Genomic DNA, 55,857 nt, shown 5'->3' with positions numbered 1-55,857 from the left:
TCTGGACAAGGTTCTTTTCCTTTTTTTGGCCTCGTGGAATGTGAGATCTTAGTTCTCCAACCAGGGTTGAACTGGAACCCCCTGCATTAGAAGCGTGGAGTCTTAACCCCACTGGACCACCAGGGAAGTCCCAAAAGGAGCCATTCTCATCTCCAGCTCTTGGTTCTTGGACCCGTGCATCATGCCTATGGGGAAATGGCCCCATATATTAGCAGCAGTTTAGGCATACACTGTATCTCTCAGAATGGCGCCCCAGTCCTACAGGATGCTGCCTCTCAGCAGGTGATTCCACCATCCTATCAAGGCAGAGTCTTCCAGGGTGCTGAGTGAGACCAGGAGTGAATCCTGAGTCTCACTGCAATCAGTAAACAAAGTGGCAGTTGGTGTAAACTTCCTGTAAGTTATCAGAAACATAGTTATAAAGTAACACAATCATGTCAAATGAAGAAAAATGTACAATCTAAAAGTTGTAAATTGTGTTTTGCTAGGGGACCTTGAGGACCATTGCCTCTCAGATAGTTTGGAGGAACTGCTCCGAAGAGGTAAGAGGAAGCAGGATATATAGGAGATTTTCCTGAAACAAACAGTCAAACATTTAAAGATAACAATTGATCATAGTGCTTTTCTCTGTATGGAAAGATGCGAAAGTGTGGGTTCATGGAAATTATTCCTTATGCATCTTAACTATCTAGGGCCATGTATGGTCAGGCCACTCAAGATGGCTGTTTTCCTGCTGTACATCTCCTGCTTGGCCAGACCCTGCTTCACTCACATGACTATCCAATCCTCTTAATTACAGGGCTTAATCAGTAACTATCAACATGCTTGCCCCCTGCCCCAGCCGCTGGTTTCCATGGTAAACGGTGAGCCAACCTTACGGCAATTTCCCCTATAAACGATAGCCTCCATCTCCCCTGAGTTGTGAAGGTCTAGCTAGCTCCCCCGGAGAAGGTGATGGCACCCTACTCCAGTACTCTTGCCTGGAAAATCCCATGGACGGAGGAGCCTGGTAGGCTGCAGACCATGGGGTCGCCAAGATTGGGACACGACTGAGCGACTTCATTTTCACTTTTCACTTTCATGCATTGGAGAAGGAAATGGCAACCCACTCCAGTGTTCTTGCCTGGAGAATCCCAGGGACGGGGGAGCCTGGTGGGCTGCCGTCTCTGGGGTCGCACAGAGTCGGACACGACTGAAGCGACTTAGCAGCAGCAGCAGCAGCAGCAGCAGCAGCAGCAGCAGCAGCAGCAGCAGCAGCAGCAGCAGCAGCTAGCTCCCACCTGCTGTACACAAAGTGGGTGTCACTCCAGGACCTTTTGCTTCAAAAGTGTAAGATCCCCAGTCTAATAACCCGCTGATGTCTCGGCCACTGCTTCTGGGTTCTTTGGTCTCCAGGCTGGGCTGTTATTATACAAGGTTTCCACGCCTGCTACGTGGAGCCCAAGAGACAGGTCAACCAGGAGGCCAAGGAAACTCCCTTGAGCCCTGACATGTCTAGAAATAAGGACGGGGAGCAGAAGGTTGTGAGGACAATCGCAAGGTGGCTCTCCACCTGCATGTGGGGCTCTGTGGCAGCTGGCTGCCACGAGAGACGTATTTCTCTTCCATTATATTCACAATATCCTCTTAACCTCAGAGTCTCTCTCTAGTTTAAAGGCAGCAGCCTTGTGCTGGTAGTTCATCTGAGTGCACAGGGATGGCTGGTGGGTACAGACAAAAGGCAAGGACCTGTATTATCTAAAAAGCACAGGCATACTCCCCCGCTTCCTCCCATATAACTAATAATGTACCTTTGCTGGTACATTGGTCACAAGTGATGAACCAACACTGATATATTATTGGTACCTAAAGTCCGTGCTTTATTCAGATGTCCTCAGTCTTTCACTTACGCTTTATTTCCCTTACTTCTTTATTCCAGAATGCTACCTTTCATTTAGTTGCCACACCTCCTTAGGCTCCTCTCGGCTATGACACTTTCTCAGACTTTGCTTGTTTTTGATGCCCTTGATAGTTTCAAGGAGTGCTGGTCAGTACTGGCCAGGAACATTTTTAGAATGTCCCTCAAGTTGCAGTGTCTGGTGTTTTTCTCATAGTTTATGTTGGAATTGTAGGTTTGGGGGAGGAAGAGGAAAAGTGCTGTTCACATTGCATCATTTCAAGGGTATACAGTCAACATGGCTCTTTACTGTTGGTCTTGATTGGAATCACCTGGCTGAGTTATGTTTGTCCGATTTCTCTGCCGTTAAGTGATTCTTTCCTTCTCTCCTTTCCACATTGTCCTCTTTGGAAGGGAGTCACTATATATAGCCCATTCTTAAAGAATGGAGAAGGTTCAAAATTTTTAGCCAGGTTTCAGGTCAGTTCAGTTGCTCAGTTGTGTCCAACTCTTTGTGACCCCATGAACTGTAGCACACCAGGCCTCTGTCCATCACCAACTCCCAGAGTTCACCCAAACCCATGTCCATTGAGTCAGTGATACCATCCAACCATCTCACCCTCTGTTGTCCCCTTCTTCTCCTGCCCTCAATCTTTCCCAGGATCAGCGTCTTCTCAAATGAGTCAGCTTTCCACATCAGGTAGCCAAAGTATTGGAGTTTTAGCTTCAACATCAGTCCCACCAATGAACACCCAGGACTGATCTCCTTTAGAATGGACTGGTTGAATCTCCTTGCAGTCCAAGGGACTCTCAGGGGTCTTCTCCAACACCACAGTTCAAAAGCATCAATTCTTCAGTGCTCAGCTTTCTTTATAGTCCAACTCTCACATCCATACATGACTACTGGAAAAACCATAGCCTTGACTAGACAGACCTTTATTGACAAAGTAATGTCTCTACTTTTCAATATGCTGTCTAGGTTGGTCATAACTTTCAAGGAGTAAGTGTCTTTGAATTTCACGGCTGCAATCACCATCTGCACTGATTTTGGAGCCTGGTTTATGTATGTCCAAATGCCCCATCCCACATCTCAGAGGGCTCCTGCCTCCCCATCAGTGCTGTGTAACACGAGCAGCCTGGTAGGCTGTGCACTCCAGTGGGTCCTGTGGTTCTATGATTCTTGCAGTCAAACCCAGGTCTTGGTCTTCAGTTTTCTGTGCCCTAGGACCACATATGACTTCTTCAAATCTTCCCTTAAGGCCTTCTGCTTCTTTCTGCATGCTCTATTTTTTTTTTTTAGAGAGCTTTACTGAGGCACAATTGACCTACAATAAATTACACATATTTAGAGTCTGTAATTTAATATTTTAACAAGTATATACCTGTGAAGCCATCATCACAATCAAAATACTGAACACATCTATCTCTCAGTGTTGCCTTGTGTATCTTTATAATCCTCCCCTCCTTCCCACCTCTTCCCCAACAGGCAACAACTAATCTGCTTCTTGTCCCTAAGAGCTTGCATTTTCTGGAATTTATTTTCTGTTTTTTAATTTTTTTAATAAAATATAGTTGATGTTCAGTATTGTTAGTCTTTAGGTATACTACATGATTCTGACATTCGCTTACAGTAGGAAATGATCACCACAGTGAGGCTAGTAACCATCTGTCCCCATACAATATTATTACAGTATTACTGACCATACTCCTTATGCTGTGTATTCCATCCCATGGTTTATTTATTTTGTAAGTAAGGATTTGTATCACTTAATTCCCTTCACCCCTACCCCCATTGCCTTCCCTTCTGGCACCCGCCCGTTTGTTCTCTGTATCTTAGTCTGTTTCCATTTTGTTTTATTTTTTAGATTCCACGTGTAAATGAGAGAAACAGTATTTGTCTTTCTCTGTCTGATTTATTTCATTTTGCATAATACTCTCTGAAAGTGTTAATCACTCAGTCCTGTCTGACTCTTTGTGACCCCTGGACTATATCTTTATCCATGGAATTCTCCAGGCAAGAATACTGGAGCCATTCCCTTTTCCAGGGGACCTTTCCCACCCAGGGATTCAACCCAGGTATCCTGTATTGCAGGCAGATTCTTTACTGTCTGAGCCACCAGGGAAGCCCCTAATACCCTCTAGATCCATCCATGTTATTGCAAATGGTAAACGTCCTTTTTTCTGATTGAGTAATAATCCATTGTGTGTATGTGTATTTCAAATGTTTATCTATTCACCTATCGATGGACACTCAGATTGCTTCCTTACCTTAGTTATTATAAATAATGTTGCAATGAACATTGGTGTGTATATATCATCTTGAATTAGTGTTTTTTTTTCTTCGGGTAAATAAATACCTAGAAGGGAATTTGCTAGATCATATTGTAGTGCTGATTTTAATTTTGGGGGAAATTGCCATACTGGTTCCACAGTGGTTGTATCAATTTAAAACCCCACCAACGGTGCACCAAAGTTCCCTTTTCTCCACATCCTCGCCAACTCTTGCTATTCGTCCTCTTTTTGATGATAGCCATTCTGGCAGGTTGAGGTGATACTCTTATTGTGGTTTTGATTTGCATGCTTGCTTGGTATTAATTAGTTGTCAGGCATTATTAATTTTAGTTTGGGTGCTGGATTTTTTTATATTCTCATAAATATTCTTGAAGGTTTTTTCTGGGAAGCAGTTATTTTGGAAAAAGGTAAATCCTTTGGGGTCTTATTTTTTAGTTAAAAAACCTTAATATTTACTCATTTGACTGTGCTGGGTTCTAGTTGCAGCATGTGTGATCTTTGAGCTTTGTTGCTGCATGCGGAATCTTTAGCTGCGGCATGTGGGATCTAGTTCCCTGACCAAGGATCAGACCTGGGTCCCCTGCACTGGAAGCGCAAAGTCTTAGCCATGGGCCACCAGGGAGGTCTCAGTTCTTGTTGTTTAATCTGCATTGCTGCTGCTGCTGCTTGGTTGCTTCAGTCATGTCTGACTCTGAGTCACCCTATTGCCAGGCTCCTCTGTCCATGGGATTCTCTAGGCAAGAGTACTAGAGTGGGTTGCCAGGCCCTCCTCCAGGGGATATTCCTGACCCAGGAATGGAACTCGGTCCCCTGCATTGTGGGCAGGTTCTTTACCACTGAGCTGCCAGGCGAGCCCTTAAGATGCATTTGGTGGGGACTTACCAGCACTCTAATGATTCCCCATTACTACGGCAAGACCTTTCTCAGTACTCTACCCAATGCCTCATGAATCAGGTTAGGGTTATTCCCAGCCCTGGGTGAGCTGTGGGCACTGCACCCCCCTAATCCTTTTGGGTGGTTCTTTCTCTGGTCTCAAGTAGTTTCCAGGCATGCTTGGGCAAATCAATGCTCAGCCAAAGACTCAAGGGGGATCCTCTGCACATCTCTGGAGTTCTTTTTCTCTGCAGCCCTCTCCTCTGTGGCACTTTGTCCTGTAGTCTCCATCTGCTTGCTCTTCTCAGAACCTCAGCTCTGTTTTCTCAACCCACGTAGCTTGCTGGGTTCCACTTGGGTTCCCTTCCCTGCATCACAGCTGGAAAGCATTCTCAAGGCAGTAGGTTGGGTGTTCATAATCACAGGGCTCATCTTGCCTTTCTCCATATGGTCAAATGCATAAGAATGCAAAGGAGACCTTTGAAAAACCTAGGTTTTTGCAGCCATGGGCAGAAGTAGCATCTATCTGCAAGTCCTGTTTGTTCATTCAATAGTTATGGCGCCTCCATCTTTGGGTTTCACTGTCTTTCATTGCCTGATGTCTTAAACTATTGCCTCACATATTGTCCATTGTTGGCTGCTTTAGGAAAGGGAGTAGATTTGATCACCATTACTCTGTCTTGGCAGGAAGTCTTGGAAGGCAGTCCTCTTCTACTGCCCTCACTGGCAAGTTCCTAATTGTGTGTTTGCATGCATGTGTGCTAATTCGCTCAGTTGTGTCCAACTCTGTGAGACGTTATGGACTGTCACCCACCAGGCTCCTCTGTCCATGGGATTTCCCGAGAGTGGGTTGCCATGCCCTCCTCCAGGGGATCTTTCTGATCCAGGGATCAAACCCGATCTTTTCCATCTCCTGCATTGGCAAGCAGGTTCTTTACCACTAGCACCACCTGGGAAGCCCCAGTTGCATTTTTATAGCCTTTAATTTCTTTTCTTCCCCTACGTGGTCTGGTTGTTTAATTGCTAAGTGGTATCCAGCTCTTGCGACCCCATGGTCTATAGCCTGCCAGGCTCCTCTGTCCATGGGATTCTCCAGGCAAGGATACTGGAGTGGGTTGCCATTTCCTTTTCCAGGGGATCCTCCCAACCCAGGAATCAAATCTGGGTCTCCTGCATTGCAGGCAGGTTCTTTGCTAACTGAGGTACTACAAAGGAAGCTTATATGGTCTCAGTTCAGTTCAGTTCAGTTCATTCGCTCGGTCGCGTCCCACTCTTTGCGACCCTATGAATCGCAGCACGCCAGGCCTCCTTGTCCATCACCAACTCCCAGAGTTCACTCAGACTCACGTCCATTGAGTCGGTGATGCTATCCAGCCATCTCATCCTCTGTCGTCCCCTTTTCCTCCTGCCCCCAAGCCCTCCCAGCATCAGAGTCTTTTCCTGAGTCAACTCTTTGTATGAGGTGACCAAAGTCCTGGAGTTTCAGCTTTAGCATCATATCTTCCAAAGAACACCCAGGGCTGATCTCCTTCAGAATGGACTGGTTGGATCTCCTTGCAGTCCAAGGGACTCTCAAGGGTCTAGAGCCCTATGTTAGCCAGGGTTAAATTGAGGAAGTGGAACTACAAAGGATACTATAGAATGAGGAATTTGTTAGAGGGATTAGGCTTTACTCCAGTGGTTTCCAGCGTATGTTCCCTGGATCAACAGCATCAAGCCTCAGCATTACTTGGAGGCTTGTTAGAAATGCAAATGTATAGGCCCCACCACAGACCTATAAACTCAGAAACTCTGGGGGTAGACTCAGAAAGTTGGTTTTAATAAGCCCTCCAGGTAATTCAGATGTCTGAAGTTTGAGAGCCACTGTTTTACATAATTGGAGGAGAGACTGGGGAAGTAATGGTCCAAATGAGGATGTTAAAAAAAAAAAAAAAAAAAACTAGGGGAAAATCACTAATTGACTCTCTTAATCACTAGTTTGGGTGAACAAATTAGTGCATTCACAGCCGAGTGGTCTGGCAATAGGTCTGTGTTGTTATTGGTCAGCAGAGCTACCAATAAGGAAAAAGAGCTGGGCATGAAGCAAGAACATGAATGTGCAGCAAAAATAAAGAGCAAAGGGAAGCTGGAACTTTCTGGCACCTCTCTCATCACCTCTGACCATGATAACCTTCAGATTATGATTCCTGCTGCTTCAGTTTCACCTTCCAAATATTGTGCAAATTTTCTTTGCCAGCTCTGATTCTGAGCCAAATAGGGAAGGGAATTGTGGGAAATTTAATTTGCGCTTAACCAAGTTAGCATATCACAAATCTACCAAAGCAGAACTTAACAAGACAGGAGATTGTAGGAAAGGTAGTTGCAGATTAGCTAAATGGACAAAAAAAAAAAAAAAAACCCACAACATTCCATCTCATGTTAATATGACATTCAGTCACTTCTATTAACCATATTTGCTGCTAAGTCACTTCAGTCGTGTCCAACTCTCTGCGACCCCATAGATGGCAGCCCGCCAGGCTCCCCCATCCCTGGGATTCTCCCGTCAAGAACACTGGAGTGGGTTGCCATTTCCTTCTGCAATGCATGAAAGTGAAAAGTGAAAGGGAAGTTGCTCAGTCGTGTCTGACTCTTAGCATGGACTGCAGCCTACCAGGCTCCTCCGTCCATGGGATTTTCCAGGCAAGAGTGCTGGAGTGGCGTGCCATTGCCTTCTCCGATTAACCATATTTAGCTTCCAAATTAAAGAATTAGCAAAATTATGCATCTGATTAAATACTCCACTGTCCAGCAGAAATCAAAAGCATTCTAACCCTCTCCCCAAAGAGGATACAAATTCCTATATGTCAGTTTATATTTTCAGGCTAGTTCAAGCCCTTTCTAGTGGGTCAAAACCCTTTTTGACACCTATTAATAAATCTTACCTTCGATGGTAGGAGAATGAGAGGAGAAAAAAATAACTAGTTGATATATACCTAATAGATTTTATTATAAAATAAAATAAGGAAGAAATACTCATAAGTATTATAATCTTCATTTCTACAACTAGTCATGTGGTCCTATGGTATCAGTAACTTCCTTTTTCCACTACCCATTCCATATGCCCTTCGTCCTCTGCAGGTATCTTGGATAATCTTGATTCTCTGCCTGGTGGAAGGACCCAAGCCTTCTGAAGAGTCTGGACTATTACTGATCCAGTCTGTACTAGAATGTTATAGTTTTCCATTAACTTTTATCACATCAGATGGTATATTAAAAGTAGCCCCAGGAGATCTGCATTCCAGACCAAGTCTTCCTTGCTCTCTCTGTGTAATCACAACCCAATTTCTCCCTTTCAAATTAGGGTCACAAGGCAGCCTGTTGGTTGGGTAGCAGGAGAAGCCCAAAGTAGGCAGAAGTCCAGTGTGGCAGGCTCAATTTCCAGTTTAATGGAACTTCTGATGAGTTCTCTGGAGGAAGCATTTCTCTCTTGGGAATTAAGACCTCTGGTTGGTAATCTATTTTATATATAGCAGCATGTATATGTTAATCCCATCCTTCTAATTTATCCCTCCCTACTCTTACCCCTTTGGTAACCATAAATTTTTTATATTTGTGGATCTATTTCTGTTTTATAAATAAGTTCATTTGTATCTCTTTTTTCAGATTCCACATGTAAGTGCTATCATATGATATGTCTCTGGCTTGCTTCACTTAGTACGGTAATTGGCAGGTCCATCCGTGTTGCTGCAAATAGCATTATTTCATTTTTTATGGCTAATATTCCATTTCATACACACATATATACACATTCATACCATATATTCTTTATCCATTCCTCTGTTTATGGATATTTAGGTTGCTTCCATGTCTTGGCTATTATAAATAGTGTTTGTATGAACATTGGGGTGCATATATCTTTTCTAATTACAGTTTTCTCTGGTTATGTGCCCTGGATCAGCATTGCAGGATCCTATGGTAACTCTATTTTTAGTTGTTAAAGGAACCTCCATACTGTTTTCCATAGTGGCTGCACCAATTTAGATTCCCATCAACAGTGTTAGGAAGGTTCCTTTTTCTCCATACCTTCTTCAGCATTTAGTGTTGGTAAACTTTTCGATGATGGCCATTCTGACTGGAGAGAGGTGACCCTCATTGTAGTTTTGATTTGCATTTCTCTAATTCGCAATATTGAGCATTTTTTTCATGTGCTTTTTTTGGCCATCAGTATGTTTTCTTTGGAGAAATGTCTTAGATCATCTGCCCATTTTTCAGTTGGGTTTGTTTTTCTGTTGTTGAGTCATATGAGCTATTTGTATATTGTAGAAACTAATCCCTTGTCACGTCACTTGCAAGTGTTTTCTCCCCGTCTGCAGGTTGTATTATTACTGATAGTCACAGACCCTTGATTTTCCTGTCTCATCCTTTACCTGCACTTAATCCCATGGTACTACCAACGAAAATCTGAACTGTGATGCCACCACATCCATGAATAGCCCATCCACCAACCCTGCTAAGGAGGTTATCATTGAGCTCATCAAATATAAATAACCCAATGCCAGAATCTCATTTTAAGAGTCTGTTTTCTGGGACCACTTCTGGTATCAATTATTCTGTCTGGGTCCCAACAAGAAACAGATGGCACACTTGTAGTAGGAAAATTTGGGAAATTATTTTCATCATGCTTATTTACAAAGCCGTGGGTGTAGGGAAAATCTACCAAGGGGAGGGGACCAGAAAATGGAGGCAGAGTGACACTTAGCTGCAGAGATCTCCAGGTGAGGAACAAAGCGGCTAGAGGCATCTTCTGCATGGGTGCGTGCTAAGTCACTTCAGTTGCGTGAATTCTTTGCAATCCTATGGACTGTGCCCACCAGGCTCCTCTGTCCATGAAGTGGGTTGCCATGCCCTCCTCCAGGGGATCTTCCAGACCCAGGGATTGAATTACTCTTTTCTGTCTCTTACATTGGCAAGCAGGATCCTTACCACCAGGGAAGCCCTGAGGCATCTTACAGGGTGGGAATTAAAGGAATACAAACTCCCTCTTTGGGCTTCTCTGGTGGTTCAGATGGGAAGAATCCGCCTGCAATGTGAGAGACCTGGGTTCAGTCCCTGCATTGGGAAGATCCCCTGGAGGAGGGCATGGCAACCCACTCCAGTATTCTGGCCTGGAGAGGGCATGGCAACCCACTCCAGTATTCTGGCCTGGAGAATCCCTATGGACAGAGGAGCCTAGCAGGCTATAAGTCCATGGGGTCACAGAGTCAGACACGACTGAGCAACTAAGCACAAAGTCCCTCTTTCATCTAATTTCCTATGGGAGTCTCTGGTGAGTAAACCCAAATGCAAGCCAGCAATCAGGGGAAATATTTATGTGGCTCATCTTAGGCTAGACTGTACATACCCATTCTCTGAAAAGGCTGGTGGCTTGTCTGTCATTTCTTCACAGTATATTGTAGTGAAAACTGAATTTACAACTTCCTTGAAATTAGGTCTGGCCTGCAAGGAGATCCAACTAGTCAATCACAAAGAAAATCAGTCCTGAATATTCATTGGAAGGACTGGTGCTGAAGCTAAAACTCCAATACTTTGGCCACCTGATGCGAAGAACTGACTCATTTGAAAAGACCCTGATAAAAGATGCTGGGAAAGATTGAGGGCAGGAGGAGAAGGGTACGACAGAGGATGAGATGGTTGGGTGGCATCACCAACTTGATGGACATGAGTTTGAGTAAGCTCTGGGAGTTGGTGATGGCCAAGGGAAGCCTGGCATGCTGCAGTCCATGGGGTTGCAAAGTTGGACACGACTGAGCAACTGAACTGAAATTAAGAGTCCTCTTGCTTATTTAACTTATATGCAGAGTACATAATGAGAAACGCTGGGCTGGAAGAAGCACAAGCTGGAATCAAGTTTGCCGGGAGAGATATCAATAACCTCAGATATGCAGATGACACCACCCTTATGGCAGAAAGTGAAGAGGAACTAAAAAGCCTCTTGATGAAAGAGGAGAGTGAAAGTTTGCTTAAAGCTCAACATTCAGAAAACTAAGATCATGGCATCTGGTCCCATCACTTCACGGGAAATAGATGGAGAAACAGTGGCTGACTTTATTTTTGGGGGCTCCAAAATCACTGCAGATGGTGATTGCAGCCATGAAATTAAAAGACGCTTACTCCTTGGAAGAAAAGTTATGACCAACCTAGATAGCATATTCAAAAGCAGAGACGTTACTTTGCCAACAAAGGTCCGTCTAGTCAAGGCTATGGTTTTTCCAGTAGTCATGTATGGATGTGAGTTGGGCTGTGAAGAAAGCTGAACGCTAAAGAATTGATGCTTTTGAACTGTGGTGTTGGAGAAGACTCTTGAGAGTCCCTTGAACTGCAAGGAGATCCAACCAGTCCATTCTAAAGATCAGTCCTGGGTGTTCTTTGGAAGGAATGATGCTAAAGCTGAAACTCCAGTACTTTGACCACTTCATGCAGAGTTGACTCATTGGAAAAGACTCTGATGCTGGGAGGGATTCGGGGGCAGGAGTTAGAAGGGGACGACAGAGGATGAGATGGCTGGATGGCATCTCCAACTCGATGGACCCAAGTCTGAGTGAACTCTGGGAGTTGGTGATGGACAGGGAGGCCTGGCGTGCTGTGATTCATGGGGTCGCAGTCAGACACGACCAAGCCACTGAACTGAACTTGTTCTTTTCTAAAGCTATTATGGCGGTTTGCCTTTCCACATGCACTTTATAATCAGCTTTTGTCATAAAGCTTGCTGGGGTTGACTGGAAAGAAACAGGGAACCTAGATGAAATTGGGAAACGGACAAGAGAGCTGTAGTACATGGATTGGAAGACTGTATCTTCAGGCCTGATTTATTTCTCTCATCAGCGTATCTTGCAGTTTTCAGCATACAAGTCTTGCACATACCTTGTTACACCAGTCTTTTGGGTGTACGGGTGAGGATGTTGGGTCCAGCTTTGTCTGCTTTTCTCCAATTATTTAGGTCTTTTTTCTTTCATCAGAATTTCTAGTTCTCAGAATACAAATTCCATTCACTAATTTTGGGGGGCAGGTTCTGAACAATTCTAGGGGGTAATCACTGGCAGTTCTCCAACATACTGTGGACCAACATCTCTCTCCTTTCTCCTTTCCTGTTCCATTTGTTTAGGCTATGAAAAGTTAAATGCAAATGGTGAGACAGCCTTAGGGCTGGACAAAGGTGCTCTCAGATTTTATTGAACTGGGCTCAGAGAAGTAGTGCTGAGTCTTCTTGCTTTTCAGAATGTGAGTCATTCAACTAAAAATGACTTCAAGATTGAACAGCTGCTGCTAAAGACACACCACACACATATTTGGAGTTCCAGTGGGCTTTTATTGAGATAAATTAACAAATCAAGATTTTATCCACCATCTTTTCTTTTAAATTCAGCAGAGACTCTGGTCAATATATGTGTACATACAACATAAGACATTCCAACAAAAACACAGCCCTACTGGAACATTTGCCAATTAACAGAAAGCCAATTTTCCCATTCCCCAGATGTTTTCAAAATTGAGTCCCCACTGTTCACTTTTCAGTGGAACTGGTCCCTTGTGGCTAGGGACACTGGAATTCTATCCTGTTTTTACTAAACAAAAAATAACTTTTCTTCATTTTAATCTTGTTTCAAAAAAGGGAATAGTGACTTTGTTTTCTCCAAGCACCCCTCCCCAACAACCACTGGTTAAAATACAGTAGACTGTATCTTAATAGCCCAACCCTACCCCCTCCCTTGCCCTGCCCAGTACTGTCTACTGGAGAATTTAAATACACTTCTGTTGGAATCTGTCAGCTATGGAGGGGCACAGTCCAGGTGCCAGGCTAGCTCCCTCTGACCTCATGAACCTTTGGACACTTAACTCTTTACCCCAAAGATGAGTTTTTAGATCAGAAAGAAGTGGGTTTTCTTTGGAAGTTAAAAAACAAAACAAAACCCGAAAAACTAAAGGTATGAAGTACAAGTACAAGCTCAAAAGGTCCACTAAAGTTCACCAAGAAGTTGACTACATCAGCTCCTATGAGGCCAAAAACTTTTGGCTTGACAAAGGTATTTTGGCAGAAAAATGATTCCACAACAGCTTAAGATACACAGAATGCTAGGAAAAGTAGCAAATAAAAACAACATGGCTTAATTCCCAAGAATTTATTTCATCTTTTTGTTACTCATCTATAAGGTCAGGAGTGTGACTAAAGGCAGTTTCTGATGAGGTCATGAGCTTCCAAAGTGTTTCTAAATCCTTAGTGCAGATACCCTCCCTTTTGGGGCAAAGTAACCTCCCTCCCACCCTATTAAAAAAGAAAAAAGAAAAAAATTAAACCAAGTGATCAGAATGAGATGTTTTGGTTCCAACAATGTACACTCAAGGCTTTGTGCTGAGTTGTCTGGTTCTAATCCAAGCATGATGGTATCAAACACAAAGCACAAGGCAAAGGAAAGATGCTCCCATCTCATTCTGAAAACAAATATTGATAACCAATTGCCTCCCCCCTCCCCCCGCCCCTTGGGGCCAACCTGTATTATGATGCTGGGACCAACTTGAAAATAATTTAGAGATTATATTTAGGTTTCTCTCCCCCTTACTTATTCCCATGGAAGATCATTTTAGAATAAATTTATTCCATTCCATTCCTAAGGGAAAAGGCAAAGTTTCTCCATTGGAATGTAAGGAAGAGAGAGACAGCAAGCTGTGTAACAGTCCATAGCTCATTACACGACTATATAAACCACTGGTTAAACCAGGAGCTGATTGTAATTTAAATATTAAAAATAAGGGGGGTAGTTTTTATCCAAATGAACCACTGGAAAAATATTACCATTACTTGAACACCCAATACTAATAAAATCAACTAATAGTAACAATGCTCCTTATTTTAAGGGGGAATTGAAGAAAAAAAAAAAAAAAAAGACTAGGCTTTGACCTAGTTCGTAGAGCATCTTTCCATTTAACAATTCCTATTCAAGAGTCAAGCACCAAAACTGGACAGCTGCCTGTATAAGACTGTGTCCAATAGTGGTGTCCCAGATAGTTTTAAGTGCCACTCCTCATCAGAGGCTGTACTTCAGTAAAACTTTCAATTTAAAGTCTGTGCTTTTAGAGGGACCCACAGGCGCGTGGCACCAGTCTGAGGATGGCGAAAGACTGCGCTGTTTAGTTACCCACTCTCTCTAGCGAGACACAGAATCGTTTATGAACTTTCCTTGTTTTTCTTCTACAATGAATGATCCCTCTTATCTCGCCAGAGATGGGGGGGAAAGAGAGCTGCATCAGTACAAGGGCAAGATTTTTTGGTCAAAAGTTGATGCCTTTTAAGTTCCCTCCCCCCACCCCTCCCTGGGAAAAGGTTACTTTCTTAATTAGGCCTTGCATTTAGTAACCTACATTGGCTGGAGACACAGTGTGGCTTGGATACCAGATAAATGAGTTATTCTTTTTTGGGTTTGTACTGTGCAGCTCTTGCTACAATTTTTAAGGAGTTAGGGCTATGTCTTATCAGGAGGCATCTGCAGGATTTTGATCCTCAAGGAATTTTGGAATTACAAATAATTTTGCTTAGAACTAGGCAGAGTCAAAAAAGCAACTTTGAATAACTGACTTCTTTATCCAGATGAGTTAAGCATGAAACTTTATGTAAGACATATCCTGGAATATTTTAGGGTTTTAAAAGACAATGACAAATGGAAACCAATTTTTTTTTAATTTTTTCTTTTTTTTTTTTTTTTTTAATCCTAGATGCCTCCTGATTGACCTAGTATACTGGGTTAAAAGGGAATTAAAAACATTAAAAAAAAAGTTCACTGGTATTGATTCATCTCACTCCTTTTGCCTGGAGATCAGGCCAAACATCAAGCATGTTGGGAGGGGCACAATTTAAAGCAACACTATTGACTGTAAAGCATTTGCCAGCAATTTACAATGCAAAATGACAGATAATTCTTGTCACAAAGCAAGAGGATGGCAAGCAGCTTTCTGTAGCATGAAAGTTAACAGCTCTCGGGGTCGCCCGTTCCTGCAAGTTTATGTATCAAGGTGGGCAGAGGGCAACACATAAAAGCACAGGAGGTGATCCACAGAAAGTAAGCCCCAGAACTGCTAAAATTACCAAAGCTGGTACTGGCTAATATTCTGAAATGCAAATCCATGCTTTATACATATACTGCTCAAAGACACTGCCGCTCAATCATATCCCCACACTGCAAGGCAAATTCTTTGTCCCCTTTTGCAGAGCTTGAAAAGTTTCTCAAACTTTTAAAAAAGGCTGGCGGGGAACAGTATCAGAGAGAACGTCTCAAAAAAAATAACATCTTGAATTATAGGTTTCTGAAGCTTCCTTGCTCTCTCTGTCAGGCCTACTCCAAAGGTACTACATGAGACAGTGTGGCAGCAGTGAACCCCCAACTTCTGGGTCTCTTTTCCAATGTAGGATTCCTGTAGAGGTCTGCTCTCTACAGTAAGAAGCCAAAATACTTTTTAGATTTAGTGTTGCGGAAAACTGAGCCCCTCTCATCTTTAGCTGCTCCCATAATCACTCTAATCCCCTTAATCCCAGCAACCTTCATCCAAAAAAAAAAAATATATATATGTATATATATATATATGAACCCAGAAAAAAAACCTATTTACAAAGTTTATACAAGTATACACACCCAATTTTCTATGGGACACGCTCTGCCACAGAGGAAAGAGGGTCAAAGGCTCTGACACGTCTACACATCAAGTGCCATAACTGCTAATGGAGGCGTATGTAAACCAGTCTTTAGTGTTCTGCTATAGAGCACAAAAGGCTTGTCATATGGCTCCTGCGATGATAGACTGCTCTTTCCTTTGGGAGCGATGATGTTGCATCTACTCAGCCCAGAAGAAATTTTCACTTGGGATTGTTTTTTTTTTGTTAAATACATGTATTTACAGTGCGGATGAACTGCAGTTGCATATCAACTCCTCCACATAAAGAAAAAGAAAATGATGTTTAACATTACTAATACGTTTCATCTTCCAGCCCTGGGCTTGAGTATCAGGTAGAAAGGGAAGAGAGAGACTTCAACTTGAAACCAAAATGAAAAGACAAAAATTTTTAAAAGAAAGGAAAAAGAAAAAAAAAATACTATTGTTGATTCCTTGGGCTGTGTCTAAAAGATGATATTCTGAATGGTCTCATAGCATAAGGCACTTCGCACAAATAAGTAATAAGCTCTTCAGGCTTAAAAACGGATGAGTAACCAGGGAGAAGTTGAAATGCACTCAAGAGTCAGCTGTTGGAGAATTCTGAGATCGTAGACAAGCTTGTGTTCATCAAGGTTCTTCTCTTTTTAGGGTTTCTCCCCTTCTTTCTCTTCCTTCTTTGTCCCCCCTTCCCCAGAAAAATTTTTTAAAAACCAGCAGTTAGTGCAACTAATGTTCAGTCAGCACACAGTGCAAACAAGTGGAACAAAAAAGGTAAATTCCTTTTCAGCTTTTCTCTTCACCAGTTAAAAAAAAGAAGAAATGTCTGAGCTCTCAAGTCTTCATAGTTCCAAAATAAAAGAAGATGAAAAACCCACAAAGAGAAGAGCATTCCCCCCAAAATCGATGTGTCACAGATCCAAACGAGCCTTCCATAGTTTGTCAAAGCCTACAGAAAACAGAAACCTAAAATTACCGCTGGTAAGCCATATAAACTAGGACACACACACACGACACACACACGTGATGCACACGTGAAGCAGGCGCTCACAAATCCATCCCAAATGCTCTCCATAACAGCTTCTACTGAGCCTCTTTACACGCTATACCATCAGCTCAGGATTAAGGAATTTCCGCTAGACATCCCAGAGACAGAATGAAATCCTAAAAGTACTGGTAGCAGGCAGTAGTCATCTGCGACAATTTTAAAAAGTTTTTTTAAATCCTGTATGAACTCAACAGCCTGTTAGTGTACTAGCATACATGAGCTAGTTTTTGTCCAAGAGTTTTGTGTTTGACAAGTAAATTAGGATAAAAAGGTTAAAGTGAAGAGTTAATCTGGAGACTCTAAAAATAATGGGTAAAATGTTCACTGCTAATTTGGAAACTATCATCTCTGAAATCAGATTTTCCTTACAGGAATATTGGCTGTTTTGGAGGGTTTTTTCCTATGTTAATTAAGCCTTGTTTTAAGCATTTCTTCCAGAGTCCTATAGTCAACAAAAGATGAAAAGGTGGATGCACGGGAGACCAGTGGCCATTTAAAGTAAGGCAGTTATCCTCATAACCTGATTATACCTTTAGCAATAAGGTTTTACAGATAATTGAACCTATTTAGGTACCCACTAGAAATTAAGAGTGAATTCTAACAGATGACTGAGTGATAAAGAGCAAAATTATTTTCATATTCAAAATTGCTAATTCTTTTTTGCTTCTATTATTTTAGAAGTCTGAATTTGTCTTAAGTACTGTTCACATATATTACTTAGGAAGATGGCATTCAAGAACTGCATTTATGGATTCGCCAATAAGATCACTTCAACTGAGATACTTCCTGTTTACTGCCATTTATGTCAAGAAGTATTTCATCTTTTATTGCTAATTGTATATGGTAGGACATCACATTCCCCCTGGGGGAAAGAGGACCTTAATCTCCTTCCTTTAAACATTATGCTTACTTGGCTATTTTGTCAGGTACACACTTGCTTGTTAAGCTTTCTCATCTTCTACAGGCTCGCTGTGGTATTCTGCCACATACAGGCTCTTGTCAATGTTGCTCGGGATAGGTTTGATTTCTGTTCCCAGCTGCTCCTCAATACTTTTCAGGTTGAAGCGATCATCATATGTGATCAAGTTGATGGCTAAGCCAAGATGACCAAAGCGACCTAAGAAAAAACAATTCTAATTAATGAGTTAAATACGAGAGTCAATGTGCAAGCACTAGTCTCTAAGTGGCAAATCCACAGAGGATTAATGTTTTTATTTAGTGCCACTCATTGTTCGCAGCCTAAAGTAATAGTGTCAAAAGTTGTCAAAATACACAGTATAAAATACAAACAGCAGAGTTACAAAAGTAAGGCTCTAATCTGTAAATCTTAAATTAGGCATCAGGTTATTTTAACTTAAAAAAAATGTTCTGGAAGAATCAGAAATTGATATATCAAAAACCAAGTTTAAATTCACTATTTTAATTGCTACCACACTCTACTTCACAAAAGGAACAAAATTTAGTGATTAAACGTCTCAAAAGACTTCCACAAAGAACATCTTCCTTTTCCTCACCTGATCTTCCAATACGATGGAGATAGGTCTCTGCCAGCTTTGGGAAGTCAAAGTTTATTACCACATTCACAGCTTGTATATCAATACCTCGGGTAAACAAATCTTTAAAACAAAAACAAAGCTCCATTATATCTTTCAATTTGGTGTCATAATACTCTTTAACATTTCTAAAGGAACCTAAGCTTCACTCACTTCATGCAGTAATTCAAAAGCATCTGTAAATTATTGGCATTATTTCTCATGCACATTAACCATAAGCAGCTTTCTCTTCACAGGTTACCTTTTCCCAGTGTTGTATCAAAGTTTTAAAAACTGCTCTGAGGTAACACAGTGCAAATCAAGGATGACTGAAAAAGCTTATACACTCACAAACGAACTCCCAAGTATAATTTTCTTCACTCTATTTTTAAGTATTTAATCCAAAGTTAATAAATTATTTTTAAAGTTCACTGCATAAGGCAGAATACTTTAAAAAAGAGGCAATCTACCAGCAGTAATTTATACTTTGTTCAGAATTCTTTCATCCCATTCTGCTGAATGATTTATAACAGGTCTGAGGTAAGCTAATATGCAAGACTATCCCTTCTACTTTTTTCCAGTCCCACAATTATTATGCTAATTTAGGCTTTGACAAATACATGCAGACACAACTCCAATAAGTTCAATAAGCTAATAACTAGATTTCCCTGCACTTCTCAGCTCCACACGTCAAAATAATCCATGATGGTCAAACAAGTATTTCTAATATACTGGTTTGAATTTGTAACTTGTTATTTTCAACTGTCTCCAGATAAAATTTAAAATTGACATTCAAAGTCCTCTGCTCTATATTCTGGTTGTAACACATCTCAAAACTTCGACTATACCAACCTCACCCACTATACTTCTTTAAACTATCTTCTTAGCGATCTCTAGATTACTTTTTATGCCAGGCCCCTAACAAAATATTCCTTCTTATCCAAGTCTAAAACTCATCTATAGACTATAAATTACAATTCCATATCTTCTCAGATCACCTCAGCTAGTTATTTCCCTCTCCTATGAAAATTCAGGGCTATTTGATGTATATACCTCACACTTGCAAACTCCTTTACTCCCTTGGAGATCGAGCCCAATGCCCGTTTTTGTCAAATTTTACTGCCACATAGCCACGGCCATTTGTTAAATATACTGCCACTGAGGCAGAAGAGCAGAGTCAAGTTGCTTGTAACAGAGACCACATAGTATGCAAAGTCTAAGATATCTACTACATGGACTTAACAGAAAAAGTTTGCAGGCCCAGCCCGAGGTTCTTAATGTCATCTTTTTATCTCCGATTAAACAACTACTACTTGAGAGGGGTGGTACTTTGTATGTATTTATACATGTTACACATAAATGTTCAGTACTTATTTAATGATGTATTTGCCCACAGTTCTGAAAAATGAGCAAGAAGAAAGCACTGGCACTTCAAAAACTTATCTGAGGGCAGCCTCAGCAAGTTAATGCTTAAAATAAAACCATGTAACCACAGCAGTAATTCGTAACAATTTGAGTTCTGTAAGTACTACGAATTCTTTCTAGGGGAAGAAAAAGTATTTTTCATTCTCAAATTAGGAAATGGTTAATGGCAAATGGCACCCTTCTACTTGTCTGTACAGCTGACCCTTGAACAAATCAGGAGTTAGGGTCTCAGTTGAAAGTCTGCATATAACTACCGTCAGCCCTCAGAACCCATGCATTTCTGTATTTATCTCTGTGTATAGCTCAAAAATTAAAAAACAAAAATCTAGGTTCTTCCCTCTATCCAGAAACCTAGTTTAGATTATAAACCTAGTAGCAATACTAAGACTATATTCCCAGTGTACAGACAGGAGGCTACTGAATCCAACTGTCCCCATGCACCCCCAGTCTGCTTTTCTTTATGTAGTGAAATACACCAGAGCACAAACTAGTCTGATTCTGGCAAAAGAAAGACCATGATAAACTTCCAAAACATAGTTTCTTAACATAATTCATTTTGCATATGCTAAATAGAACTCATTCCTACATGCTACAACTATTCAGAAAATACACAAACTACAAAACTGGTTTAATAGGCAGAGATTAGGTAGGAGTGCCAAAATAAGTGTTCTGCAGTTTCAGGTACGGAACCTGATTTCAAAAGTTTTAACTACAAAAAAAAAAAAAAAAAAAGTTACCTACAGCTCATTCTCAACTTCAGAAATTCTAGAAATGGTAGGAGAGGGAGCTGACTACGTAAGCAGCTTCACTGCAGGACAGGACAGAGAAAGAACACAACTAGGAAGAAAAACAATGGGTAAAGGAATAGAAAATACCTACCAGTGCAAACAAGATTGCGGCATAAGCCATTTCGAAAATCATGAAACACACGATTTCGATGTTCCTAGGAATAAAGCAATGCGTTTATTTGATTACAACTCACACAAGCCTCCAAATTTCCATCATTTTTTACTCCTACCCAAGCAGTTTCTTTATATCCAAATTTGTTTTTATGAATGAGAAAGGAGGCACATTCAATATACATTAAAAACAAAAGGTAGGAAAAAAAAAGTCTCCCATGGGAATTAACAAGCAACAAATATAAATGTATTCATATTATCTCAATTCTTAAAGGTATTTTTTTTTGCAGGAGTGGGTTTTAAGTGACAATTTTCACTGTATTTACTTCTAAAATGTTTCAAATAAAAGATGCCACAAGTTTAGCTTAACTGAAACATCTACTACTTATCTTTTCAGTTATTATATATAAAAGCGAAAAATAACTACTTTTCAGTTAAAAAAAAATGAAAACACACTAAACTCAAGCAAAATCAATGAATCTACCATCTGGCAAACTGGTCTTTCTTTTCAATGCAATGTTCTTCCACTCTGAAATATTCTCTTCAATTTTATACATCATTTCCTGTGATAATTTTAAAATTAGGTGCCTATATGATGGCACCTGATCCATGACAATAAGCTTCTTTGAAAACCATATGGGAGCTGATTAAGTTCTTAACCTGTCAGACTACAGAAACTGCTTTCCTATCATGAAATTTCACAACGTTAGCACAAACACAATATGTTGATAGTTTTGAATTTATTTTCTGTTAAATCAAGTTCTGAAACAGATTCCATCCTTTTTCTAAAGGCAAACAATAAAGAGAAAAAGATGAACCTGAGAAGGTACACAGATAAACTAGAACTTTCTACAAACCTTCCAAAACTGTGGCTGATAGTCACACTAAAGTGGCATCTGACATGTAGTATGACTGAAGACTAAATTTTAAACAGTTCACTGTTGCTAGTGGTTACTGTACTAAACACTAGCCCAAATCCAAGATTATGGGGAAGGAAGGGAATAAAATCTCACATTTCTATTATGCTTGGCAACTGACAAACTATTCATTCATACACAATCTCTATCTTCCTAAAACCTTGTGAAATTAAGGGTACATACTATTACCCCTGTTTATAGTTAGGAAACCTTACCCCAGAGAAGTTAAAATGAAGGGTCCTTTGCCTACTGAACAATAATTTATTCTTAAACTCAGGGCACTTGGAAGAGCATTAAAACAAAATTCAAGAAATATTCAGAAAAAGCTTTTTAAAAAATCTATGCAAGTACAAGTTTTACACTCACCTGCCTCATTTTAGCATGGATATAGAAGCAAGAATAACCCAGTTGAGAAATCTTCTTGGCTAGCAATTCAACTCTCTGAGAGGAGTTACAGAAAATAATCGACTGGTTTATCTGAAGCTGAGCACAGGAGAGAGAGAGAGAAAGAAAAAGACATTAGAAAGAAAATAAAATATTGACAAACAAATGTTGAAAACACTAAGAGTTATAATCTCATGACACAGGAGATGCAAAACTATAAAAATTTTAAGTGCTACGCATTTAGTAGTAGTTGCAGTTAAGCACAGTTAATATATGACCACTCCTTCCAGGGGAAATAGAGGGTTAGGTTCCTGTGAGGAACTCTTAACTTTTTTCATCAATGGGTCAACAGATAATCTGGTTTTATGCATGTTACTGAGTTTTTTCGGGCTGCACCACATGGCTTGCAGGATCCTAGTTCCCTAACCAAGGATCTACCCAGATCCCCTGTATTGAGAGTGTGGAGTCTTAGCCACCCGACCACGAGGGAACTCACCCCACGTGTTACTGTTTTTTTAAAGACACCTTATTTACTCATGGCCAACATCACTGGATAACTCAGGTCTTTATGAAGTTTATCTAATACATCATCTCTTCTTAGGAGCACTGGACAACAAACATGTCAGCACTATGCCTAAGAGCCATTTAAAACAGTGGAATCAAGAAAAAAGCACAAAAAAAGTGGGGAATGTGGCATTAGACTGTGAAAAGGGTATTCATTTCTGAGCTCAAACAAGAGGGCAGGGATAAACAGCATGAAGTCTCAAATTTTTCACATGCATCTTCAAAGAGCATTTGAGTACTGACTTCAGAGTGACAAGAAAATTCTGGCAAGTAGGCAAACTTGCAAAAACAGATCTACTTACAACAGAACAATTATAATTACTGAGAATAATGGGATTACCTGTAATTAAGGTCAAATTATTTTAGAATCAAATTAAAAGTGCCTATGACCTGTCAATCATATAGTATTAGTTTCAGATTAACAACTGAAACTACCTTTTAGGAAAAACCATGGACTTTTTTTTTTCCTGCACTGAAAATGATGAGAAAACTGATACAACTGTTTTATTGAGGTTAAGGAATGGATAACATTCAGCAGTTGAAGTTTAACTGGCTCACCCTGGAGAAAAGTGTGTTGAGGCAGTGTACTTTTTGGCGCTCAGTTACATATGCGTAGTACTGGGTTACTCCCTTCAAAGTTAGTTCCTCCATCAGGTTAATCTCATAGGGTTTCTGCAAATGGGAATTCTGAAGGGGAAAAAAAAAAAAGTCTTATAGTTAAAGCAGAGTTTATTTCTTTAAATAAACTTTAACTCAAAATATATCCTCATACATGTCTTTCTAATAAACTCTTAATTGAAGGGATGCAGCTCTCTTTAAAATATATAATCTGTCATTACCATAAAATGGGAGATCTAACGTCCAGATATACAGCTAAGTTATTACTATTTTGTAGTTTAAATATAAGATTATGCTGTAATCAATTTATCTAGCATCAATGGCTATGTCAGACACCAGCTTAACGAACAAATAAAAATCAAAATACTTCTGTATCTTAAAACTTGAAACCAGCATCAAATATACACTAGTAATATAATTATGGATAAAGGTATACTCATGGCCAACAGGAAGGTACTGCTTCTAAGTACAGATTTATACTCACCATGAACTTCTGTACACTAAGAGGGAAAGTAGCAGAATATAATAAAATCTGTCTGTTTTTAGGTAGCGTGAGAATAATATCCTCCATTATCTGCACAAAATCCTGTGACAGCAACTTATCTGCCTGCAGTACAAAGAGAAGATGATCTTAAACACAATGAAATCATGTCTAAGGTTTTTTGTTAATAAGGAATCAATCATTCCAGCAAGAGAGTTCACAGAATGTTCCTGGCTGTAAACACTATATAGTCCAAAGGCACCAAGACACATTCAGTGATACAAAAAAAGGGAAAGTCTGTAATACTGATCTAAGGGAAAAAAAATCCTAGACAGACATAATCCTTATTCTCATAAAAAATTTTAATGTGATTTCCATTAAAGAGACATTATGGTATAATAGTTAGAAGTACAGGCTACAGCATTAAACTACCTGTATTTAAAACTTGTCAGGGATACAGTTTTTTGAGGCAGAAGCAGGGTGTGTTTCCCTTTGCCTGGCAAATAATAAAAGCTATCCTTTTCTACTTCACCCCCTCACACACACAAACAGAAAACTTGCTTCCTTCGCTATTATCTATGTTGGGAGGTTTCTTAACTTCTATTTCAGTTTCCACAATTTAAAAATCAAGATGTCTTCTTATTGTAGGAATTACTTTATAGGATAACTAACTACCTTATAGGATTGTTGTAAAAATTCAATGAAAAAACATGTAAAGCACTTAGTGCTAACACAGTCACTAATAAATGTGCTCTCTCATTACTCAAAGATAAAAACCTGTTTCAAATTAGACCAAGAGGAAATGGATCCAGTTATCTTAAAACAGACCAAATAGGAAAATAACTTCATTTCAAAACATCAACACTGGGGGGTGTGGGGGTGCTCAAGGAGAGAAGCCTGGAGCCTGATGTACAGCAAAAACAACATAACACTGTAAAGCTATTATCTTTCAATTAAAAATTAAAAAACCCAAAACATCAACACTGATTGCATATACATATAAAACACTTGCTTGCTAGGTCCCAAGAATGCAGAGCTGAGTAAGTTCTCAAAAGGCACTTATAGTCTGGTGAGAGAACACATATAACAGAGACAAAAAACCAAACAATACCAAATTGAGTATGTTAAATGAGGGGTTTTTAAGATGCCTTTTTTTTAACATGCTTTTTAAGATCAATCACAGAATGAAGACAGGTGTAGAATGGCCTTGGCTTTGAGGTTATTCAATGACTTCTCAGTGCAAAATAAAAATAAACTATCTGACTTCCCTAAGAAAAAGACACAAGGCTGAATCATTCCTATAAACACCTATCATCTATTGCTTTTAAAAGGCAAAACATGTTTTAGAAGCAAGTTATTTTGAACAAACCAACAAGAGTAATGAATTTACTAGAAGGTCTTAAACACAAAGAGGTTATCCTTCATTCATTGGCAGTTATAAACAAAGCCAAATCAGTACAGAATGGTATGTTTCCAAATGAAAGAAATGTTACCTCATCCAATACTATCATCTGGACATGATCAACTTTTGCTACGCCTTTCTTGATAAGATCCAGGATTCTTCCAGGGGTAGCTATCACCACATGCACTACACAAGATTAGAAAACATGTATTTTCGTTAATTTTAGTTGGGGCAAAAAGGATACAGTAAAGGTTTATCACATACATAGTTTATCAGAAACACTGCTGTAGGAATAATACAAAGAGGCCAAGATGTATTTTAGAATATGGATTTCCATCTCATCTTCAGTTGGCTAGAGAATACCAGTTAGTTTCACCTCTGCATGCAGTGGGCTACAGCTTTCCAATTCACCTGTTCCAAATAAGGAACATAGTTCTTTGTCTGAGGGAAACCCCCAGGGAAAAACAAAAAGTATGCCGAACTTTTGATACAGCTGCTGCTGCTAAGTCACTTCAGTCGTGATACAGCAGCTTGCCTCTAACCTATTAATAGATCAATGGTCTGCAGAAGACTGTAACAGGATCAAGTAAGATGATCATTTTTAATTAACAAGGCAGTATAAAGAATATAGTAATTAAACTAATCAAGTAACAATCATATATAAAATCCTGACTAAAATTCAATGTATAACTAAATGGATTTCAACTCTTGCTGTTTTCTTTTTTTCACTAAATAATGTTATCATGGAGAACTCTTCATGAAAATGAATACAGATCAGCTGCACTCTTTAATGGCTATGTGGCATTCCATTCAGTCTATACCCCAATATATTTAGCCAAATTTCCCTGATATTGTTCGTTTTTCGGTACTACAAACCACACTGTAGTGAACAACCTTGCATTTGTCCAATTACTTCTTCAAAAAAAGATCATTAAAAACATACATGTATAATTCTGAAACATAATGCCAAATTGCCCACCACAGAGATTGTATCAATCTATACCCCTATGTTGCAAGACAACAAATTTCTTCACAAATGCATATTCAGTTCAGTTCACTCAGTCGTGTCCGACTCTTGACGACCCCATGAACTGCAGCACGCCAGGCCTCCCTGTCCATCACCAACTCCTGGAGTTCACTCAAACTCATGTCCATCAAGTCAGTGATGCCATCCAGCCATCTCATCCTCTGTCATCCCCTTCTCCTGCCCCCAATCCCTCCCAGCATCAGAGTCTTTTCCAATGAGTCAACTCTTCGCATGAGGTGGCCAAAGTATTGGAGTTTCAGCTTTAGCATCATTCCTTCCAAAGAAATCCCAGGGCTGATCTCCTTCAGAATGGATTGGTTGGATCTCCTTGCAATCCAAGGGACTCTCAAGAGTCTTCTCCAACACCACAGTACAAAAGCATCAATTCTTCGGCGCTCAGCCTTCTTCACAGTCCAACTCTCACATCCATACATGACCACAGGAAAAACCATAGCCTTGACTAGACGGACCTTAGTCGACAAAGTAATGTCTCTGCTTTTGAATATGCTATCTAGGTTGGTCATAACTTTTCTTCCAAGGAGTAAGCGTCTTTTAATTTCATGGCTGCAGTCACCATCTGCAGTGATTTTGGATTACTAATTAGCCTTTCCAATCTTAATTAATCTTGTCAATTAGATAGGTACAATATCAATTTACTGTTTTTATATGCAATTTAAAAAATTACAAGTAAGGTTAAATATCCTTCCAATAACTAAAATAATTTTTTTCTTCTTGACTGAAATGGTCATTTCCTTTATTCATTTTTCTACTGCAATGTTTGTTCCCTATTTTAAAAACAATTTTAATAAATTACTGAAACACTTGTGTGTCAAATTACAGACAGCAAGCCAGCTTGTATCCAATCATTTCTTACCTGTATCATCAAGCCTCATTATGTCATCCCGTAAATTGGTTCCTCCTGTGGTTGCCATCACTTTGGCCCCTCCCATGTGTTTGCTGACCTGGATGCAAATTTGACTGACCTGTAGAGCAAGTTCTCTAGTGGGAACAATCACCATTGCTGGAAAATATCAACAAACAGAAAAAAGGAGGCGGGGGGGGGAGCCATATATTAAGAGTTTAAGAAGCTACAGAAATATTGCCCTTTGTAATCAAGACACTCAAATGAATAAATTTCAAAAAAGAACCTATTATAGTGTACCAGATTTAGACTTTTCCTCAGTAACAATGCTATACAATTCTTCTACTCTTCCTGGTTACAAAGCCTTAAAGGGTTCTTTGAGTTGGCAATTATTAACTCAAAATTTATTAATATTTTAGTAAGAGATCACTAGTCAAAATGCCCAAATAGGAAACTCCTGCTGCCAAGTTCTACTTATATCATATGAACATAATAGGAAGATGGCAGAAATAATTATAGATCAAGAAACCATGGGGAGAAAAAAACTGAAAATTTTACAAAAAGCTTTAGAGGTGAAAACATAGATCTACTGGGTACAGTTACAGAAATGTGTCTCTTCCATACTACTTAAGATTTTAAAATCCCCAAGCCACAAGGCTTCAGAGAGAAAAAGTTCCTGCTTTTACAAGGAACTCTGCAGACACAGCTGTCACAAGAAACATTCTAGTTCCAGTTCCATAGTTTTAAGTATCTATTTCAGACAATTTAATTTTCCCTATCTACAGGACAATAATTCTTATTTTGCCTATCTCACTGGAATGTTGTAGTAACTGTATAATATGCAAAATAATCTTAAAAACTAGAAATCTTTTTAAAAGTTAGGAATCATTTTTACAAGACAACTAGGCCATAAGCTGTGAAAAGGGTAAATACTAATTTCATATGATTTAAGTTCCAACTGAGAAAAGATGGTAATATCTTCTACACAGCTCCAAGATTTAAATCAGCATTTATAGTTTAAACCAACCTTGTATATTGTCCTTCTTCAGGTCTAGCCGTTCAAGTAAGGGAATGAGGTAGGCACCGCTCTTGCCTGTTCCGTTTTTTGCTCTAGCTAAAATATCCCTACCAGATAAAGCAATGGGAATGCTCTCCTCCTAGAAGAGATGGAACAATGCATATTACTTGTGAATAAAATCAGTACATAGGCGAGTTCTTCTCTAAAACACACTGAAAGTATACAAAGTTCCTTGGTATTGAAGTATTTTACAAAAGTAAAGACCAAATAAATTAGCAGTACCAGTCAACATCACCATTAGTATCAACTTACATTTATCAGAACTACTCATAAAATACATACTAAATTTAGTAATAAAAACCTTTGAGTTTCTATGTGTGAGCATCAACAACAGAAAAAGAGGAGGAACTTGGGCTGACACAATAAACACACAGGGGAAAATAAGCGAAGGACATTTCGCAATTAAAAACTGGAAGAAAAAACAGCACAAACAATATTCAAAAGAAGGACTATATGATATTCTGAGACTTGTAAACCAACTTGACCACAGTGAAAAATTGTAGGTTGGACAATTTTATTCCTACATAAACAGGACTCAGATGGAAAAGTTTAGTCTTGGGTCCTATCTTTTTTTAAAATTGTATTACATAATGACCAATGTCTGTCTCGCAGCCAACTTCTGTCCTGAGATGTGCCCTGACTTCTCGTTTTCAAATTTGGCTTACTCGTGTGTTTTGCAGACATGAGTGTTTTGCAGAAGATAATATTTCTTATTAGGGCAAATTTCCTAGACAATACCAAAGGATTCTCAACAATTACTAAATATTAAATACACATACACAGAGAGAAATTAAAAAAGGTAAAACAGGTATGAACAGAGGAAGCAGAACACTTCTATTTCTAAAACTAAAAAATTTTAATTTCTACAACTATAAAATTAGAAAAATAAATTAGGAAAAATATTCACAATCACTGTAATTAGCTCTTTCTATGCTTGAGCTAACGACCAAAACAAATATCTCTAGCAATTTAAAACTGTTACTGGAGAAATACCCAAGTCATAGGCATCATGACTTTCATTTCCTACCATGACACTTATTTTAGAACCCCAATCATAGGGGTCAGATGGGTTCCATATAATCAGAATAACTAACACTGTTGCCAGAACAACTGTGGAAATAGTTCAGTGACAACACTCTGTTAATTTACTCCGACAGCCAGCACTGAACAGTCTGCTTATTATGTAGGGTGAAGCAGGTCAAAGAAGAAAGCCTTGGTTTGACCCTCTGGTCTTAAATCCTTCCTTGCTTGACCACATGTGTTACTCAGCCATGTCTGACTCTCTGTGACACTGTGGACTGTAGCCCGCCAGGCTCCTCTGTCCACAGGATTTTTCAGGCGCAAACACTGGAGTGGGGTGCCATTTCCTCCTCCAGGGATCCATGTCTCCTACAGCTCCTGCTTTGCAGGGAGATTCTTTATCCCTTAAGCCACAACTCTGAGTCAACTCTATTAATCTTCAGTTGTCCCGAAGGCCAATTATCACATGGGTTCAATCTCTGTTATGGTTTTTGAACAGGTTACCAGTATACAACTCAGTCTGACAGCAGAAAAAGACTTTAGTCTCTCAGTGACTTCCTGAGTCAGGTCCTTTAAAAGGATAAGATATCTCAGTGAAGTCAGACAGGACAGAATTAGATTGGGGGTATCCTAATTCCTTTTTGGGGTTTACATTATGGCTTAAAGGCCACTGACTTCTGTTTCTCTGCTCTTTGACAGGACTTATGTTCCACAGAAACAGAAACTGTTTAAGGATAGGGCTATAACAAAGTAAGCTAGCTAGCCTGTAAGTTAAGATGCACTGTACTTTTTCTCATATGGTGGCTATTATGATTAGCAGTCAGAGAATTCAGTATATTCACTGTCTCTTACCACTGTTTGCTAGGAAAATTAAACAATTCGAAGTGAGAAAATTCAAGCCAGATTCAGACAGCTTTGAAACTCAAGAGAAGTCATGGGGAACTGCCAGGGAGAAGGAGGAAGGAAGCTAAAAATTTTAAAAACTTACTGTGATGGGTACTACACTTAGATACTTAATGTTAATTATATCCTTTCAAGTTAGGTTACTTTTTGTCTTACAAATGGCAAAATGGATCCTCAATATTGTTTTGCACAAGGTGATTAAGCAAGAAATGCTAGAATCAGGATTTGAACTTAGGTCTGCAAATAAGAGAAACTGGAACCTCATACACTACTAAGTAGAATATATAGCCATTTTGGGAAATAGTCTGGCAGTTCCTCAAAAAGATAAAAAATTACCATATGAACCAGCAATTCTACTCCTAGATATATACCCAAGAGAAATGAAAATACCTCCACAAAAAATTCTACATACATCAGTGTTCAAAAAGGCATTATTCATAATAGCTAACAGTGGAAACAACTCTACCAACTGAAGAATGGATAAACCAAATGTGGTATAGCCATACAGTGGAATATTATTCAGCAATAGAAAGGAATAAAGTACTGACACATGCTACAATATGGATGAATCCTAAAATATGCTAAGTCAAAAAGCCACAGCTGAGTCACAAAGAGCATGTTTTTTATAATCCCATTTATATGAAATTGTCTAGACTAGGTCAATCCATACAGACAGAAAGTTGATTAGTGGTTGCTTAGAGCGAGGAGGGGTTCTGGTGGCTCAGAGGTTAAAGCATCTGCCCGCAATGTGGGGGACCTGGGTTCGATCCCTGGGTCAGGAAGATCCCCTGGAGAAGGAAATGGCAACCCACTCCAGTATTCTTGCCTGGAGAATCCCATGGATGGAGGAGCCTGGTGGGCTACGGTCCACGGGGTCGCAAAGAGTCGGACACGACTAAGTGACTTCACTTTCACTTTCAGAGCAAGGAGAAGAAAGGTAACTACTAAGTTTCTTTTTGATGAAAATGTTCTAAAACTGACTGTAGTAATTGGCTGCACAACTGAATAAAAAAAAAACCCACTGAACTGCATTACTTAAAATGTGTAAACTTGTATTTCTGTGACCAATACCCTAAGGCAAAAAACAAGCAAACAAAACACCACCAGAACACAAAAACCCAAAATAAAAAAAATCCCACGAACTTAAAGGTATGTCTGATTCTGACACTTTAGCTCTCCAAAGTCCGTGTTCCAGTTCCACTGTAAGGTCTAGGGACTGAGCCAGTATGTATTTATTGTGCTTTAATAACCCTAGCATCCATTTCCCTTTCTTTGCTGTTGGTTCAGCCACCCAGTCCTGCTCGACTCTCTGTGACCCCACTGACTGCAGCACACCAGGCCCTCCTATCCCTCACCATCTCCCTAAGCTTGCCAGAGCTCATTCCATTGCGTCGGTGATGCCTCCGGCCATCTCATCCTCTTGACACCCCCTTCTCTTTCTGCCTTCAAGCTTTCCCAACATCAGGGACTTTTCCAATGAGCTGGCTGTTCGCATCAGATGACCAAAATACTGGAGCTGCAGCTTCAGCATTCAGGGCTTCTCTGGCGGCTCAGATGCTAAAGAATCTCCCTGCAGTGCTGGAAACCAGGTTTCGATCCCTGGGTTGGGAAGATCCCCTGGAAAAGGGAATGGTTACCCACTCCAGTGCTCTTGCTTGGAGAATTCCATGGACAGAGGAACCTGGAAGGCTAGTCCATGGGGTCTCGCATGACTGAAAGACCAACACTTTCCCTTTCTTAGTAGCACCCTAAACTTTTTTCTGAGGAACTGCGTTCTCTCCAGTCCCTGATGGATAGTCTAGCCAACTTCCGCAGCTAAATGGAGACACCAACTGCTTTTTAATTCCTAGGGTCAGTTGAACTTAAATCTTGGTTTCAGAGAGAACAAAATGGATACTGCGGAGGCAGTTATGATTAAGGTATCTACTGCTCCCTAGAAAAAAAAGGAGATGGAAGACAGTAATTTCAAAAATAGTTATCTCTAGCCTAAGGAATATACTCCAGTTTTACCACAGTATCTAATGAAGACATGCATTTTTGAGAATTTAGGAAAACAATTCTTTTAGCCATAGTAAATCCGTGTTAGCAGGAGGAATGAATTACAAAAGAATTAAGAATGTTCTAATTCTTAACTATAAATTTGATAAATGACTAAACTAGACTTGGTTAATGGAATAATTCCTCAAAATAATGAGATTCCCAACTTGATATGAAATTTGGTTGCCAACAGAAGTTAACTTCTGTTTTTCTCTCAATAATTAACTACCTGCTATTCCATCACCTTCTTATCTATAAAGTCCTCAAAAGTTGTGCCCAAAGTCTGGCAACAGCAAGAGCTGTCATCTTTCAATCATCTCCAAGTTAATATAAGGTTTTGCAATGTTTAACAGAATAAAACAGTAGACTCCTAGGTACACCAAAAAAGCCTGTTACTATAGAGCTATGCCTTTAAAATGGCATGGTTATGTTACTGTGCATAGCATTCAGACCTAGAACTAGAGTCACAGATGGCTGTACCAAAGAAAGATGTGTGGAACCAATCTGTAGTGTATCTGGTTCCAGTTTGTCGGTGTAAAGTTATATACTCTCAAAAGAAGATTTTAAGTGCCTAATTTTCCAATAATCTTATACCATACCCAAAGTGCAACCAAGTTTCATCTCTAAAGGAGGTGACACCCATCAAGAGGCTTTTATATTTGGAGGGGGAAAAAAATGCCCGGATAACATGGTAAAACTAAGTACTATATAAGACACAACAGACACATTTTGGCGGTGGGGGGGGGGAGAAAACAATGACAAGAAAATAAGTAAGGAGAAAAGGTAGATAAAAACAGTAGAAGAATGCCAGTCATGAGGCTGGATTTCACTAAAGAATCTCATTACTTAAGTCCTAATATTTATGGTTTGTTACACCGAGTCTAAGAAACATGTTATCTTTTATTTTCCATGGATTCTCAGACAAAGCAATACTACAGGAAAAGTCAATGTGAATGGCAGTCTCAGGTATATATAATACCTTAGATTCATACCGTGCTTGCTATTTCAAAATACACTTTGAAGCACTACAGATTCATTTCTATCATTGCAATCAAGTGAGTCACACAAATATTTTTGTTTCCCAGGGCATACAAAAATTACGCTTACACTATACTCTAGTCCATTCAGTGTGCATTAGCCTTGTGTAAAAAAACAACATACATACCTTAATTTAAAAATACTTTAAAAATACTAACCATTATCTGACAACACAGGGTTGTCACAAACCTTCAATTTGTTTAAAAAACAAAAAGACAAATGCAGTATCTACAAAATACAATAAAGCAAAGCACAGTAAAACGAGGTATGTCTGTACATTACATTTGGTCCTCACAAAAAAAATCCTGTGAGGGAGTTAATTTCTACTTTACAGAAAAAGCCATATGGTAGACTGGTTAAATGGCTGGAGAGTTACTTGCCTATATGCTATATCAAACAGGATGCAAATAACAAAGTGAATTTAAAATTTTAATACAAAGGTGTGAAACATGAGATGTTAAGGGTCCATCAAGAATTAAGTCTGCTAAATGAGCCATATTTTTTGATAAACTACTATATAAAATAAAAACCTGTAACATTTATTGAGCATTTATGACTTATTAGCCACTGTACTAAGGATACTAACATGAGTTGCCTCACTTCATCTTTACAACAACCCTATGGTATACACTGCTGTATCAACTTTATAGGCTAGAAAGCTGAGGCTTAGAGACATCTCAAATAATCAACTTGGAAAGCAGCAGAGCTGGATTCAACCTGGGCAACCTGAATGCAAAGCTAGTACTCTCAAACAGTTCTCTAGACCAAGTTCACCTACAGACATCTGTTACTCATAATTTCATCAAAACAATACAACTGAGGGCCTATTAGCTGCCACACACCCTGCTAAGTATGAGTTACAAAGTGGAATGATTCAGTAGGAAAGTAACCCATGAAACTTTTCATTCCTATAGATAAAACAGATTAACAGGAGGTACATTATAAAAAAGCAAATTCCGAAATATTTTTGGTCTCTGCACTCAGACTGCCTAATGAGGTATAACTTTATCTTCATACTTTTTCCAACCACAACAAAATTCTTCCAGCTTGTCCACAAAGGCACTCTCATTCCTAGGCAATCACTATTCTAGTTCTCCACTTGGAACATGGATCATTTCTTCCAGGTTGTTCCATTTCTCCTAATGTCTACATATATGTGCCCATTATACCACACTGAAATTACCTGTGTAATTAGCAGTCCTTTCCATCAGACTCTGAGTGCAGAAACCCTATTTATCTTGTTCATCGTAACACCCTCAGGGTCTAACACTTTCTAAGTCACTTGTCACATAGTTGTTCAATGAAAAAGTGCTCAATGATGTCACAGAGTTTGTCCTGAGTACAGCTTGGATTTGATAGCTTCAACTTATGTGAAGACAAAAGACACATCAAATTTGTATATAGGTCTACATACATGTGTGTATATATACACATATATTTCCTTGTTCTTTCCACTGAAAGAGTACACCTAGTGTTTAGATCTTGGTCTCTAATACTATTCCCAACTAACTGGAATCCGAGTTCTTTGGAGAAACAGCTGATTCTGAGGCTGGGGAAGCGTAGCTGTACTGATAAGCTTGGCATCATGATATACCACCAAAAAGGAAGTGCTCAAGAAAAATGAAGGGGGAAGGAAAGGTAAAAAGATAGAGCACAGAGTTCAGTGACACTACTCTGTATGATACTATAATGGTGGATACATGTCTTTATACATTTATTCAAACCCACAGAATGCACAATATCAACAACGAACCCTATTGTAAACTACGGACTTTGGGTGATAATGTCAACACAGGTTCATTAGTTTTAACAAAAACTGCTCTTGTGGGGAATGCTGATAATCAGGGAACCTTGCATGAATGTCAGCAGGAATTTATGAAAAATCTCTTATGCTCAATTGTTATAAACTTAAAACTGCTTTACAAAATAGTTTATCAGAGGAAAAAATGAAAGAGGCACATTACAAAAACAAAGGAACTGGCTTGAAGGAGCTCACACTGGCCAAATATGGGACAATTCAAGCACAAAATACCATTTAATAAAAAAGGAATTTATAAGTAACACTGATAATATACAGATACATCAAGGAGGAATTAGGGGGAAATTTTGATGAACAGTATATCGGCATTGCCTTAAATGGTCCCCACAGAATGTTTTTAAGTTTCAAGGGGAGGGGGCAGGGCCAGAATTATGTAATATAAAAATCAAGATACCATTTGAAAGGGTAACCAAATTAAAATCATGCTTGGAATAAATGAACACTGTAACTCCAAAAGTGACTTCTGCAGTATTCTGGCTAAGAATGCATAACTTGAATCAAATCACATGGAAACAGGAGACAAACTCAAAATGAAAAATGTTCTACTGGAATAAAAAAAGGAAGGGAATTCTATTTTTAACATGTCAATGTCATAAAAGACACCCCCCACCCCCCCCCAAAAAAAAGAGCATGGGAAACTCACTACTAAAAGAGATATAACAATTACATGCAATATCTGATCCTAGGATGGGTCCTGTACAGAAGAAAAAAAAATACTTTAAGACAAAATTTGGGACCTAATTAAAAATCACACTACAAATGACAGACGAGTTAGAAATACTGCATTAAACTGACTGAACATAATTCTACTATGCTTATTCAAGAGAATATCCCTATTCTTAGGAAATATATAGTGAAACATTTAGAGACGAAGTGCCATGATTTTATAACTTACCCTTTTAAGGTTCAGAAAGTGTGTGTTCATGTACAAGCATACATACATGTGCACACACACTGGAGAGCAATACTGGTTCACTAAACCATCAAAAAGTAAGCGACACTTAATTCATAACATTACATAGGAGGTAAAAAGGGGAAATATACCTGAATAGGAGATGGCTTTTCCCAGCCCATTTCAAAAATTCCCATCAGCAACTCCCGTTTCAAACAGTAATCTTCAAACTCATTTCCTTTTGTGGAGGTCACATCCTGGTCAAACAAAAACATCAAAAGAATGAAGTACAACTGTGTTCCTTTAGTAATTACCATGTTTAAGAAAGTGTCTGAGAGACTAACTTTTTATCCTATTTAAAAATATATATGCAGATTAGTTCTCTGTCCTAATCTACAGTTCAAGTATTTCCAAAAAACAGCCACTCTAACACAAATCAGCCATTTAAAAACTATGTCTTAGGGAAAGACCAGCCACCCTGTGGTCATTTTCTTCCAGGGAGTGATGGAATACTGTTATTTCTATGTAAGTACCATGCTGTGAACTGTAAACCACAAGATGTAAAGTCAAAACCTAGTTCTACCATGCACTGCCTACAAACATCCTAGTCTAAACCAGAGTTTTTCTAGCCCAGCACCACTGACATTTGGGCCAGAATATTGTTTGCTCTAAGGGGGCTGTCCTGTAGCATATCCTCACCTGTGATAATTTATTGCTAAATGCTTCCGAGGGGACAAAAATCACCCTTGGTTGACACTGCTGGGCTAAGAGAACTAACCTCTCAACTTCAGTTTTTCATCCACAAACAAAATGTGGATAAAACCTAACCTGAATCTTATTGTACTTCCAGAAATAAAAGAGACTTTTGAGAAAATGCCATTAAAACTATGTGTTCCACAAGTGAGATAAGATACACATATGTATAAACACATTTAATATGGATACACATTATTACCAATTCCTCCAAATAGTGGAAATTTTTGGCAATTAATCATATATAAGCTATACAATTTCAACCACTTAAACTTACTTAAGAGTAAACATACAGTGCCTACTGTCATCATCAAGTAACTACTTCACTTTTAAGAGTTTCCACATCATTTTTCCACTTGAATGTTACAACCAACTTACCGAAGTTTTGATTCTTAGATCCTTTGGAGGGAGTTTTAAAGTCTTTTTCCAGTCATCACCAGGTCTAGAGAGAATACAATAAAGTTGAAGTATCAGAGTTCACTGCATTACTATTCTAAAATACAAAGGTAATTCATCTTGATGATAATTTCTAAAAAGCACACTAATGTATTGCCATTTACTTAAGAATACAGGTAACAACAGAGATAAACATCCAGGAAAAATCCTCTTTCTTACAAAGCACAACAATCTAGGGAGAACTTAAAAAATCAAGAATGGAAGGAAAAAAGATATCCATCCTCTTTAAGAGAAGCATGTTGTATACAGTTCAACTGTTTTCAAAACTGGTAACCCATGTGTTTTGTCTGACCTAAACAGTACTGCTTCATTTAAAGTTGCCAACATTACAAAACTAGGATATTTTGTATAAAGTTGATTCTGGATTTTCTTGTGAGGCGGGGGGGGGGTGGTGGGGTGGGGGGGTGGTGGTGAAGCTTTAGCAGCAACACTGGTTCCAAATTTCTGCATAGCAACAGTTTGAAAGGCATTAGTAACTGGAGTTTAAAATCAAGCACCTGATGCCTTTAAATAGGTCAAGTCCCCTCTCATCTGGCAATCCCCTATGCTGCTGGTGCTGCTAAGTTGCTTCAGTCGTGTCCGACCCTGTGCGACCCCACAGACAGCAGCTCACCAGGCTCCACAGTCCCTGGGATTCTCCAGGCAAGAACAATGGAGTGGGTTGCCATTTCCTTCTCCAACACATGAAAGTAAAAAGCGAAAGTGAAGTCGCTCAGCCGTGTCTGACTCTTAGCAACCCCCATGGACTGCAGCCTACCAGGCTCCTCTGTCCATGGGATTTTCCAGGCAAAAGTACTGGAGTGGGTTGCCATTGCCTTCTCTGGCAGTCCCCTATAGGCATCTGATTTTGTAGCTCCCGGTGACTAGTTAAAACCAAAGAATCTATAAAGTTTCAGACTTCAGCTCAAGCCTTGACTCTTCTATGTATCAGTTCTGTGACCCTGCAACAGTTACTTTTCTAAATCTCCATTCTTTCATATATAAACAGATAAAAATTATATAAAATAGCTTCTATAAAGCATGCAGCACAGTGCCTGGAAAAATTAGCTGTTAATAAAAAACATCTCTCAATCTTCTTTAATGGGGATGCTTGAAACCATGAAAGAAAATAACAAAGAAAACATAAAAAATTTTCTTTTTGGTCATGTAAAAACTTCAAGTAATATAATATCCAAAGCATCTAACAGAAAAAAAGACTGTCAATAAAGCAGACAATGCTTTCAACTGTCTTTTAAATTTTCACTGATTTAATGATAACAGCTCATAATTAAAGCCCCCCCCCAAACATCTCGAGTATTCATTCAGGAAGATAAGGACGTATTTTACTTAAAGCTTCATCCCACATAATCCAAGATACTCTATCACAGGAAACTATTTGCCACCAAATCCAAGAGTTCTAAAGCCTTTCACCCCAGTCTATAATACCACACCAAAGTCTCTGAGCATTTTCAGTTGAACATCCTAGTAGGACAGCTTGTCACATTGTCAAATTCACTAAACAGTGGATAAAGATGCAGACGATACAACGCAAAATCTTCCCACAAAAAAATTCATCATCTTAGAAAGTTAAAAATTTTTTTAATGAGAGATTAACTAACAGAGACAGGTATTAACTATCTCTGAGACATGGGATCCAGGAGTCTTCACAGAAGAGATGGTATTTCAACTGAAATTTAAAGAGTCACAGAATTGGAAAAAAGCTATTTATCTAAGAAGAGCAAAAAAAAAAAGGCAAAATCCACTGCAGTCTCAAATCAGAGTTTAAGCAGAAAATGCTCTCAAAATGGAATAATGCAGCTTTATGTTTCAAATTAAAAGTAGACTAACTGTTGCTAGTCTATTCATATTTTGTCAAGACAAACTGCAATTTAGAAAACATTTTTTATTTCTAATTATTCACCTCAAAAATAATAATATGCATTAATGTCAATTCTCCCAGTGACCAAATGAATTCTGCTGAAAATTTGGGCTATTTTTCTTTAGTAAATGCTTCTTTTAAGCATGGAAAAGACTTTGATTGTAATAAAACACACACTTTTTGAGTTTCATCACATTTCTAGAGGTTAAATCAACTTACACAGCTAGATTCTTAACAAACACAAATACCAAATGGGTCAAGATTCTTAATTTTCTATTAAACTGATTCTTTGGAATCATAGTCACCATTCACATACTTTAAAGTGTACACTTAAAGAGAACAGCCTGCTGCTGCTGCTAAGTCGCTTCAGTCTGTCCAACTCTGTGCGACCCCACAGACGGCAGCCCACCAGGCTCTCCCATCCCTGGGATTCTCTAGGCAAGAATACTGGAGTGGGTTGCCATTTCCTTCTCCAATGCATGAAAGTGAAAAGTCAAAGTGAAGTCGATCAGTTGAGATGACAGCCTAAATGCTTTCAAATTTAAAAGAAAAATATTCCGTAGTAAAATAAGGCTCTTAGTTTTTAAAAGTCTTCAAAGAGGTTTGGGACTATTCAGAGATGTGTTCCAAACTGTTTGAAGTCCTGAGTTCCCTATGATATAAACTGCTAATTATTTGTGTATGCGTAAAAGGAGAAAGCGTATTTTAAAAATAAATAAAATAGGACAGAAAAGCAAAGTGTCATAGACTAAAAAAAAAGTTATGGATAAATTTTCTGAGTACCTCTGAAGTTCAGAAAGCTGGACAGGTCTTTGATTGGCTTTAACTGCCATTCAAACTAGGATAAAGTCAAGTTATCACACTAGAAAAAAAGCCATACTGGCAAAAACAAGATGAATCTGAGCTCATTATGAAAAAAATTAATATATATTATCCGTGCCTATGTTTGTTACTTAACAAACCTGAATTAATTACGACAGAGAGACATTCTTCTATCACAAATACCTACTGACCATAAACAGTCAACTGTCCTCTATTCAAATCAAAATGGTTAAACTAAAACGGTATACATAAAGTAGTCAACAACAAAGTAGCAAAATATATCTCCTTGGTCCCCCAAGTGTGTTTATTATTTATTCTAACACTTACTTAATAGTGGTGGTCATACTCTGTGCTTGCTGCTGAGTGCCATTATTGATTGCGTTGGTGTTTTTCAGCTGGTTCATCTGTTGCTGAGTCTGTGTGCCCCCTCCTCCAGGGCCACCACTGGGCTTCACAGGACCCCTCAGCTGACCATTCTGACTGGACAGACCCATTATAACAGGGTTCTCTGTTCTGGCCGTGCTCATGCTGTATTAATTTTAAAGATGTCTCTTTCAAACTTCAAAACTTTTGAAAGTCAGTAGAGAAACTGTAATAACAGTTTATTAGGCTCTCCAAAACGAAGAGATAAATATAAGTCTTGCTCAATATATGAGTCCTTTATTGCAATGCAGGCAAGCACCTGTAAGTCTCTGAACGGTAAGCAGCAATAACTTGCTCTCATGCAGGAATCAACTCTTTATTTTTTAAAAAGCCCTCTAACAAGGTTGAGTTATGTATCTGAATCTCACTTCAATCTGAAACAAAGAAAAAAAGTTAAATTAGCAAACACAGTAAATTTTGAAGAAAAAAAAACACCCCTTTGTTGTTTCCATTTGAAGAACTCCTTTATAAGCACTCTCTTCTTTTAAAGAATTAAGGATACAGCTGCATGTAGATCAAATCACTATCCAGGATAGGAAAGAGGGGGGAAAAAAATGAATTGCTTCAAAAACCAAACCTGCACTGAGACAGATCTCATTTAAACTGTCAGTTCAAACCAACCCAGAAAATATCAGGTAGAACAATACTGTGATTAAATTAGCATTAGCTGTCAGATGATAATCTCTTCCCTTCAGTTTCCTCCCGGAAGAATTCTCTAAAGTCCCTGCCACCTCTAAAAGTCAATGATTCATTACATTCAATTGCATTACAACTCAATGAAGAATGGCACAGCTTAATTAATGTAAATCTACAAAGGAACAAGGCAAAACCATTCATTCATTTTTTTTTTCTGTTTCTGACAACTGAGAATCCTTGAAGAGTTGAGCTTTTGATTTCACTTTGTGCTTTCAGAAAAGCATTATGTATGCCCTTATGAATTTCAACCAAAGAAGTTAAACCTGAAGAAACTACACTTTCTTTTTCCCCCTAAGTTTTTGCCCTTTAAAAACAATAACTAAAGCAGTCAAGGGACATAAATACGTCTACATGTCAAAATCTTCTGCTCAAAAAACAGCCAAGAAAACCTTTAGCTATCTTACTTAAGTCTGACTACTACATAAATGTTACATTTTAAAATATAACTCTTTCAAAAGTATGTCTCAACTTGAAGTAGCAGTTTAATTAAAAAAAAAAAAAAAAACCCAACACCCCACAAAAAGGAAATTGTTATTCAGTCACAAAGTCTCACTCAACTGTCTGCGACCCCACGGACCCCATGGACTACAGCATGCCAGGCTTCCCTGTCCTTGACTATCTCCCAGAGTTTGCACAAACTCATGTCCATTGAATCGGTGAGGCTATCCAACCATCTCACCCTCTGTCGCCCCCCCTCCTCCTGCCCTCAATCTTTCCCAGCATTAGGGTCTTTTCCAATGAGGAAATTACCTGTGCTTTAAAAACACACACACAAATCTGTGAAAGAATAAAGACATTACTAACTTTAATCAAACTTTCTAGGACACCCAGAGTACTGATTAAGTTATTTTAAAAAATTATTCCCCAAATAAAATTATGTTTTTTAAAAAGTAAGACCTTAATTTCACAACCGCGGGTGGGAGGGAATAAAGGCCTACTCTGGTGTGTTAACACCTTTATATTTCTTACCGAAAATACAGTAGCTAATTAATTACTGTTCCTTCTGCCATACACCAAAGCTTCTCAAACAATACAAATTTTAAATTCTCTTTGATGTCTTTTTTTTAATCGAAAATAAAGTTGCTCAAAAGCAAATCCTTATTATCACATACACAAAGCTGTATATTTTGAAGTCATGCAGAAACTGACTGACCTCTTAAGCAGGGTAGTTAACAGCCACCTAATTTCAGTTCAAGGTAGTAGGTGGTTTCCTGTATTGACAGGTTTCTATATGATCAGCGATATCACCTATTTCACACCTGAAGATTACTTATTTGCAAAGCACTAAGAGGATGAAGAGGGCAACTTCTAAAGATTAAATGGTAATATTACTGTCCATCATGCACATAAGACCTCGTATCTCCCTAGAGCCAAAATGTGACTATGTGAGAACTGCTCCCCTCTTAATTAAGCTGCACTGCAGCTTTACGTCTCAGGAAAATAAATATTCCTCCTACCCATTCCCAATTTAGATTTCCAAGTTGTATTTCTACATTTTCAAAAATTCGAACGAAAAAGACTAGTTGGGAGGGAACCCTAGCGGAGTTAATTACAGCACTTCCCAGACCATAGTTAGCGATTGACAGTTTCACACCCAAAACAGTCTCGTCATCTCCAAAAAGACCTTTTGTTTGCAAATGCAGCGCAGTTTCTCTAAGCTCGGTCTGCAAGTTGGAGTGACTGTTCTATTTTGAAGGGGCAAGGGGACTGAGAAAGAGAAAGGGGAGTGAGTGATAAAGGAAAGAAGCTAATGATTTTGATTTGCAAGCAAATAATTTCTTGTTTCCCTCCCCTTCATATCCCCCTCCAAAACCCCTACACACTTCAAGTCAGCTCCCTGGGCCCATAAACACAAAAGGGTTGGGGCCCTGCAATCGCATCTGCGCAACCAGAGCAGAGAACCAGCTCCCCAGCTAGGAAACAATAGGGACTCCCCCAAAAGAGAAACCTTTAAGTCCGACAGCCCCTTCTTTCCTCCGACATTCGGAGGCTCCATAATCACCCCGTTATCGACCTGCAAGGCCTTACTCCGTCAAGCAGTCGGTCCTCTTCCAAACTGAGCCCTCCGATACAGCATATCCCTGCCGCCCCCTATAGGGCCGCCTCGTACCCTATAACCTCCACCATCTCCCTAAGTCCTTGCCGCCCCCTACGGTCCCACCCTCCCTCGTCACCCACAAAGCTCCTCTGAGGAATTCTCCCGCTCTTCCTCCGGACCCCGCCGGGCACAACACTGCTCTATGCTACTTCTCCCGGCGTCCCCACCCCACAGCTGGCGCCCGCCGCCCGCCTTCCTCCCCAAGGCCCGGCCAGGCCTCAGGCCTCCGCCTCAGACCGCCCCCCACGCCAGCCTGGGGGCTTCCTGCAGCCCCTGCGACACGGCAGACCGCCACCCCTCCACCTCACCCCTCTCCCCGCGGCTCAGGCCCGAGTCCTACCACCGAGGCCACTCCCGCTCGGCACCCTCGGTCCTTTATTGTTGACTCGAAGCTCCCAAAATGGCGGCGGCTCCTTCCTCCTCGGAAACCTCCGCCCGCCCCCACCCGGCCCCTCGCTTCGGCCTCCTCCCGCCCCCGCCCCGCCCCCGCTCGGGGGGCCGCTCAGGCCGGCCTGCCTTCGCCCGCCCGCTCGCTTCCCGGGCCGGCCAGCCCTACCTCCGCCGCTGCCCGCTCTCAAGGCGCCGCCGAAGCCGCCGCCCGGACTGAGCTAACTCGGCTCCCCCGCCCCCTCCGTCGCCGACTGCCCCCCCACCCGTTCTCCGCATGGCGGCCGCCGCGGCTCCTCCTCCGCGCAAGATGGCGAGCGCCCAGCTGCCGCTGCTGCACCCGTCGCGGCTCCTCGGCCTCCGTCGCTTCGCGTCAGGAGAAATCCGGGCCGAGGAGCCTTCCTCAGGAGAAAATGGAGGGCAGTGTTTTTCCATCGACGGGGAGCCTGCGGGGGCTGAAATGGAGGGGAAGTTGAAAGGGAAATATGGATCCCTTCAAAGAGAAAGGAGAACTGCCTTTTCCACAGCTAAGGAGAAATGATCCGGGAATGGTGGGTGGGAAGAGTCCCCCCCCAAAGTGGAAGTCGAGGGCTTGGGACCCGAGGAGGATCTGCTTATTCCTGACCAAGGACCCGGTAGCGATTCGGGGACGAGACAACTGACCTGACATCTCTCGCGGGCCAGGGAGGCTGCTGCAGGTCCAAGGGGGCCGCGTCCGAGCCCCTGCGGGGCGCGCCTCCATCCAGGAACGCGCGGAACCAGTGGTCCGGAGGCGCCGGCACGCACCCGGGTGTGGGGACAGGAAAGGGGACCTGCCGGGACGGGTGCAGCAGGGAGAACCCGGGGAGAGCGCGGGGCGGGGGCCAGGGGGCGCTGTGCGCGGGCGGGCGGGGGCAGGGGTGGAGAAGGCTGTGGGAAAGTTGGGCGAGGGTGGGGTGCTGGGTAGCTGGGGTGCGACCGGGGCAGGAACCCAGAAAGCGAGCCTCGGAGAGGGAAGTGGGAGACTAGAGCAGCGATCCCCGCTTTCTCAGCACTAAAGGGCAATCCTCAAAGAGAGGGAACCAGGGAGGCCGAGCCTCCCCAGAAGGAAGGAAACGCTGCTAGAGTCAGTTATGATGGGAATAGGAGTTCTGTACGGAAATGAACTAGAAGACCAAGCGTAATTCTTTCCCCAGCCTGACCCTCATCAGAAAGATATTTATGTATTTGTTCCCATAATTACTTTTCATATTCTAATGTCTCCGTTTATCCTTAACAGAAATAACAGGAATGCAATCTTGTTCCAGGTAAAACAAAAATCGGAAGCTAGCAAGTTGGCTAGGTTAAAGGAATAATAAAAACCTGGGTCTCACTCTCAACTGAGAGGCAATATACCAGGCAATGACCAGACCATAGGTTGACAACAGAACTCCGACCCACAACCTCTGCTGCAACCAACACGCGAAGCCAAACCACAACCTCTGCAGTGATCAGCTCAGAATGAGCCAGACTCGGTCATTGACTGCCAGCTTCCCTACTTTTTGCCTGTGTTTCCAACTCTGGACCAATTAGAGAAAGCCAAATATGTTCCCCTAAACCAATCACGTTAGACTCCCCGCTTCTAGTTAGCCCGCCTCCAGCTTTCCCCGAGTTAACCTCCAATCAGAGCAAACCCTGAAGCCTTCACCCATCCCCATCCGCCCCTTTATTTTTAACTGTCGGCGTGTGAGTCCCCAGCTAAGTGAAGGTGGCTGGCTCTCACTGTAGCAAGCTTTGAGTAAATAACTTGTTCTCATTGGTGGTCATTTTTATTTCCACACAGCCGAAAAAGAGGTGTTAAAGAAATGTGAAAAGGCTGTTCTTGGGATTTTTTTTTAACGGTCCTTTAACAGTTTTTTTTTTTTTTTAATTCTAAATTTGTAGCATGTGGTCGCCCACCCAGCTTTTAAAAAACCCACTCATCTAAAGGAAATAACCAGCATCTTGTGTCCACACCAGAGAGAGAATGGCTAAGTGGTTGTTTAATAAAATGTTGAGGTCTGAGGCCCCACTGTCTTGCCATGTAGCAGGAATGTGAAGTGGAGGAGGACAAGAAGTGAGTAGGAGGGAGAGGAGCCTAGGGATTTAAAACAGGCCACAGCCTACTCCGGTCTCTTTCCCTAGACCTCTCAAAAAATGAAACCAGCCAAAGGAAAGGGGTTTGTATTCCCACATAAATTTCTTACCTTCAAAGGGGCCCTGGCTCAGGTCATGATGAAAACCAAAAGAGAGAAGGCAACCAAGAGTAGAACATGAAATAGCTGCCTGTTCTCACCTAGGAATCCTGCCAGGGCTAACACCTTTAAAGATTCTGCATGATGTTTTTATAAGATCTCCTTCCATCTGAGTTATTTATGTCAGCCCTTTTCAGTTCTCTGTGAGAAGTATGGATGGTATAGAATTAAATTATGAAACCTTAGATCTTTTCTCGGTTCAGTTTACTGATTGATGGATCCAATTCAAGTAGCTCAATACCTTTTTTCTCTCTAATTCAAACAGATTAACAAGAATGATAGAAAATATGGCACCTCACACATTATGAAATTTATATTTAAAAATATTATATAAATCCAACCCTTTGAGTATATATTGAGTATAATATATTGGGGGATCTGTGGTAAATATGGTTTACCAAGGGTGTGCTATCCCCAGTGAGGTCACCTAATAAAATGTTTCCCAAAATGTGTTGGTCATTTTTATTTTGTTTGTAGTCACTCTCACTTCCCCCTACTGTTTTTCAACTATGAAGCTGTAAGCTGAAGTGTTAGGCCTGGATTGTTGGCTGGCTCCTGGAGAATCTGTCTGTAGGAATGATATCTTAAAAAAAGAAAAAGATCCACAAATAGAACTGAGGTTTTCAGTATCTCCATTTGAAACAACAGGATGTGTGTGTGTGTGTGTGTATAAGAATGAGATGCAACTGAAAAATACTACCTGGAATTCAATCATAGTAATGAGCCCTCCCAGCGAATACTGTTTGCCAGCTTCACATCCTGTCCTTGACTATTTACTGAAAAATAACAAAAAATTTCAACTGTAATTTATAATATTTAGAACCTAGAATTCTAAGTAATCTAAACCTGGAATATATACATCTATGATACTATCCTAAAAACCCCAATGCTTTCAACAGGCTAAAATGAGTTTCATACTTTTGCTTTCTGTAAGATTTTTTTAAGGAAGCATGATGGTTTTTTTAAAAAACTCAAACTATAAGCAAATGTATTCATTACCTAGAAGAAAAAAGGTTCACCCACATCACAGCCTAAAGAAAATGACTATATCACACCTGGCTAAGCTTTCTAGTACAGCATTTTCCTTCCTTCACGATTTAAATTAAAATGTTCTGATTTTCCAAAAGAAAGTTCAAAAAAGTTCTTTTCCAATTTTGCTTGAGCAACATCTAATAATTACTAACCAAGGCTAATGAACCCAAAGAGCCAAGTACCATTTTCTTTGGACTTTAGAACTGGTAAAATTTGCCTCTTTGATTTATACACCAGAAGAAAATGAAGTAGCATCAGCCTACCGAGAGCTTAGCAAAGATAGCCTCAGAGAAGTGCAAGTTGCGTGCCATGGGTACTTATTCATGTCTGACTCTGCAACCCCATGGACTATAGCCCGCCAGGCTCCTCAGTCCATGGGACTTTCCAGGCAAGAACACTGGAGTGGCTTGCCATTTCCTCCTCCAGGAGATCTTCCCAATCTAGGGATTGAACCATGTCTCCTGCTTTGGCAGGCGGATTCTTTACCACTGAGCCACCAGGTAAGCCCTGGTGCAAGTACTACACTGAAGTTAATGCCTATAAAGCGGACATCGTTAATCACTGAGAGAGCACACCGGACACACTTTGTTGGAATAAATGTTCCACTTCCAGAGTAAACTCAAGTTGAAAAGTAGGAAAGCAGTATTGCAAACAAGGAGGAAAGTGAGTGCCTTAAACACATTTCCCCCAAACTACCACATTTGGTCTGCAGAATTTTATCCCTTTTGACAGATAACATCTCCCCCTTCCCTGGGTACCACAACCAGCTAGCTCAACTCACCTGTGTCTTCTGACCTCCTCAGGTCCCAGGATTATTTATGTTCTGGTCATCACTAAGAGAACTCTAGCTGTAAATTTTGCCTCTTCAGTTTTCTTTACTTACACCAGCAACTTTAACTTTCATTAATTTGAGAATAATGTGTGGCTGGAAAGATTCTGAAATCTGGAAACTGATTATTTAGGTATAAATTTAATTTGGTTTACTCAGATCAAGAAAGAACTGACACTGTCCCCATCTGTGATGCCTTGGTATTCTCAGGTACTTTCTGAGTTAGCTTGGAGCAGTTGCTAACCGGTGATGTTGATGGGGACCCTGGCAATCCCATGGAATTGTTGCTATGTGCATGGTGCCTCCTTTGTACCCAGGACCTTGTAACAACATTATATTTCTGAATAACCTTCTCTGCCGCAGTAGTTACAATCATGACAAAGTGCCTGGGCCTGATTTCCTGCCTCTAGTCACTTTGCAGAGCCTTCTATTGATCCTTGAAAATAGAACTATGATCTTAGGTATGAGTCCTGGGAAGATAGCTTAGGGCTGAGGGCTAGGCAGTCTGCAGCCCTGAATACCATGGGTAGGTAAAGTCACATCTGTGGCTTCCAGGACAAGACAGGGAACAAAGGAATAAGAAGTATTTCTGTGCAGAGGTTTCCTCAGTGAACTTCCTAGCTCTTTACCTGCTCGATGAATTTTGAAGTTATTCTTTATCATGTCAACCGCCTCCTGAATAACCCCTTGCATGCATGTGTTCATGCCCAGTTGCTTCCGTAGTGTCTGACTCTTTGCGACCCTATAGGCTGTAGCCCACCAGGCTCCTCTGTCCACGGAGCTCTCCAGGCAAGAACACTGAAGTGGGTTGCCATGCCCTCTTCCACGGGGTCTTCCTGACCCAGGGATCAAACCTGCGACTCCTGTATTGCAGGTGGATTCTTTACCACTGAGCTGCCGCGGAAGCCTGGTGAATAATCCCTTACTATCTCCCAGTACCTTTTCACCACATGGCGTCTACATTCTCTCAAAAGATTAGGCCTGTCAGTGTGCCTCTCCAGTCTGATTTCCCACTCTCTCTCCAATTGCCTCTATTGCTCTGGTCTCCTCAGGACCCATTCCCTCACCTTCCATTGTTTCCCTCAGAAACCCCCTCACCTCTTTTCCTCAGAGCCAATCTCAAGCCCATTCAAACCAGTAGATTCCCACAGGCTCCTATCTTCCCTCCTTTCTACTTCCTGCCCAGTCAGAGCTCGGGTTCTAGAGTCAGTCAGATCTGGGTTCAAATTCCAATTCTGCCACTTGTTAACTCCATAAACTTGGGAAACTTTCTTAACATCAGAGCTTCAGTATCCCCAATTATAAAATGGGGAAAATAGGACTTAGAGCTGCGGTGAGTGCTCAGTCAAGTCTGGCTCTTTGTGACCCCATAGACTGTAGCCTACCAGGCTCCTCAGTCCATGGGATTTCCCAGGCAAGAATAATGGAATGGGTTGCCATTTTCTACTCCAGAGGATCTTCCCGACACAGGGACTGAAACCGTGTCTCTTGCATCTCCTTCTTTGGCAGGTGGATTCTTTACCACTGAGCCAACTGGGAAGTCCTGGGACCTAGAGCTATGTGAGACTAAATGAGGATTTGCATGTGCTGTGCTGTGCTTAGCAGTGTCCCACTCTGAGACCCCACGGACTGTAGTCCATCAGGCTCCTCTGCCTGTGGGATTTTCCAGGCAAGCATGCTGGAGTGGATTGCCACTTCCTTTTCCAAAGAACTTGTAAAAGTTGCTTTATTTTTGTAGTTGGTAGATAGCACTCAAAACCCAATTATGTGGTGTTGCTATTATTGGTTTATCGACTTTCATCTGAACCTCAGCTTTTTCTGTTATATTAGGCAATCTGTAGTGGGCCCATCAGTTCTTTTCCCCCGGCCTCTATTCTCCTTCAGTTTGGTGCCTTACCAACCTCAGTAAACAAGAGCCATGCTCTGGTTTCACAGCTTCTGCTCGGGGAGTGTTGGTGCTAGAGAGAGCCCTGAAACCAAGCTAATTGGCTCAACAACAAATTCTTGCTTCCACACATCAGCTGAGCCCTTTCTGAGGCCCTAAAAACTCTCTCTGGTAGTTCGCGATCAGGGCTAATCATTAGTGTCAACACAAGGACTTTTGTAAACATGGGTGTCTGGGTCCCACTCAGAGGAATTAAATCAGAACCCTTGGAGCAGTATAATTTTTAGCTTGAAAGTTCCCAGGAAGAGTATAATGTACAGTCAAGGATGAGAATCGCTGTTGGGCAAATTTTCTCCCATAGCAGCATTCCAAACTTTTTCTTCTATGCATAAGCCCACCTTAAAATCAAAGACGTTCTATAGACGCTTCATTAACTTTCCACCTCCCACAACAGACTTCTGTTGATTCTGTCTTGGAGGATAAAGTATCACATTTCCTATCTCTAGACTCTCTTAACTGTCACATCTTTGTTGTTTTTGCTATTTAGTTGCTCAGCTGCATCCTACTCTTGGGACCCCAGGGACTGTAGCCCACCAGGCTCCTCTGTGCATGGGATTCCCCAGGCAAGAATACTGGGGTGGGTTGCCATGTCCTTCTCTAGGGAATCTTCCCAATCCAGAGATTCAACCTCCCTCTCTTGCATTGTTAGGTGAATTCTCAACCACTAAGCCACCAAGGAAACCCCCCTTCACATCTATCCCTTTTAAAATAAAATATACCAATGGCAACTGCCTTCATTAAAAAAAAAAAAAATTATTTATTTGGCTGCACTGGGTCTTAGTTGCAGCATGTGGGATCTAGTTCCCTGATCAGGGATCAAACCCAGACCTCCTGCTTTGGGAGCACAATTTTAAGCACTGGACCATGGTTCTTCCTCTTAACTTGAACCTGAATTCCTGTCCAGGTTTTTCTTGATTCTAAACAACAAACAAAAATAGTCTTCCTCACTTCCATTACTTGAGTGAGAGGAGGGAGAAGCTAGCATTTACCTCGGGGCTGACATCATCCAGTTATGAAATCCTACCTGTTCTTGCTCTTGGGTATCACTTCCATCTCTCCTCTTCCATTATTACTGCCACTGTCCCAATTTAGGAGTTTTTTCTCTTGCTTGGATTATTTCAATAGCTACATGGATTTCTTGCTTTAACCTCTTTCCCTTGCTAACCCACCTTATACACTAGCACCAGGGTAATTTTTCCAGTTATATCAGTGTTCTATTCAAGCCTCTTTAGTGATTCTCTATTACCTACAGAATAAAATTTAAATCCCCTCCTTTCTTTTCACACTAAGTAGGGAGCCTCTGGAACCTCCTCACTCTAAACCTCATGAATGTGAGGCTAGTCCTACTGACTTGCAGGTCACTGCTGAGGTTAGACTCTACTTGAGATTTTTTTTGTTGTTGTCTTTTAATTTCTCGATTCTTCTCATCATTCAAATTTCAGCTTAAATGTTATTGCCTCTGAGATGAACAAGACTTTTTTTTTTTTCTTTGTCCGTGCCATGAGGCTTGGAGGGTTTTAGTTTCCCAAGACCAGGGTTGGAACCCAGGCCCTTGGCAATGCAAGCACAGAGCCCTAATCACTGGAACGACAGGGAATTCCACTGACCGTGCCTTTATAAATAGTCTGCTTCCCCACCCTGGCTTTCCTGGTGGCTCAATGGTAAAGAATCCGCCTGCCAATGCAAAAGACACGGGTTCAATCCCTGGGCCAAGAAGATGCCCTGGAGAAGGAAATGGCGACCCATTCCAGGATTCTTGCCTGGGAAATCCCAAGGACAGAGGAGCTTGGCGGGCTACAGTCCATGGGGCCACAAAAGAGTCAAGCACGACTCAGTGACTAAGCAACAACCTCCCCCCTCACTCTTTACCACATTAAGCTGCCTAAAATTATTTTGTTTGCCTGTTTATTGCCTGTGCCCTCCCAAGCAGCAAGCCCAACTCAGCCCATTCCTGGTTTCACTGATTCATCCCAATTGCTCTTTTGTGCTGGCCACCACTTCAAGCTCTTTCCCTGCTGAGATAATGCAACCTGGATTGTTCAGAGTAGTCCGTGTTTAATGCCTGGATTGCTCCACAGTAATTATTAATAGTGTTTCTGTTTTTTCTCGGTACTATTCCAATTTGGACAATAAATTATACAACCACTGTTACTTATAGCCTTGTGCCATAGCCTTTTGTGCGTGTGTGCTGTCGCGTCAGTTGTGTTCGACTCTTTGTGATGCTATGGACTGTATCCCACCAGGCTCCTCAGTCCATGGAATTCTCCAGGCTAGAATATTGGAGTAGGTTGCCATGCCCTCCAGGGGATCTTCCCGACCCAGGAGTACAGCCTGTAGCTCCTGCATTGCAGGTGGATTCTTTACAGCTGAGCCACGGGGAAAGTCTTCATAGCCATTTGTACATATGTCTTATTTCTAAGCTCACTGAGTACAGGAAGCAAGTCACGTTCCTGTGTCTTTCATCAATAACACATAGTAAAGTATTTTGTATAAATATAGTAGAAAGTGGCACCCCACTCCAGTATTCTCGCCTGGAAAATCCCATGGATGGAGGAGCCTGGTGGGCTGCAATCCATGGGGTTGTTAAGAGTCGGACACAACTGAGCGACTTCACTTTCACTTTTCACTTTCATGCATTGGAGAAGGAAAAGGCAATCCACTCCAGTGTTCTTGCCTGGAGAATCCCAGGAATGGGGGAGCCTAGCAGGCTGCCATCTATACAGCAGGGTCGTACAGAGTCGGACACGACTGAAGCAACTTAGCAGCAATAGAAAGTTCAGAAAGTGCTTGTTAAATAAGACTGGTTGATACATTAAAATATCACATATGTGAAGAGTCTAGCAAAATAGCTAACACATTCTAAGTGTGTTAGGTTAAAACAAAAAAGATCAATATATGTTGCTTTCCTTTGCCCCATGTCTCCCAAGCTCTTTGTGGACAGGCTGTGCCACATAATTTAGTATCCAATTACACACTAGCTAGTTTGCTTTTATTGAGTTTTTGTGTGTGTGTGTGCGGTCGTATTTCTTCTACTAGACTGGAAACTCTTTGAAGGCAAGCATCATTGTCTTATAATTCTCTATTCCACGTAGCAAAACTAGTTCGTGTTTATAAACTTGTTGATCACTGAGATTCTCCACCCTCATTGGCTGGTAATTTGTAGGAAAGAGTGGAATGATGACCATGGTAGAAGGTATCAGTTTAGGTCCCAACAATCAGAGGCAACAGGGTTGAAGACCACCTTCCCTCTTTGTAGATGATGCCTCTTGTGTTCTTCCAGCCAACAAACGTAGGAGGAGTAGGAAATCCTATTCCTAAGGATTTCAGTGACATTTTCCGAGTATGGGTTCAAAAGAGCAGGTAGTAGTTATGCAAAAGCATGGTTGTCTTTTGGAAGTAGGGGAAGAATGAAAACTATGCATAGTGTTGAGTACCAGCTGGGATGGAGTTCCTCAGCTATTTAACCTCCCTAAACCTGTTTTCTCATCTGGAAAATCAGGATAATACCTCTGCCTCTGGGGTGGTTGTGAGAAGAGTACATGAGAAATAACACACTAAATGCTTAGCAGAGGGCCTAACTTATTGCAAGCCTCAGTAAACAATAGCTATTTTTATAGCGGGTGATCTAGGTAGCTAAAGGTTTCGATGCTAAAGGTGGGGTAGCTAAAAATATAATTGCTATCGAATTTTTAGTTGAATCTTGTTTCTAGTGGCAGTGACAGCTGTAATTCGTTACCTGTTTATTCATCCAACCATTTATTCTTTTGTTCATTTATTCACTGTTCATTCGTTTTTTCTATGCCAGACACCAGGATTCCCTGGCGGCTCAGACAGTAAAGTGTCTGTCCACAATGCAGGAGACCCAGGTTTGATCCCCTGGTCTGGGAGATCCCCTGGAGAAGGAAATGGCAATCCACTCCAGTATTCTTGCCTAGAAAATTCCATGGATGGAGGAGCCTGGTGGGCTACAGTCCATGGGGTGGCAAAGAGTCGGACACGACTGAGCAACTTCACTTTCTTTCATGCCAGATCCACAATAAATGTTTATTAAATATTGTTGAATAGGGTGATGTGAAGAAAGAAATCAGAGAAGGCAATGGCACCCCACTCCAGTACTCTTGCCTGGAAAATCCCACGGACAGAGAAGCCTGGTAGGCTGCAGTCCATGGGGTCGCTAAGAGTCGGGCACGACTGAGTGACTTCCTTTTAACTTTTCACTTTTCACTTTCATGCATTGGAGAAGGAAATGGCAACCCACTCCAGTATTCTTGCCTGGAGAATCCCAGGGACAGAGGAGCTTGGTGGGCTGCTGTCTATGGGGTCTCACAGAGTCGGACACGACTGAAGTGACTTAGCATCAGAAGAAAGAAATAGGTGAGGAAGATTAAGAGGTACAACCTTCCAGTTACAAAATAAAAGAGTTGTGAGTGTGAAACGTTCAGTGTGGGGAATATAATCGATAACTATGTTCTTTGTAAGGTGACACATGGTAACTAAACTTATTGTGATCATATTGAAATGTGTAGAAATACCAAATAACTATGCTGTGTAATAGAATGAACATAGTCTTGTAGATCAATTATCCTTCAAAAACAGACAAACAATTAGGATTGACATATGTACACCACTGTCTATAAAACAGATAACTAATGAGAACCTTTTATGTAGCACAAACAACTTTACTTGGTACTTTGTAGTGACCTCAATGGGAAAGAACTCCGAAAAAGAGGGGATCTATGTATACATTAGCTGATTCACTTTGCTGTCCACCAGAAATTGACACAGTGGTGTAAAGCAACTATAGTCGAATAAAAAACAAACAAATAAACCCATAGTGAAAAAAGATCAGATTGGTGGTTACCAGAGAGGCAAGTTGGGGCAGGAGGAATTGGATGAAGGCAATCAAAAGGTATAGACTTCCATGCATAACATAAATAATTACTAGGAATGTAGTGTACCATATGATGAATATAATCAACACAGCTGTATAGTGTACAAGAAAATGGTTAAGAGAGAAAATCCTAAGCGTTCTCATCACAAGAAAAAATTTTATTTCTATTTCTTTTATTTTATATCTGTATACAATGATGGATGGTCACTAAACATTTCATGATGTATGTAAGTCAAATCATTATTCTGTATTCCTTAAACTTATTCAGTGCTGGATGTCAATTATAAATAATTATAAATGAAGCTGGAAGGAAAAAAATTCAGTTACAACTAAAAATGTTGACTTATTTGTTGCCTTGCAAATAGCTGAGAAAAGAAGAGAAGCTAACAACAAAGGAGAAAAGGAAAGATACACCCATCTACAGACAGAGTTCTAAAGAATAGCAAGGAAAGTTAAGTAAGTCGTATTAATCAAACAATGCAAAAAAAAAATAGAGGAAAATAACAGAATGGAAAAGACTAGAGATCTCTTCAAGAAAATTAGAGATACCAAGGGAACATTTCATGCAAAGATGAAATATCCAATAAAGGACAGAAACGGTACAGACCTAACAGAAGAAGAAGATATTAAGAAGAGATGGCAAGAATACACAGAACCATACAGAAGAGTTCTTAATGACCCAGATAACCACGATGGTGTAATCACTCACCTAGAGCCAGATATCCTGGAGTGGGAAGTCAAGTGGGCCTTAGGGAAGCATCACTATGAACAAAGCTAGTTCACATCCTAAAAGCTATTTCAAATCCTAAAAGATGATGCTGTTAAAGTGCTGTACTCTATACGCCAGCAAATTTGGAAAACTCAGCAGTGGCCAGAAGACTGAGAAAGGTCAGATTTCATTCCAATTCCAAAGAAAGGCAATTCCAAAGAATGTTCCAACTACCACACAATTGTATTCATCTAGTGTCAGACTTTATTTTTTTGGGCTCCAAAATCACTGCAGATGGTGATTGCAGCCATGAAATTAAAAGATGCTTACTCCTGGGAAGAAAAGTTATGACCAACCTAGATAGTATGTTCAAAAGCAGAGACATTACTTTGCCGACTAAGGTCCGTCTACTCAAGGCTATGGTTTTTCCTGTGGTCATGTATGGATGTGAGAGTTGGACTGTGAAGAAGGCTGAGCACCGAAGAATTGATGCTTTTGAACTGTGGTGTTGGAGAAGATTCTTGAGAGTCCCTTGGACTGCAAGGAGATCCAACCAGTCCATTCTAGAGGAGATCAGCCCTGGGATTTCTTTGGAAGGAATGATGCTAAAGCTGAAACTCCAGTACTTTGGCCTCCTCATGCGAAGAGTTGACTCATTGGAAAAGACTCTGATGCTGGAAGGGATTGGGGGCGGGAGGAGAAGGGGAAGACAGAGGATGAGATGGCTGGATGGCATCACGGACTCGATGCATGTGAGTCTGAGTGAACTCCGGGAGATGGTGATGGACAGGGAGGCCTGGCGTGCTGCAATTCATGGGGTCACAAAGAGTCGGACACGACTGAGTGACTGAACTGAACTAACATGCTTAGCAAGGTCATGCTCAAAATTCTCCAAGCTAGGTTTCAACTGTACATGAACCAAGAACTTCTAGATGTTCAAGCTGGATTTAGCAAAGGCAGAAGAACCAGAGATCAAATTGCTAACATCTGTTGGATCATAGAAAAAGAATTCCAGAGAAACATCTGCTTCATTGACTAGGCTAAA

The 55,857-nt window shown here is 40.6% G+C and overlaps 1 protein-coding gene across 9 annotated transcripts; it reads right to left on the bottom strand.

Annotated features, from left to right (window-relative positions):
• On the bottom strand, nt 12,366–44,012 carry DDX6 (DEAD-box helicase 6). Of its 9 annotated transcripts, XM_018059702.1 has the most exons (15): nt 43,818–44,012; nt 43,421–43,609; nt 39,878–40,347; nt 36,793–36,856; nt 35,814–35,918; nt 27,902–28,031; nt 26,887–27,033; nt 25,077–25,171; nt 23,587–23,709; nt 23,043–23,171; nt 21,903–22,019; nt 20,600–20,663; nt 18,278–18,379; nt 17,674–17,880; nt 12,366–16,664 (listed from the first exon to the last, which is right to left on the bottom strand). In XM_018059702.1, exons 3-14 carry the CDS (start codon nt 40,075–40,077, stop codon nt 17,705–17,707), a joined length of 1,452 nt encoding a protein of 483 aa, XP_017915191.1. In that variant the 5' UTR covers nt 40,078–40,347; nt 43,421–43,609; nt 43,818–44,012; the 3' UTR covers nt 12,366–16,664; nt 17,674–17,704. The 9 variants fall into 9 exon arrangements, with proteins under 9 accessions (XP_017915191.1, XP_017915194.1, XP_017915192.1 ...); XM_018059705.1 differs by lacking the exon at nt 43,421–43,609; XM_018059703.1 differs by lacking the exon at nt 43,818–44,012 and having other exon boundaries at nt 43,421–43,763.

Source organism: Capra hircus, chromosome 15 (genome assembly GCF_001704415.2).
Source record: "Capra hircus breed San Clemente chromosome 15, ASM170441v1, whole genome shotgun sequence".
Classification (NCBI taxonomy): Eukaryota; Metazoa; Chordata; class Mammalia; order Artiodactyla; family Bovidae; genus Capra; species Capra hircus.
Note: the sequence above shows the minus strand (reverse complement) of the source record. Positions and strands in the feature narration are given on the sequence as shown.

Bases quoted from the DNA above. Each gene is read 5' to 3' on its own strand.
- DDX6 (XM_018059702.1), bottom strand. From the start codon at position 40,077: ATGAGCACGGCCAGAACAGAGAACCCTGTTATAATGGGTCTGTCCAGT. The intron at 27,034-27,901 runs GTTGGTTTAAAC...GATATTTTCCAG, and splicing joins GAAGAAGGACAATATACAAG to CAATGGTGATTGTTCCCACT. The intron at 22,020-23,042 runs GTGAGCCAGTTA...TCCTGTGCTCAG, and splicing joins TCAACACACTTTTCTCCAGG to CTTCAGATAAACCAGTCGAT.